General features: G+C 43.5%; 1 protein-coding gene across 1 annotated transcript; it reads left to right on the top strand.

Moving 5' to 3' along the window:
* Positions 1-20,631: 20,631 nt before the first annotated feature.
* LOC133464840 (uncharacterized protein K02A2.6-like) lies at positions 20,632-49,865 on the top strand. The gene is given in 8 exon segments (XM_061747027.1): positions 20,632-20,695; positions 21,008-21,154; positions 28,816-29,115; positions 29,423-29,719; positions 32,268-32,402; positions 44,289-46,190; positions 46,193-47,678; positions 49,517-49,865. Coding segments are annotated over 8 exon segments (4,665 nt in total). The 5' UTR covers positions 20,632-20,646.
* The last annotated feature ends 22,224 nt before the right edge of the window (positions 49,866-72,089 follow it).

The raw sequence follows: 72,089 nt of genomic DNA, 5'->3' as shown, positions 1-72,089 counted from the left end.
GTCACTCCTTAGGATCGGAGCCGCCACTTCAGCCTCCCGTTACGTATCCCGGAGCACCTCATACAGCCCGTGGGCCGATGGTCCTCCCAACTATCATCGCTACATTCGCTCAGATCTTAGCGACTTCAGATCCGCTCAGTCTCATCTCCTTAAATAATCCACGGTTTTGGGGGTTCGTCGTTGCCCGGGCGCTGCGGCGGTTTCCCTACCAGCTTCCCCACAACGCATCGACTGATCCATAGATCATCATCATCGCCATTGTCATCGCCATTATCATCACCATCGTCATCGTTATCATCTTCGTATCAATAAATCATTTAAACGTATCCTGTTGATGGCGTGGTCCTTGCTAGTGAATTGGAGCTTTACAAGCGAATTTCGGGAGCAGGACCACGCCTCAACCACGCCTCCTCCGGCACCACGCCTCCTCCGGCAAACCTTCAAATACCAGCCTAACCCTCAGTTCATCTTCGCTCTCGTCTCTGCACCCCTCCCCCCCACCCCTTTTCTCTTCTCCTTCTTCCCTCTCTTTCTCTACCTCATAGATTCCTAGGGGGTTCGTCGTTGCCCGGGCGCTGCGGCGGTTTCCCTACCAGCTTCCCCACAACGCATCGACCGATCCATAGATCTTCATCATCGTCATTGTCATCGTCATCGCCATCGCCATCATCATCACCATCGTCATCTTCGTATCAATAAATCATTTAAACGTATCCTGTTGATGGCGTGGTCCTTGCTAGTGAATCAAAGTATTAAACATCATCAATGTTTCAAAAGCATTAATATTAGCACAACTCTGACAGCCTGGTGGGAATTTTTTCCATGTGTTGATTCCCGCCGGGGACGCTGTGGGCGCTGAAGTGCGTGTTAGTTCCCCCATGACTTCAGCACCCACACCCTGGGTGGGGTTGGAGAAACGGCCTTTCTGTGTGGAGTTTGCATGTTCTCCCCGTGTTCCCTTATGGCACTTTTCCACTAGTACCTACTCAGCACGGCCTGTCCCGGCTCCACCCGTTTTGTCCTCGTTTGTTTCTCCACAGCCAGGTGAGAAGTGGGGGGGTTGGGGTGAAGCGGCTGTGACGTACTCGATTGGGCAACTGCTTTGTTCGTGTCGGCGCAGATGAAAAATCAGCTGGAGCTGCGAGCGGCTGAGAATAAAACAGAGTTCCTGGTGGATCTGATCGTTCCTTATCACCCGTCTACATCCCTTTTTTAATTCTCTCGTCAGCCCCCAGGTTTATGAACATCTGCACCTCAGAGTTGGATCACCAAACAGACGTTTGCGCTGTATAATAAAATTGCCGCGAGCCGCGGGTCGCTCTCGCGCTGACTCCCATTTCCTGATTCAAACGTCTGACGGCCCCGCCCCCCGACCAATCAGTGGCGTGTATTGTGGTGACGTCAGATATAGTGCTGGCTCAGCCCGGTTAGAACCTTGGCAGAATGGTTACAGAAAAAGTATCTGCTTGGAGCGGCTCCACCCGCCTTGGCCCGTAGTGGAAAAGCGCAAGACGGGGGCGTGGCGGGTAGAAGCGAGCTGAGTAGATACTAGTGGAAAAGGACCATTAGGTAGCTAATGTGAGCTTCCCTCACAAAAACATGCACAAGTCCTGGGCTCTACTGCCCCCTCTGGCCAACCGGGGAACAGATGGGGTGGGGAGGATCCGGACGGAATAACGTGATCCTTCCACGCGCTACGTCCGGCTGGAGAAACCCCACCCTGTCTGGTGAAAAGAAGCGGCCTGCTCACTCCTCAGGTTAAGGAGGAGACCTGAGCTCAGTGCAGGAACTCCCGGGGTTGGTAGAGGATGGAAATGCCCAGGACTGTTACTTAGATAGGAGCACTGGGGGATGAAAAAAAATTGGGAAAAATCGGGATATTGGGATAAAAATATTTAAGGAAAAAAAGAACGGTCCATTATCATGTAAATATGATCTTGATCTCCCTCTGGTGGTAAAAACATGAATTACAAGAACATTGTATGTTTCCACAGGTGAACTATGAAGACGATGAAGACCTGCCTGCTTCTGTCTGATCCACAGATCAATAAATCAGCTGTGTGTGATGGAAACATTAGCGTTAGCCTGGCTACAGAGCAGCAGACGGATGTTTGGTCTCTGAAAGCTCAGCTCTGTTTATGACAATCCTAGTGTTTAGTCTTCATCATTTTGTGATCTTCAAAAATCCTCTGCAGCTTTTCCTCGGTGTCACTCCTGCATCGAGGAGCCTGATGGATGTTTGAGCCGCTAGCATGCTAACGATGTATTAAATCTCCTAAACTGGGATCATCTCTCTTTATTCCTGATAGTTTCATGCATATATTAATCATGTTTGTAAAATAGCATTTTTCCATCTCTGTAATGTCATAAAGATTAGGAACATCCTCTCGATCTCCATCCTTTTTTGGGGAATCAGTTAATGAAGGCATTATCTGTTATTACGGTTTTAAGATACATATTGAAGTTACATTTGTTTTAATCTGAGCTTGTATTTTGTTTCATGCTGTTTATCAGTTGTAGTTCAGTCAACTAAAATAATGTGTAGTGCTCTGTCAGCTATATTGCAGCTTTATATTTGTAGCCTCACGTGCTTTATACCTTTAAGGTACCGTGAAATATGTTGATCGATGGGGTTTATCCAATAAGTGTTCATTGTTGTATTCTTTTTATTTCAGTTTTACCCAATTCATATGCTGTACACAATAAAGCCATCATTATTCGCTACAGTGTGTGGAAGGAGTTATCTGTCTGCCTAGTTGAGGAAGGGGGTGTTACGGGGTGAGGATTTGGACCCAAATGCAGCACACGGAGCACACGGTGGTAGTTTGTCTGGTTTGCTTTATTACCCTCAACGGGGACGAAGAGCAGGCAGGAATGCAGGACAAGGATCAGGCAGCAATCGGTGTCAGGTTCGGAAGACAAGGTCAGGCAACGGAGAGCAGGAGACAAGGCAGGATCCAGGAACAGGCAGGGTCCGGGAACAGGCAGGGTCCAGGAACAGACAGGATCCAGGAACAGGCAGGGTCCAGGAACAGGCAGGGTCCAGGAACAGGCAGGGTCCAGAAACAGGCAGGGTCCGGGAACAGGCAGGGTCCAGGAACAGACAGGATCCAGGAACAGGCAGGGTCCAGGAACAGGCAGGATGTCACAATGTGGTTGTTGAGGACCCAAATGCAGGAGAGCAGGAAGCAGGAGTTGGCAAAAAGGCAGGATTTATTGAACAAAACAAAACCAAAAACGCTGCAGAGCAGGATCACCAAGGCAGAAGAAAAAACAGCTCTGCCCTGTACTGTAGTAGAACCATGGAGATCCGTCAGGACCATGGAGAGATCCATCAGGACCATGGAGACTTCCATCAGGACCATGGAGATCCATCAGGACCATGGAGATCCATCAGGACCCTGGAGAGCTCCATCAGGACCATGGAGATCCATCAGGACCATGGATAACTCCATCAGGACCACGGAGAGCTCCATCAGGACCACGGAGAGCTCCATCAGGATCATGGAGAGCTCCATCAGGACCCTGGAAAGCTCCATCAGGACCACGGAGAGCTCCATCAGGACCACGGAGAGCTCCATCAGGATCATGGAGAGCTCCATCAGGACCCTGGAAAGCTCCATCAGGACCCTGGAAAGCTCCATCAGGACCACGGAGAGCTCCATCAGGATCATGGAGAGCTCCATCAGGACCATGGATAACTCCATCAGGACCCTGAAGATCCATCAGGACCATGAAGAGCTCATTCATCACCATGGAGAGCTCCATCAGGACCATGGATAACTCCATCAGGATCATGGAGATCCATCAGGACCATGAAGAGTTCATTCATCACCATGGAGAGCTCCATCAGGACCCTGGAGATCCATCAGGACCATGGAGATCCATCAGGACCATGGAGATCCATCAGGACCATGGAGAGCTCCATCAGGACCATGGAGAGCTCCATCAGGACCATGGAGATCCATCAGGACCATGGAGAGATCAATCAGGACCATTGAGAGCACCAACAGGACCATGGAGAGATCCATCAGGACCATGGAAAGTTCCATCAGGACCATGGAGATCCATCAGGACCATGGAGAGCTCCATCAGCACCATGGAGAGCTCCATCAGGACCATGGAGAGCTCCATCATCACCATGGAGAGATCCATCAGGACCATGGAGATCCATCAGGACCATGGAGAGCTCCATCAGGATCATGGAGATCCATCAGGACCATGAAGAGCTCATTCATCACCATGGAGATCCATCAGGACCCTGGAGATCCATCAGGACCATGGAGATCCATCAGGACCATGGAGATCCATCAGGACCATGGAGATCCATCAGGACCCTGGAGATCCATCAGGACCATGGAGATCCATCAGGACCATGGAGAGATCCATCAGGACCCTGGAGATCCATCAGGACCATGGAGATCCATCAGGACCATGGAGAGATCCATCAGGACCATGGAGATCCATCAGGACCATGGAGATCCATCAGGACCATGGATAGATCCATCAGGACCATGGAGATCCATCAGGACCATGGAGATCCATCAGGACCATGGAGATCCATCAGGACCATGGAGATCCATCAGGACCATGGAGATCCATCAGGACCATGGAGAGATCCATCAGTATCATGGAGAGCTCCATCAGACTTAAAACCAGGCCTGATCTCAGTAGTTAACGGACAATAGACCCTTTTTCTGTTTGTACACAATGATGACGTAGAACGTATGCACGCGCATTTTGGCAACGGAAGTATGGGGGAGATGAACAGCTTGTCAAGCTATGCAAGGGGATTATCACCTAAAGATTGCGAATGTTACCTTAACAAGTTGACTTTTGACAAATGGTGTCCGACTTCCAGATCCGTGTTCTATTAATGAGTGGGTTGAAGACGTTAGCAAGTTGCCAAATGTACAGTGGCCAGATATATTTACCTATTTAATTGAGAGACCGAGCGTGTACACAGAGAGAAATTATGGGCCTATAAATCAATGGATTACTGCATTTAATTAACTTTTTTATCCTCTAGTGGACACATAAATAACTTCAATAAAATGCATTTATTTGCCCGGGGCTGGTGGTGAGGAAACCCACCCCCAGCGAGGCCCCGCCCCCCCAACAGCAGCAGCCGAGGGGACCCGTGGACCGGAGACGGGCCCGGAGAGAGGGAACCCCCCAACAGGGGGGGGGGGGGGGGGGGGGGGGGGGACCGGAGAGAGGGAACCCCCCAACAGGGCGACACCCGCGGAAACGGGAAAATAAAGTGCAAACTATAAAAATATGACATTATTTAAAATCAGGCAAAAAGAGGAGCAAGGACTGAGGCATCAAAAAAGCAGAAAACAAGATATATCGTCATAAATCTTTTTAGCCATTTTGTTGGAGTCTATCAAAGGAGGGTTTGCTATTCCTCCACTTACTACAATGAATATGATTTTTACCCATGAGAATAACTATATTTATCATGTCAGATACATTCGACTTCAAGTTATCTATATGGAAATAAATATGAGAGAAATCAAAGACTGGTCTGTCCTCTATTCTAAGTAGTAACCAGTTTCTTAATTCTAACCAGACGTTTCTGGACACAGGACACATAAACGCACACGAGTCGGCCATTTCGTAACACGCAGCGTTGTGACAGGAAGTGGAAACGAGGGCCGATCAGATGAGGCTCATGGAGATTACTGATTGATTTAACAGATGAACGACATGTACTCCAAATTATATTTTTAGACACACACTTAACAGTTTTTAGTGCTTATGAATTAAAATGAATGATTTATTTACTTCCAAATGAAATTCATTGTTGTAAGGATTTTAATGACTAGTTTACTGTGCAAATGAAATAAACTATTTTAAAGGGACAGTTCTTATATTAAAAGGGTATCATTATAGAGCCTGGGCTACACTGGCATTGCATTGGTATTTCACTGGTGTTGCAGTAGCACTGCACTGGTGTTGCACTGGTATTCCCTAAACTGGTGTTGCACTGGTATTTCACTGGCCTTGTACAAGTACTGACATTACAAATGTACTGCACTGGTACTGAACTGCTATTGCATTGGAATTTAGGGTTGTTTCCTGTAACTTTGACTTGTTGTCATATAAGTTTTTTTCTGAATATATTTCAGGAAACAAAGACACATTGGGGGTTGGAGGTTTTACTCTGAAGATGGATTTAGTGATTAAGTTGCGCAGAAACAGGAAGTTCCACCATCACGTACAGACGTGCAGCAGAGAGAAGCATCATTTCATCCAGCAGAGACAGAATGACGCCACGACTGCAGCTCTTCATCACTTTACTGCTTCACTTTGAAGGTAAAGATCAACTCTGACTCATGTTTTAGGGTTTCATTTGATTTAAAAAGACTGTAAAAACCACTCTGAAGTTGTTGTGCACCGTTGAACGTTGCTGTTTCACTGAATGTGTTTTCTTTAATAAAACTCACCTCTGTTACAATCAGACCACTTAAAGACAACGTTACATAACTCTGAATGATTCACCAGAGATTGTGTGTGTTGAAGTCTCTTCTCTGTGCTGATAAACATAAATATGTAGGTTAAATATGTTTCTAGGGTCAGGTTGATGTGCGAAGTGTAAAACTTTTCTCAGTGTTTTTCTCTGCAGCTGCAGCAGGAATCAGTGGATGGATCCATCTCTATCAGAGAGCTGGAGATGACGTCGTTTTACCGTCTGACGTTGATTTTTCACATTACCAATGTTCTGGTGTTGACTGGTCTCATTGGTACGATCGATATGGAAATTACATCGTTCGTAATGGAACTATTAAGAAGACGTCACATGGAGCTGACAGGATGAGTTTGAGCAGTAACTGCTCTCTGATCATCAACAACATCACTGCTGAAGATGCTGGTTATTACACCTGTGGGGTTAGAAATTTTGGTTCCACATCTGTGTTTCTGAATGTTTTAACAGGTGAGTGTTTTGACTTAATAACATCCAGACTGTCAGTTTGAATCCTCCTCATCAACTCTGAGTGAAACGCTGTTAAAAGCTTGTGTGGATTTGTCAGCGACATGAACGTCTGGTGTGTTTGGGATCGTCCTCAACATGATGGATCCTCTCAGAGGAACTGGACCACAAACACCTGACGTTTATTTACACATTGAAATATTTGATGTTTCCATCAGAGAATCACTCAGTAAAACTGGATCAGTAAAATCAGGAGTTTCTCCTATTCAAGTTGCTGAAATAACAGTTATTTTTCTCCTTCCAGTCTCTCCATCTCCACCAGATGTGGATCCAGGAAGGGATGGAGATGTGACATTACGCTGTTCTCTGGTGAGATTCAGTGGTTTCGGTCCCTGTGAGCAGAACAGCATCATCTGGGTGGATGAGACAGGAAGTGTGCTGCTTGGTGAACGTGATGTGTTTGAGTCTGGAGAACAGATCACCTGTGTTTCTGATCTGATGGTGAAACATCAGAGACGCTCCAAGAGAAGATTCACCTGCCAGGTTGTTGAAGGAGACAGAGTGGAGATAGATGCTGAATACACGCTGGACTTTACAGGTAAGACCCTTAAATCATGGAGACCAGGAAACTAGGTGAACTGGAATGGTTAATGAAAAGGAAATAGGGGCTTGTTAAAGTCCAATGTTGCTTTTCTGAGTTGACAAACCTAAATATCTACGTAAAATCTCATTTTTTTTTTATTTGGTGTGTTGAGTTTAAAACGTGTTTTTCTCTGCAGCAGGAACCGGCGTGAGAACAATCATTCTCTACCACAGGGCTGGAGATGACGTAGCTTTGCAGAATAACGTTGACTTATCGTCTTCCAACTGCTCCGATGTTGAGTGGATTTACAGCAGAGACACAAGTTCAGCGTCTCATGAGGAGTTTGGTTCTGGAGCTGGCAGGATGGACAGGAACTGCTCCCTGATCATCACCAACATCACCGCTGGAGACGCTGGTCTCTACGAGAGCCGGCTGAGGGACAAGTACAACACCGTTGTGTATCTTAGTGTTTTAACAAGTGAGTATTTGGACTGTGTGGGAAACAGTGCAACCAAAAACACCCAACCCTTGCTGGGTTTGTCGGTCCCAGGAAGGGTTTCCCTCTTTGGATCCTGCCATTGAACGGGACGGAGGAAAAAACAGTCATCATTACTTTCTGTAGAACATTTTTTCCTTCTGTCTTCACTTCAACTTCGTAATCAATCATAGATTTTGGTGTTTCTATCAGACAATAGGGCTTGGTCGTTTTGTCGTCATCACCTAGCGGAGCCGCCATGTATGAAGCTAACTTAGCTGCTCTTCGGACCACTGTGTACAGACGTGTTCCCTCTTCATTGTGTCTTACTTATAATCGTTACCTTCTGTTATTCTGTAACCATGGTAACCGTTGCTGTGTTGTGGGGTGTTCTGTAACCATGGTAACCGTTGCTGTGTTGTGTTGTGCAGCAGCTCCACACATAACAGACATGGGGAAAAGATCGCTAACGGTTTAACTTTTCACGGCTTTCCTACTCGGAAGCAGAACCACGGAGGCCGAGTATCTGAGATAACGAAGTATCTGAGATAACGAAGTATCTGAGATAACGAAGTATCTGAAATAACGAAGTATCTGAGATAACGAAGTATCTGAGATAACGAAGTATCTGAGACAACGAAGTATCTGAGACAACGCTTGGATCGCGGCTGTAAGATGAGCAAACATAACCTTCCACAGTAAACCACAAACAAACACTAACACAGACCGGGGTGCGATCAAAACACGGGTTTTATTCCTCACTTCTCCAGCTAAACGCAGTTGCTGACCATCTCTCTGCGGTGCCATTAACCCCAATCTTCAGATAAAACTAGTTTGTTGAGGAAAAAATATTAACTCTATTTGTAGCTGCAGAGTAAAAAATAATCCCACGAGGAAAACAAAAATATTGCTCACGCCTCGGAGCCTCTTCAGCATAATATAGCGGTCAAAAAAAAGAAATGAAAAAAGTAAGAGTAATACAAAACATGTACTCTATGTTGTACTATTATACTAATTTATTGAAACACATGGCGAGTAAAACATTTACCAAAGCAGCTGCCAAACACTCCTAAACAAGGTAGTAAGACGTGGGTTGTGCAGAACTGCAGCAGTAAGTCCTCGTCAGAGCTCCACTCTTTAGTAGGGATTTCATATGGATCCAAACCGTTAATAATCATTATTTTCCCCATATTCCGCTCCCTGGCTTCCTTGTTTAAGGTATCTGGTAAATTCCAGTTGCTTTCTGGCATTTAAATTTTTTTTTGCGTTCCGTCTGTTCACTTGGTGCTACTACACTGCTACTAAACTGCTCTGTGTTTACACTTACGAGGCTGCCAACATGGCCGCCACGTCCCAGAATGCAACTTGGTGACCAAGCCCTATGGCCAAGATTACATGATGTATTTTAAGAAGAAGAAAAATAGTTCCTCACATGTTAGAAATATGTTTTTTGAGTGAAACTACAGTGTTTTGTCTCCTTCCAGTCTCTCCATCTCCAGCAGATGTGGATCCAGGAAGGGATGGAAACGTGACATTACGCTGTTCTCTGGTGAGAGACCGTTACTTCGGTCCCTGTGAGCAGAACAGCATCATCTGGGTGGATGAGACAGGAAGTGTGCTGCTTGGTGAAGGTGATGGGTTTGTGTCTGGAGGACAGAACAACTGTGTTTCTGATCTGATGGTGAAACATCAGAGACGCTCCAAGAGAAGATTCACCTGCCAGGTTGTTGAAGGAGACAGAGTGGAGATAGATGCTGAATACACGCTGGACTTTACAGGTAAGACCCTGAAATCATGGAGATAATAAAAACTGGATGTCATCTTTCAGAATTTACACTTTTAATCAGTTAAAGTGTTAATATTGACTTTCTGACCATTTTGTTGAATCCTTTGATTCCAGATTATACCGGATTGATTATTGGATGGGTGGTCAGGGGGCTGATGGTGGTTCTGGTCAGCATCGTTATGTTTACCATTTACAGGATCAAAGTTAAAAGGAACAATCCCAGAAATCAAACAGGTGTGTTTGACCTGCCTGTCAGGTTGTTATTTAGTTTCTGAAGTTAGATTGAGTTGAACTATGAAACAAAATCAACAAACAGCATTTTATCAAACTGGAATAAAGCAGTTAATGTCAGGAAGGTTGTAGTGAGGACCCAGATGCAGGAGAGCAGGATACAAAACCCAAAACATGAACAAGAATCCAAAAAATTACAAAAAACCTGACTGTGGAAACATGGAGGTAGAAACAGTCCGGACCAGCAGGGAGCAGAGGAAAGACAAGACCAGATATACACAAGGGTTAACGAGACACAGATGCAGACGATCAGGACAGATGGAAACAGGAAGGTCAAAACAGAACTCAAACACAAAGACATGGGCTTCAAAATAAAACAGGAAAATGTCAAATCCTGTGTTAGGTCTAAATCAACATTACATAAGTTCGTAACGAGGAAAGACACAAAGACTGCTTGGTATGGTTTTAACGCACCTCTACAGAAGGGGGGAGCAGAGAAGTGCAGAGCGACGAGCTCTCATTGAGAACTCCTGAGCTTCCCCAAAGTTCCTCCTCCTGCATTATGGTTTTATTGAGAAAATTGACAGGAACTGACCAAATATGGACAGTGAACAGTGGACAGTAGACAATGGGTGGAAGTGATAACGTGTGATTGAGTCCTGACATTACAGTAGAGTGATTGAACCAGGACAGTTCAAAACCTGAGTAAATCAGGAAGTGGCTGTTCTGACATCTGTTGACAAAGCATGTGACAGTCTTCAGGAGGACAAAAACAAGTTTAAAGGTTAATTAACCTCACAATTCCCTCCTGTTGTCCTTTTGAAACTTCAACTAATATCCGTCCATTAGGCTCACACCTGACAGTTAAAGATGTGATTGTTTGTGAAAGTTAATCATAATAATAATGACATAATTAAGATAATAAATGTGTAATCTTGTCAACTAACTCTAAGAATTTAACATTCTTTATTCCAGATGTTCAGTTGCCAATGCAGCAGTATGTGAGTATCTTCACTAATATTTAATATTTAATATATATCTACCTTTAAAAAATAAATATGTATGAAATATCCAGGTTCATCAAATGTTTCATGTTTGTTCATTTCTATCAACATTTGCTGCTGATTATTCTTGGGTTTAATTTATTATGTAGGTAGATTTGTTTCTTAATTATTCAATCAAAAAAAAATATTCTCAATTCAAAAATTTTCACTTCAATCAAAAAAAAATGATTTAAATCAAAGAAAGAAAGTTTTTTGTATTTGGACCATATTATTATGGGATGGACATTTTTGTCTTTATCATTTAATCAAAAAAGATGTTTCTTCAAAAAGAAAAAAATATTTTCAATAAAAAAAAAAAATCATTTCAATAAAAAAAACTCTTTCAATCAAAGAAAAAAGTATTCAAATGCATTTTTTTAAGTAATCTTTTTTTGATTGAATAATTAAGAAACAAATCTACCTTCATATTTTAATAAACCTAAATACCAGAGAGTCAATCATGATTGTGATCTTATTTGACTAACAAGACGTTAAATAAACATTTATAGCTGCTAACTTTCATAAATGTTATTAATGGATGATTTTCTGGTTTTCATTCAGATATTGAGAAAGAGTTTATAATTGTAAATCAATTTCACAGGAACCATTAAGAACGGTCCATTATCATGTAAATATGATCTTGATCTCCCTCTGGTGGTGAAAACATGAATTACAAGAACATTCTATGTTTCCACAGGTGAACAGGGATGATGATGATGTGGTGAACTATGAAAACGATGAAGACCTGCCTGCTTCTGTCCGATCCACAGATCAATAAATCAGCTGTGTGTGATGGAAACATTAGCGTTAGCCTGGCTACAGAGCAGCAGATGGATGTTTGGTCTCTGAAAGCTCAGCTCTGTTTATGAGAATCCTGGTGTTTAGTCGTCATCATTTTGTGATCTTCAAAAATCCTCTGCAGCTTTTCCTCGGCGTCACTCCTGCATCGAGGAGCCTGATGGATGTTTGAGCCGCTAGCATGCTAACGATGTATTAAATCTCCTAAACTGCAATCACCTCTCTTTATTCCTGATAGTTTCATGCATATATTAATCATGTTTGTAAAATAGCATTTTTCCATCTCCGTAATGTCACAAAGATTAAGAACATCCTCTCGATCTCCATCCTTTTTTGGAGAATCAGTTAATGAAGGCATTGTCTGTTAGTACGGTTTTAAGATACATATATTATATTGAAGTTACATTTGTTTTAATCTGAGCTTGTATTTTGTTTCATGCTGTTTATCAGTTGTAGTTCAGTCAACTAAAACCATTGGTAGTGCTCTGTCAGCTATATTGCAGCTTTATATTTGTAGCCTCACGTGCTTTATACCTTTAAGGTGCCGAGAAATATATTGATTGATGGGGTTTATCCAATAAGTGTTCATTGTTGTATTCTTTTTATTTCAGTTTTACCCAATTCATATGCTGTACACAATAAAGCCATCATTATTCGCTACAGTGTGTGGAAGGAGTTATCTGTCTGCCTAGTTGAGGAAGGGGGTGTTACGGGGTGAGGTTTTGGACCCAAATGCAGCACAGGGTCCAGGAACAGGCAGGGTCCGGGAACAGGCAGGGTCCGGGAACAGGAAGGGTGTCACCAAGGCAGAACAAAAAACAGGAATCCAAAAAACTAGAGGAGTACATCGAGGGAGCAAACAGTACGGACCAACAGGGAGCATGCCCTCTAGTGGACATATACATTACTGCATTAAAATTACTTATTTGCCCTCTAGTGGACATTTGAATAACTACATTAAAATACATTCATTTTCCCTTCAGTGGACGTATAATTTATTGCATTAAAATGCATTTTTTTTGCCCTCTAGTGGACACATAAATAACTGCATTAAACTTTATATAATTGCCCTCTAGTGGACACATAAATAACTGCATTAAAATTACTTATTTGCCCTCTAGTGGACACATAAATTACTGCATTAAAATTACTTAGCTCTCAGTAGCTAATGGACAATAAATAACATGTGCAATAACAAGATGTGCAATAAATGTCTGTCTGTCTACCTCACACTCACTCTACCTGCTTTTTTGCACTGTTTTTTTTCCTTCGCACTACTTTTATTTTCATCGCAATGTATATACTGTCTATATCTTGTAATTATATATATTTTTTACTTTTTACTTTTTTACCCCCTTCCCTGCATGTTGTGTTAAGTTACTGCTGCTAACATGTGAATTTCCCCATTGAGGGAGAAATAAAGGACTAGCTTATCATATCTCTTATCAAACCACAAGCCATTTCCGTGTTTCCAACTGTGTCTGTATTTATTTTCCTCCAACGCCAAACAAACAGTCAAAAGCAAGGCGAGATATTCACTTTCAATTTGTAGACATTTCAAGCAGTCAACAAAATATGACACTCTCCCTCCTCCCCCTCTTTCCATGCAGCCGCCGCTGTGAACAGGTGAATATTCATCCATTCATTCAATTACTCCAATCACCCGCTTGTAGACGTCAACAAAGTCGGGGGCTGCGTGACATCATCGTGTCATAATTAACCGTTATATCTTGAAAACTAAAGCAGCACAAATGAAATGTCTTTCTGCACAAACCACCACAAATGCAGCACAAACAAACAAGACCATTTTGGTTAATTTTGAACAAAGTCGGGGGCTGCGTGAACTTAGAATGACCCTTGAAATATAACGTGATATCTTAAAAACTAAAGCAGCACAAACAGAATTTCCTTATGCACAAACCAGCACTAACGCAGCACTAACGATTGAGAATATTTTCACTGAGTTTTGCGTGGGGGGGGGGGGGCAGCTTCACGCAGGTGTTAGCCCACTGTGTCATCTTTATAATCCTGTAAAGTCTCTGCCTCACCTGTTGCTTGTTTGTTTCGCAGCCAACTCTGCAGAGATGTGCTTCCTTTAGCTGCCTCCTTGAATTGTCCGTCTCTCTCCCGGATGCGTGTCTTTTCCGTGGGGATTTCGAATTGTCTTAATTTTAACGAAACATACAAGATTAGATTGCTGTTTAATCACATTGAGTGAATGATTTGAATGGTGCATTATTTCCATCATCCATCTTTCTTGATAAAACGAAATCAGCAGCTGGCTGTCGGATTATTTAGGCTCACGAAACGTCCCGATCTCGAGATTGGATTTCAGAGAAGTTGATTGGGATCATTTGTTAAACTGTGTAGGCTGTGTGTGTGTCTGCTGTGTGTGTGTCTGCTGTGTGTGTGTGTGTGTGTGTGTGTGTGTGTGCTGTGTGTGTGTCTGCTGTGTGTGTGTCTGCTGTGTGTGTGTCTGCTGTGTTTATGTCTGCTGTGTGTGTGTGTGTGTGTGTGTGTGTGTGTGTGTGTGTGTGTGTGTGTGTGTGTGTGTGTGTGTGTGTCTGCTGTGTGTGTTTCTGCTGTGTGTGTGTGTGTGTGTGTGTGTGTGTATGTCTGCTCCGTGTGTGTTTCTGCTGTGTGTGTATGTGCTATGTGTTTGTCTGCTGTGTGTGTGTCTGCTGCTGACGTCCCTGATGAACCAGGTCCAGGTTTCTCCCCCCTTATGATCCAGGTCCTGGTCGAGGTTTCTAACCCCCCTTATGATCCAGGTCCTGGTCCAGGTTTCTACCCCCTTATGATCCAGGTCCTGGTCCAGGTTTCTACCCCCCGTTGTTGGGGGATCATGTTGTGGGTCTCTGGAAAGCGCCTAGAGACAGCTTTTGTTGTATTAGACGCTATATAAATAAAATTGAATTGAATTGAATTGAATTGAAGCCTCAGCTCACTGATTTCAATCCATGAACAAAAACAGAAGCTGGTTATTCTCCTACATGTCTCTGCACAAACAGGCTGTTTTATACAATCCAATATTTTTGATTTTCAATTCAGCTAAAACTCAGCTAAAAATCTTTTTTACGTTGAAGTGTACGAAAGAAAAGAAGTCAGAAGAAATAACTTTACATGTTCATCTTTTTTATAAAAGGAGATTTGACTGATTTCAGTATTTTACCAAAAAACAAAAGTGCTTCTTTTATTCTTCTGTTTCTGAGAAAACGGTTCAAAGTCGAGGCAGAAGAGGAAGGTTTGCTTCCTCTTTTCATGTTTACATGAAACCAAATATATCATTTAATTAGAATAAGCTGTGTGAAATGAGAAATGAGAAGGAGGATTATTCCGTAATAATTAGACCTAAACAGTGAAGCTGAAACTCATAATCTGAACAGTTCAAGTTCCAGTTCGTTATCTGCAGATCTGAACAAGTTCAAGTTCTTTATCTGCAAATATGTCACGTTCAGTTCAACGTTCTCACAGAAATGAACGTGGTCAATGAACATGTTCATGCACAATACAGGAAGTTGCATCATCAGATGGGCCTACAGACCTGCAGAAGAGAAAAAGTATTTATATCACTGAACAGAGACAGATCGACACCACGACTGGATTTGATGGGAAATAAAAGATTGTTGTGCGTACAACAAAAATAAGTTTTTGTGTATCAGTTTGTGGAATTCAACTGTGGAACATGTAACTGAAAAATGTTTTTTGATGTTGGTTATCTTTGTGTGGTCGAATGTAACCTGGATTTGTTTTCTTGTCTTTTTTCTTGAGTTAAAACAATGTACAAACATAAAACAATTTAAGAGGAAATATAAAGAAATAGTTTATTTGAAGTATAAAAGTGAAGATCAAAGATTAAAGATCAGCAGCTGTGTGTGTTCTGCTATTCTGTCATGCTGTCTTTGTATGTTTATATACTTAGATATACGTATTATATTTATATCATAGTTATATTATATTTATGATAGAGCTTACATCTTGTATTGAATATACAATACATTGAAAATGAATATTGTCTCAGTGTGTACTGTAACTACGCCAAAACCATGTCGGACTCCGTAGGTTTCTCTGGCCCCCTCCCCAATCTGACCAGCGATGACATGTTTAGTTGCATGCTATCGCTCTGCCGCTGGTTGTATCGGTGGTGTTCAGAAAACGACGTAGCCTTCATTGACAATTGGGAGACGTTCTGGGGAAAGCCCGGTCTGATTAGAAGAGACGGCATTCATCCCACCCGGGTTGGTGCTGCTCTTGTCTCTAGTAATTTGGCCTGTTTTATTAGACCCTCTCCCTGACAACGCAGGGTCCAGGCCAGGATGCAGAGCTGTAGTTTAACACATTTCTCTGCTGCTTCTCGAGGACCAACGCCTGCCAACAAAACTGTAGGATTGCATTATGTAATTGGCGACTCTAAAACTATAGGATTACATGATGTAATTGGTAACTCTAACCAGGTGCCTAGCAAAATAGAAGTGGTTGCAGTTCCCCGCCCTCCACAAGTTCACCAGGTGCGGCGTTATAGAGGCGTTAACCAAAATAATCTTGTAAAAATTAAAACCAATGCACATTTGGTACCAATAAGAGACCGAAAAATTATGACTACTAAATATACGATTGCTAAGCTCCAAGTCTCTGTTAGTAAATGATATAATTACAGAGAGCAGGAGTGATATTTTCTGCTTAACAGAAACATGGTTACAGGAGGAAGAGTATGTTAGTTTGAATGAATCGACTCCGCCCGGCTACTTTAATCATTACATTCCTAGAAACACGGGCCGAGGCGGAGGAGTTGCAGCAATTTATAACTCCAGTCTCCAAACAAAAATTTAACCTAAGGGCAATTATAATACATTTGAAAGCCTCACGCTTAGTCTGAAATTTCTGAGCTGGAAATCAGAGAAGCCAGTTGTGTTAGTGGTAGTGTACCGGCCCCCTGCTGGTGCTTATCTAGAGTTTCTGTCTGAATTTTCAGATTTCCTTTCTGGATTATTGATCAGTGCAGATAAATTCATCATAGTGGGTGATTTTAATATTCATATGGATGTTGAAAGCGATAATCTTAAATTAGCTTTCAATTCTCTTCTAGAATCAATGGGTATCTCACAAAAAGTGGATAAACCGACGCACTGTTTTAATCATACTCTGGATCTCATTCTCACCTACGGTGTTGAAACTGATGATCTGTTGGTGTCACCTGTAAACTCCCTTTTATCCGACCATTACTTAATAACGTTTGAATTTAATATTGTTGATGTTGAAGTGCAAAATAGGAGGTATTATTTTAGCAGATGTTTGTCTGATGAAGCTATTGCTAAATTTAGGGAGGCCATTGCTCATCTTACGAAAGTGGAAAATAGTGATAGTGATGTAGTCGAGGCCAGTGACTTGGGTTCTACCTCTGCAGATGTTGATTTCCTTGTTAGTAACACTGCTGATTTGTTTTTCAACCGCAGTCCCTGGGCAGGTTGATGGCAACTACACTGTGCACTTCATAAGGGCACATAAGAACACATAAGAGCACATAAAACACTTAATAATAAAAACAATAAATACGTAAAACATTAAACAAATAAAACACGCTTCATGTTATTTGAACAGGTCACAGAGTATGGTCACACACTTGATTGTCTTTTAACCATGATTTTAACTCAATTTTAAATTAATGATATGTGTCATTGTTTCTGATAGATGTTGGCAGACTGTTATGAGATGCTCTTACTGAAAATGCTGACTGACCAAAAGTAGTCCTCCTCCTAGGTATTATGCACTCCCCTCTTGCTGCAGACCTAGTACTATTGTCTGTTGTCTGTCATGTGTGTCAGGTTGCTGGTAAACCGAATCAGACGGTTCCGCTAGCGCCATTGTATCCAATCCCGGTTGTAGCTGAGCCTTTTTGAAAGGGTTATTGTTGGTTGTGTTGACCCACTCCCGCGTAGCAAATCTGGTAATTAGTTTCTGCTGACTATCATGTGTGCGACACACGGTTTCCTGAGGCTATACCACTGCGTAAAATAACAGCTCCCGCTGTGGTGAAAGCCTTGATTAAGTTCTTTTCTGTGCTCGGGTTGCCAAAAGTTATTCAGACTGATCAGGGGTCAAATTTCATGTCACGCATCTTCGCTCATGTTCTCAAGCAGCTTGCAGTAAGCCACGTTCACTCGAGTGCGTATCATCCAGAGTTGCAGGGGGCGCTTGAACGATTTCATCAGAGACTCAAGTCAATGTTACGTGCATACTGCTTGGAATTTGGAAAAGACTGGGATGATGGAGTTCACTTGATGTTGTTTGCAGTAAGAGAGGTGGTACAGGAATCGTTTTAGTCCCTCTGAGCTGGTGTTTGCTCAATCTGTGCGTGGCCCGCTGAAATTACTGAAAGAGAAGTGGTTGGCGATTATCTGGCTCCGCCTGTACTTAAGAGGGACGGGAGGAGCACGTCTGTCTCTCAGACCAGGCAGCCTCACCTTGGTGCCACGGTTGCTGCCGTGTTTCTTTTTGATTGTTGCTTTGAGGACGGGGGTCTGTCAGTTTGGTTTTCTTTCCTCGGTTTTTGTTTTGAGGTTAGGTTCCTGTTCTTGTTACGTCAAGGAGGAGGTTCTGGGTCCGACGGCCCACTGCGTGGTTGGCTCAGGCTTCCCTTATGGTCTTTTACTTTATTGTTTTGTTTGGTCAGGCCTCCAGACTCTTGTTGTTAAGTTATGGTGTTTTCCTGCTTTTATTATTATTACTTAAACTCGAGTGTGGTGTCCTTTTTTATGTTCTGGTTACAGAGTTGAGCCGAGTGTTCCAACTTGTGATCGTAACAGTGTACAGAAGTGAACAAGAGATGTGCTGAGCTGATTTGAAATGATTAGATCATAATCAAATGTTAATAATTAATTTATTGCAGTTCCATCAGACACATCCAATCCAAACAGTCATGAACAAACACAAACAATGAAACTACAGTTTTAGCCCCATTTATGCTTGTCAGGTCCAGACTGACACCCTCAGCAACTTGGCTAAATCTGCTGGATATTACCAAAAGACAGAGACATCAGTTCAGGTTAAAAACCCACGAGGAGAGAAGTCAGAGGACGTACAGTCACAATCCTCCAAACATCTGTCTGTCTCTGCTTCGTCTCCTCTTTTTATTACTTTAGTTAGAGAAATAACAGGAATAATCGTTCAGTTGCGGCTACAAGCACCAAAATTGTCACACATACTCCTTAGGGGTTGCTCTTTTGATAAAACCATTGTGCCAGAAAAAAAAAAAAAAGATGGCAGCCTTTTTTCAAGATGGCCGCCATCGAATACACAATAATATTGCATTTCGCAATAAATCCAATAGAGTTGTCCTATTGGAATGATCTTGGTGTCAAATCATAACCTTTTCACTATGTAGAATCTAAATTTGGAGCCATGGACTTACACTTTGGCTTCCTTGTACCATATATCAGTCCCAGAATCCTAATAGTAGGGCTGGGCGATTTTGGACAAAAATAAAATCCCAATTTTTTTTCCTGTAAACCCAATTTTCGATTTCGATTTTTTTGGTAAAACTACAAAAGACAATGGAATAAATTGTTTAAAATATTTTATTTTGATTATTTTGATAGAAAAATAAACAAATTTCCCTATTGGGAATGAAGTGCAACTGAAAGATCCTGTAAATCCTCCTTGAGTTTAGTAAAGTGACAACATTTACAATCTTCTTGACCAAACAAAGTAAAAAATCCATTTTCCGATTTTCCTTTTTTTAACATCGTCTTGATTAATAAATCCGATTTAGATTTAAAATCGATTAATCGCACAGCCCTACCTAATATTCTGCAAAATTTGAGTTTTTTGTGTTATGTTTGACAATGGTAAAAGGGATGGCAGTGTATACTTTAGTATTGTTAGAGGTTTTGTGTGTGGTTTTTTTTGGCACAATGGTTTTATCAAAAGAGCAACCCCTAAGGAGGATGTGTGCCAATTTTGGTGCTTGTAGCCGCAACTGAATGATTCACCTGTTTTCTGCCTGTTATTTCTCTAACTACTTTGGGAAGGCCCTGGTTACACGAGCACCAGCAGCATAAAGGTGGTGGTTAAGACTGCTCATGCATAGTGGGAAATTATTAACTCACAATAGAAGAATACTAGCAGTCAGTTAATACCTTCAGTCCAAGATGCAGTCAGGCCTCCCCTTCCGCTGGTGCTGCTTGAAAGAACGCTTTCACGTACTAATGTTTGATAAGAGGATGTGCGCTACTCCCACGTTCCTCTGCGGTGATGAGAAACTGCAGCTTCGGTTTCTCAGCAGCTTCAGTTGACACGTATAAAGCAATAACCACAAGATGAATATTCAAAGTTATGGCATAATCATGAAAAATGATAACTTCAACATTTATCTATATCTATATACAGAATTATTCTAACAACATCCTCAGTTCACTGATTTCAGTACGTTCAAACAAGCAGAAGTTTCTGTTTCTGAGAAAATAAATCAAAAACAAGAATGTTTTGCTCTTTTTTTATTCTACTGGAAACCAAATCTATTGCTCTTCGACAACAAATCCACCTCAAGGGTCAACTGAAATGTAACAAAAGTAAATCTTCAACAGAAACACCTTTGCATGTTCACTTTTAAACAATTCAGGGTTGTTTCCTGTAACTTTGACTTGTCATATATTCCAGGAAACAAAGACACATTGGGGGTTGGAGGTTTTACTTTGAAGATGGATTTAGTGGTTAAGTTGCGCAGAAACAGGAAGTTCCACCATCACGTACAGACCTGCAGCAGAGAGAAGCATCATTTCATCCAGCAGAGACAGAATGACGCCACGACTGCAGCTCTTCATCACTTTACTGCTTCACTTTGGAGGTAAAGATCAACTCTGACTCATGTTTTAGGGTTTCATTTGATTTAAAAAGACTGTAAAAACCACTCTGAAGTTGTTGTGTAACATTGAACGTTGCTGTGTCACTAAATGTGTTTTCTTTAATAAAACTCACCTCTGTTACAATCAGACCACTTAAAGACGATGTTACATAACTCTGAATGATTCACCAGAGATTATGTGTGTTGATGTTTCTTCTCTGTGCTGACAAACATAAATATGTAGGTTAAATATGTTTCTAGGGTCAGGTTGATGTGTGAAGTGTAAAACTTTTCTCAGAGTGTTTTTCTCTGCAGCAGGAATCAGTGGTGAATTCTTTCACAGGGCTGGAGATGACTCTCTGATCATCAACAACATCACTGCTGAAGATGCTGATTTTTACAACTGGTGGGATGACTTTGTTGATTATGATTCCACATCTGTGGATCTGAATGTTGTAACAGGTGAGTTTTTTGACTTAATAACATCCAGACTGTCAGTTTGAATCCTCCTCATCAACTCTGAGTTAAAAGCTTGTGTGGATTTGTCAGCGACATGAACGTCTGGCCTGTTTGGGAACGTCCTCCACATGATGGATCCTCTCAGACAGTGGCGTCAATTCAGTCAAAGCTAAGATACGGCAAGGTTACGAGTCACAGAATTTAACTACAGTATCAGTCAACATGCCCAGCAAATAACAGAAGTCTGCTATGTAACTTACTATTTTTTAACTTTTTCAATTGCACTCACATCGTGCTACTATGAACACTACACTTTAAGTGGATCAATTCAGTCAACGCGCCTTTACGCATCCGTTTTCTGCACCACAGATGTACTGATGTTCAGGTAGTAAGCAAATGTGCCCGCTAGGGGGCACTGGTGTTCTAGGTTTGAGAAGGTTGATGAAAAGAAGCCAGAAGTAAAGTTGTTGAATTAAAACACACGAGAAGTCTCCTGACTGATTCTTGGGATTATAAAACCTTCTACATGGTGTCAGAAGTTGGCGAACCTACTGTGAGTAAAAAGTGGGAAGCCTAAGAAGCAGCTATGTGAAGAAATGTCCGTGATAGTCCGGTAGAAGCAGGCATCGTTTACCTGGCTGCCGTGGTGGCTAAGCTAAGCGGCTAACAGCTGGATGCGCGTCGCGGCCCGCACAGAGAGAGAGGAGAAAAATGACGGATCAAATATTTGCCATCGCGCCGCCTGGTAACTTTGACTTTGAGCAGCCCAGCTCATGGCCGCAATGGATAAGACGGTTCGAGAGATTCAGATTGGCATCGGGGCTGGATGGAAAAGCAGAAGAACCAGGTCAACTCCCTCCTTTACGTAATGGGCGACAAGAGCGACGACATTCTCAGTACACTAACACTCACGGACCAACAGAAGGCAGTCTATGCGGACGTGAAAAAAGCCTTTGATGAACATTTTGTTGGTAGGCACAACGTGATATATGAACGTGCCAAGTTTAATAGCAGACAGCAGCAAAAAGGCGAGTCAGCAGAAAACTTTATCACAGCTGTGCACAAACTAGCAGAGCACTGCAGATTTGGGGACTTAAAAGAGGAAATGATAAGAGACCGGATAGTGGTCGGAATAAGAAACTCCAGGCTGTCAGAGAGACTTCAGTTAGACCCAGACCTGACACTGGCAAGAACAATAACACAGGTCAGGCAGCAGGAAGATGTGAAGAAACAACAGCAACTGCTCCGAGGCGAACATTCAGAAATTAAAGGTGCAAATGTGGATGCCATGAACACAGGCAGATGGAAAAAACCTTACAGACAAACTCCTCCACTCAGACCAGAACACTCTATGTCCAAACCAAACTTTGTAAACAAGACAAGCCTTGCTGAAAAATGTAAAAGGTGTGGGAAAACACCACAACACCCATGGAAAATGTGCCCAGCCAAAGAAGCCGAGTGTCGTAAGTGCAGGAAGAAGGGACACTTCGCTGCAGTCTGCAGATCATCACAGAGAGTGGAAGCTATAGTTGATAGTGATGCAGAAAATGACATAGCATTCATGGGGGCAGTTAACGCAGAAGAAAAAGACGAGGTATGGTTAAAAGAAATCAGCATGAATGGAGAACAGATTATGTTTAAACTGGACTCAGGAGCTTCGGTTACAGCCATCCCAGCTTCTATGTATTCCAGGAAATGGGACGGCAGACTGATGAAACCACCTAAGAGGATTAAAGGTCCAGATAACTCCCCGTTACAAGTCTTGGGCATGGTGAGGTCACACATCAAGACAGAAAGAAAGGAAACAATGCAGAATGTGTATGTCATAGAAAATCTTGTGACGCCACTAATGGGCCTCCCTGCTTTAATAAAGCTGAACCTGATTCAACAAGTAGCTTCAGTCCAGGCAGAGACACAGAAGAACAGTCATCAGTACAAGGCTATCTTCCCAAAAGTGTTTTCAGGGCTTGGAAAGCTGCAAGGAAGCTACAAGATAAAAATGAAAGAGGGAGCAGTTCCTTATGCGCTCTCAGCCCCACGCAGGGTCCCATTACCCATGAAGGACCAAGTCAAAGAAGAGCTGGACAGGATGGAAACATTAGGGGTTATAAGAAAGATTGAGGAGCCAACTGAATGGTGCGCAGGAATGGTCGTGGTCCCCAAACCAAATAAAAAACACAGAATATGTGTGGACCTCACGCGACTAAATGACAGTGTCTGCAGGGAAAGACACATATGTTGGACTACCGTCCATATGATTATGAATTCATGACATATGTGAGTGGGTGAACATTTCTCTTGGACCAGTAAACCTAAAGACTTAAAATCTCATGATCCCTGCCTCATGGTGAGTTTACGACACCTCCAGCGTGGTCTGGAGAACGGAAAGACCCCATGGACACCAGGATTTGCATATGTGACCCTCTTGGTGATAAGGCACCACACTTTGATTGGACAAGGACCCCAAGCTGCAGGAAGGGGTATCAACTTCCTGTATGCAGCTATAAAAGAGGAGACCCCCCTCTCTCCGGTCTCTTCTCTCTTTTCTGCTTCTTCCTTCTCACCCACAGGTCTCTCACCTAGGAGCCAGCCAAGGGCCGGCTTTCTCCTTCGTGAACGAAGGAGCGTCCGTTTTGCAGCGCTGCACGAGCGACCCACGCAGTTCCGAGGACACAGGAGGGAGTGATAGCCGCTTTATCAGGATCCCCTGCTGAGCGTAAACACCCAGCTGTTCCCCGAGGAACGCTGACCGACCACCCTTTTTTCCTTCAACTGCAAAGATTCACGTGAGAGGCTGTTTTTGGTGTCTGGGCAGAGAAAACTTAGTAATACACTTTAAAAGTTAGTTTACGCTGTGAGCTGGACTGCTGATCCCGTCATAGTTGTGTTTATTAACTTAAGTGTTTTTGTTTATCTTCTTATTGGTCTACTGCTGCATCCACATTGCTGGATCGTTATGACATGCTTTTCGACAACCGAAAACAAGGCCCTTCTAAATTTCCCAGTTGAATGACCAGAGCGCACGTTTGAAGTTTAGTTTCACATTGGGGCATTTCTGTGTGGGAAAGATCAGAAGGTCTTGGGTTTCTGGTAATGAGAAATTATTTAAGAGTGTCTATTATTGTACTTTTCTTCTGCATCTCTCTCTCTCTTCCTCTCGTACTAACCCCCCCCCCCCACACACACACACACACACACACACACACACACACACACACACACACACACACACACACACACACACACACACACACACACCCAGACGCTCCCCTCGGTCATAAATTCCCGAGCCGTTCTGAGATCCGACACACACACACACACACACACACACACACACACACACACACACACACACACACACACACACACACACACACACACGCGCACACACGCACACACACACACACACACACACACACACACACACACACACACACACGCGCGCACACACGCACACACACACACACACACACACACACGCGCACACACGCACACACACACACACACACACACACGCGCGCACACACGCACACGCACACACACACACACACACACACACACACACACACACACACACACACACACACACACACACACTAGTCACACCCCACACAGATGACTGGAACTTTTGCATTGTATAATTTCTGTCCCTGTTTACGTAGTGTGCCATCAGGATTTTATTTGGGGTGTTGCGTCTATCATCTTTTGACACCTGTATGTAAATAAATCCTGATTGATTTTTAATGAGTGGTTTCTGTTGTTTCATGCATTTTGGTCACAATTGATTTGTTTGACAGAGCCTAGTGCTCGAATTTCACCCTTCAATTACTGTATTAGGCATAAACCTTAATTTCTGAGACTGATATTCTGCTGTAAAAGTTATCATTTCCCTGCTTAAGGAACAGGGTGGTGCCCCGAGGATTTTATTGATCATATTGGTCATTCAATTTGATAAATAGTCGACTTTATTAATTATTAATAATTCTTGAATAAAATTATTAATAACCCTTCGATAACTGATCAGCCAAGCTACCCGAGTTGCACAACAGATATTACCTGCACTGGATGAGACACTAGCACAGCTAGAAGGGGCAAAAGTCTTCTCGAAATTGGATGCAACATCTGGTTTCTGGCAGGTTCCTCTGCACGAAGAGTCACAGCCTTTAACGACTTTTATTACCCCCTTCGGAAGATACTGCTTCCAACGGCTGCCTTTTGGGATCTCATCTGCGCCTGAACATTTTCAGAAAAGAATCTCCCAAATCATCACAGAGACAAAGGGCGCTCTGTGCCATGCGGATGATATCCTGGTCTATGGAAAAGACAGGGCGGAACATGATGAAAGGCTGCAGGAAGTACTTCAAAAGTGTGAAAAAGCAGGCCTTACTCTCAATGAAAAATGTGAATTTGCAGTGGAGAAAGTGAAATTCCTGGGACATAAGATAAGTGCAACAGGAATCGAGGCAGATCCAGACAAAATAAGCGCTATTGAAAAGATGCCGGAACCTCGCAATGTGGAAGAGGTCCACCGTTTCATGGGAATGGTGAATTATGTGGGGAAGTTTTCACCCAGCCTACCAGCTCTCTCAAAACCCCTACGTGATCTGTTAAAAAGTGACAGCACATGGACATGGGACGCGCAACAGAAAACAGCCTTTGAAAATATTAAAAAAGAGCTGAGTTCACCCCCAGTCCTAGCCCAATACAGTCCTAAGAAGGAGACAATGGTGTCGGCGGACGCATCCTCATATGGACTTGGTGCAGTCCTCATGCAGCAGCAAGCAGACGGCAACTGGAGACCAGTGATCTACATATCACGGAGCCTTACACCCACAGAGGTCCAATACGCCCAAATTGAAAAGGAAGCTCTAGCAGCAACATGGGCCTGTGAGCGACTCAGCTCATATCTGCTAGGCTTGGAATTCACGGTGAGAACTGACCATAAACCCTTAATCTCACTGCTAGGCTCTCGGTCGCTAGATGATCTACCTCCAAGAATCCTCAGGTTCAGACTAAGACTGTTGAGATTCAATTACAAAATCATACATGTCCCGGGGAAACAACTTGTCACGGCAGACGCTCTCTCGAGAGCCCCCCAAGGACTAGAGGATAGAGAGGCCAACAGCAGTTTAGAGAACGAATGCTGTGCCTACATTGACCATGTTCTACAACATCTACCTGTCACTGGAAGTAAGCTGGCTCATATCAGGGAAGCTCAGAGCACGGACAGCATCTGTAAGCAGCTGAAAGCATACACAGAGAAAGGCTGGCCCCCTCACAGGAGAAGTGTTCCCGAGCACCTTCTGCAGTTTTGGCCAGAGAAGGATGACATCCATATGGCAGAGGGCCTGCTTCTCAAAGGAGTGAGGATTCTGATCCCTGGATGCATGCAGGGAGAAATGCTGGAAAGACTACACGAAGGCCATCAGGGAGTGACAAAGTGTGTAGCAAGGGCACAAGAATCCCTATGGTGGCCAGGAGTAACAAGACACATCAAAGAGATGGTGGAAAGGTGTCAAATCTGCTGCCAGTATTCACAGACAAGAACAGAGCCTTTAATGGCCACACCCCTTCCTGCACGACCGTGGCAAAAGGTGGTGGCTGATATCTTCCAGTGGAGGAACGGCCATTATATCGTGGTGGTAGACTACTACTCACGATACATCGAGATAGCAAATCTCCCAACTTTGACAACATCTACAACTGTGGAGCGACTGAAAGTGATCTTTGCCAGATTTGGGATACCTGAGATATTGGTAAGTGACAACGGTCCTCAGTTTGCTTCAACTGACTTTGCCAATTTTGCCAGGGACTACGGATTCAGTCACACAACCAGCAGCCCTCGCTACCCCCAGAGCAACGGGGAGGCGGAGAGGGCTGTCCGAACAGTTAAACAGCTGCTCAACAAAAGCCCAGACCCTCAGAAAGCCCTCTTAGCTTACAGAGCAACACCACTGGCTCACGGGCTGAGTCCAGCGCAACTCCTGATGGGCAGGAGGATAAGATCAACAGTTCCAACTCCGCCACAAGCGTTGAAACCAGCCTGGCCAAACCTCAGGGCTTTCAGACAAAAAGATGAGGAAATAAAAGAGAGACAAAGAAAGTCATTCAACTTGAGACACAAGACAAAGGACTTGCCGGCTCTGGTTCCAGGACAGAGAGTGTGGGTTAGAACAGCGCAGACCACAGCTACAGTCCAGGGACCGGCTTCAACACCAAGGTCTTATAACGTGGAAACAGACCAAGGGAGCTTAAGGAGAAACCGAGCTCACCTGTCGGTGCTCCCAGGGACTGTTATACCCAGCTCAGATGTGACAGGGACTGACCCAAGGCAGAGAGACTCTGGTGAAACAGTAACCAGGTCGGGAAGGGTTTCCCGTCCTCCAGATAGACTGGACTTGTAAAAAAAACATTCTAGTTGCCGGGTGTTTCCTGTGGCCTTTGGAAACAAATGTATATGTTTTCTAACTGTTTTTTGTTCCTAAAACAGAGTGCGATACATTGTGTTTTAATGCCACTCAGGTAGAGTTAATAAGGTTATGTTATTCATACCTGATTTAGGTGGAAGTGATTTTTATTTTGGAATGATTTTAGTTTTGTACAGCTCAACCTTAATAGTAACAAAAAGAGGGTTACTAGCTAAAAGGGGGGGGATGTACTGATGTTCAGGTAGTAAGCAAATGTGCCCGCTAGGGGGCACTGGTGTTCTAGGTTTGAGAAGGTTGATGAAAAGAAGCCAAAAGTAAAGTTGTTGAATTAAAACACACGAGAAGTCTCCTGACTGATTCTTGGGATTATAAAACCTTCTACAACAGACAGCCAGAGCAGAGTTAGAGAGCAGAAAAAGCGTATCTGACAAACGCAATTTAACTCATTCAGTTCACTTCATTCACTATGTCAGTGCAACAATATCACAGGGACATCCGGGTTTAATTTCAAACAGTTAAAGTCCAAATGCAAAAAGGAGAGGGAGGAGCAGAAGAGAGAAAGAGAGAGAGAGTAAAAAAAGTCAAATATTTCCCTTAAACAGATGTATAAGAGGATAGGGTGATTTGATATCTGACTTTAAGATGAACTTGCATAATTAATCCATCGGTGGCTAACGGCCTCGTTAATAGCCCGACTCCCTCCACAGCTGGGGCAACCATCATTTACCGTCTTTAAAAATAAAAAATTGCAGGGTTGACTGCTTCCTTTTAATTTTTTTTAAGTTAGTAAAATTGCAGCGTGCTAAAGACAAGATTGATAGTGACCACTGTCGTCAGGGACGCTGGAACATTTCAAGATATGAGGGGGAACAAGTGTTTGGAAAGATAATACCTAGTGAAATAGATCATGTTGTTCTGACTTGGAGGTAAAGATCAACTCTGACTCATGTTTTAGGGTTTAATATAATTTAAAAAGACTGTAAAAACCACTCTGAAGTTGTCGTTTACCGTTGAACGTTGCTGTTTCACTAAATGTGTTTTCTTTAATAAAACTCACCTCTGTTACAATCAGACCACTTAAAGACGACGTTACATAACTCTGACTGATTCACCAGAGATTATGTGTTTAAGTCTCTTCTCTGTACTGACAAACATAAATATGTAGGTTAAATATGTTTCTAGGGTCAGGTTGATGTGTGAAGTGTAAAACTTTTCTCAGAGTGTTTTTCTCTGCAGCAGGAAACAGTGATGGACAAATCGATCTCTATCACAGAGCTGGAGATGACGTCGTTTTACCGTTTGACGACTGTTCATCAACCGACCAATGTTCTGATGTTGACTGGTATCATTACAACGGTCGATATGAAAAATGCATAGTTCTTAATGGAAATATTGATAAGACGTCACCTGGAGCTGACAGGAGGAGTTTGAGCAGTAACTGCTCTCTGATCATCAACAGCATCACTGCTGAAGATGCTGGTGTTTACGGGTGTGATGATGACTCCGACACATATGTGTTTCTGCATGTTTTAACAGGTGAGTGTTTTGACTTAATAACATCCAGACTGTCAGTTTGAATCCTCCTCATCAACTCTGAGTGAAACGCTGTTAAAAGCTTGTGTGGATTTGTCAGTGACATGAACGTCTGGTGTGTTTGGGATCGTCCTCAACATGATGGATCCTCTCAGAGGAACTGGACCACAAACACCTGACGTTTATTTACACGTTGAAATATTTGATGTTTCCATCAGAGAATCACTCAGTAAAACTGGATCAGTAAAATGAGGAGTTTCTCTTATTCAAGTGGTTGAAATAACAGTTTTTTGAGTGTTTTTCTCTACAGCAGGAATTGATCTCCATCACAGAGCTGGAGATGACGTCGTTTTACCATGTCAAATTGAATCTTCATCCGACGACTGTTCTTATCCATACTGGATTTACAACAACATTCAAAATGCAGATGGACACTTCAAGGTTCGTAATGGAAGTATTGTGAAGACGTCACACGGAGCTGACAGGATGAGTTTGAGCAGTAACTGCTCTCTGATCATCAACAACATCACTGCTGAAGATGCTGGTCTTTACATCTGTGGGAATGGATATGGTGATTCCAAATCTGTGTATCTGAATGTTTTAACAGGTGAGTGTTTTGACTTAATAACATCCAGACTGTCAGTTTGAATCCTCCTCATCAACTCTGAGTGAAACGCTGTTAAAGCTTGTGTGGATTTGTCAGCGACATGAACGTCTGTCTGTTTGGGATCAGTTCCTGGGGCCTCATTTAAAATGGACTGCGTAGAATTCATACTAAAAGTGCACGTACACTCAAAAGCCGGAAATGCCGTGCGCAAAAAAAAATCCGGATCAATAAAACCGTGTGCACGCAGATTTGCACGCAACGTTCCTTTATGAATCACAGACCAGCTGGAAGGCTGCGCAGGTGAAGCCGCCGCATATCTCGCCCTCTACACGCCCATAAATGCATATGGATGAGCCTACTGAGCATGTGCAGCGGCTTCCTGCAGCCTGTTTGGCGTCAGAATGAATTAGAAGTAGCAGCCACCGTGACACTGACTTTCACGGAGACAGAGATGTTGTAGATGATGTGGAGGACAGGAAAACCACATTATTTGGTGGTCACAGTAAAAGTTAGAATAACTATATAAATAGTAGGCTATACAATAAAATAAAGCGAGCGAGTGGCAGCACGCCGTTGCTGCGCTAAACGCCGTGAGTTCCCCGGCGCAACAGGGGGGACACGTCCCCCCGTCTTTTCAAAATCATGTTTTTTTCCCCTTACTTTTTACAGTTTAAAAACTAACGGTAGGCTCAGCCTTAAATTGCAAATTATCAAGACACTGTATGAAAGCGATACGAAAACGGCCCCGCAGCCCCGCTTCACCTCCTCCTCCTCTCCCGTCTCCCCTCAGAGCTGCTCAGGGCGGGTTTATGGTTCTGCGTCACCGACGCAGAGCCTACAGCGTAGGTGCGCGTACCCTACGCCGTAGGCTCTGCGTCGTTTTAACGCGGGACCCTAATTTAGGCACCATACACCTGCACGTAAAGGTTTCACGCGCGCGTAAAACTCATATGAAAAAAAATCTGAGTCCCTTTAGGGGCTCCGTGGGGCTCCCTAAACGCAGCCCCTCATTTGTTCTGTCCTAAAGCGGTGGAGGAGGTTCCCGGCGTGTCACCGCGGCTGCAGCTCCAGCAGCAACAGAGTCCTGACTGACTGAGCTTCACACACAGAGGAACACGATCAGCGCTATTTTATTAAGTCTGATATATGTTGTGAAGTGTGATGACATTATTAAGAGTATGACATGAATCTGGCTTCATTTCACCACCTCACCGCCTGCGTCGCCAGTTCCCCGTGTCTTAAGTAAATTCTTACGGGAGGGTCCGAGTTGCCGTAAAGATAAGCAGATTTTTCGGTTAGTTTTTTCTTTTTAGATCTGAGGCTTTGCGTAGATGGTGGCTTCCGCAACTTTCAGGCGCTTTTTCTGCGCAAGCAAGCTTTATAGATGAGGCCCCTGGTCTGTTTGGGATCGTCCTCAACGTGATGGATCCTCTCAGACAGTGGCGTCAATTCAGTCAAAGCTAAGATACGGCAAGGTTACGAGTCGCAGAATTTAACTACAGTATCAGTCAACATGCCCAGCAAATCACAGAAGTCTGCTATGTAACCTCACTCACATCCTGCTAACTATGAACACTACACTTTAACAACGAGTGGATCAATTCAGCCAACGCGCCTTTACGCATCTGTTTTCTGCACCACGGACAGCCACAGCAGAGTTAGAGAGCAGAAAAAGCGTATCTGACAAACGCAATTTAACTAATTCTGTTCACTTTATCCACTATGTCAGTGCAACAATATCACAGGGACATCCAAGTTTAATTTCAAACAGTTAAAGTCCAAATGCAAAAAGGAGAGGGAGGAGCAGAAGACAGAAAGAGAGAGAGAGTAAAAAAAGTCAAATATTTCCCTTAAACAGATGTATAAGAGGGTAGGGTGATTTGATATCTTACCTTAAAATGAACTTGCATAATTAATCCATCAGTGGCTAACGGCCTCGTTAATAGCCCGACTCCCTCCACTGCTGGGGCAACATTGGACCATCATTTACCGTCTTTAAAAAAGAAATTGCAGGGTTGACTGCTTCCTTTTCATTTTTGTAAGTTAGTAAAACTGCAGCGCGCTAAAGACAAGACTGATAGCGACCACTGTCGTCAGGGACGCTGGAACATTTCAAGATATGAGGGGGAACAAGTGTTTGGAAAGATAATACCTAGTGAAATAGATCATGTTGTTCTGACTTGCATTTGTAGTTATTTTATATGTATTAAATAATAGAATAATCAATACAAATAGACAGAGTAATTCCATAAATGTATTTAAAAAAATACCTTGCCGTAACCAATTGACACCCTGGTCTCAGAGGAACTGGACCACAAACACCTGACGTTTATTTACACGTTGAAATATTTGATGTTTCCATCAGAGAATCACTCAGTAAAACTGGATCAGTAAAATGAGGAGTTTCTCTTATTCAAGTGGCTGAAATAACAGTTATTTGTCTCCTTCCAGTCTCTGTATCTCCACCAGATGTGGATAAAGTCCAATAAAGTCAGTTAAAGTGTTAATATTGACTTTCTGACCATTTTATTGAATCCTTTGGTTCCAGATTCCAGTGTGATCAATACCAGATTGATTATTGGATCGGTGGTCGGGGGGCTGATAGTGGTTCTGGTCAGCATCGCTACGTTTCTCATCATTTACAGGATGAAAGTTAAAAGGAACAATCCCAGAAATCAAACAGGTGTGTTTGACCTTCCTGTCAGGTTGTTGTTTAGTTTCTGAAGTTAGATTGAGTTGAACTCTGAAACAAAATCAAACAGCATTTTAGCAAACTGAAATAAAGCAGTTAATGTAAAGAAGGTTGTAGTGTAGTGTTAATTGGTCTAAATCCACAGTTTTGTGTAACTGCAATTTTAGGAATATAGCCAATACTAAATTACAATCAGGGAACATTAGATATTTAGGCATAAACATCTCCCCTAGGCTGTCAGAGTTAATAAAATTAAATTATGTTCAGCTTTTTAAGAAAATAGAAGATGATCTTTCCAGATGGAGCTCTCTCCCCATTTCACTCATGGGAAGAATAGTCACCATTAAAATGATGGTTTTACCAAAAGTAAACTATTTTTTCTCAATGATACCATGCAAACCCCCTCTTTCCTGGTTTAAATCATTGGACTCATATGTATCAAAATTTCTGTGGAAGAATAAAACACCACGTATTAGTTTAAAAACATTATACAAATCCAAAGAATATGGAGGTTTAGAGTTACCTAACTTCCAATATTACTTCATAGCCAATAAATTACAGTACATTGTAAAATGGTCGAAAAATCATCCTTTAGATAGTCAATGGCTGGACTCAGAGCAAGTGTTTTGCAATGAGCTAGAAATCTCAGAGTTACCATTTATTAGTCAAAGCATTAAACATCATCAATGTTTCAAAAGCATTAATATTAGCACAACTCTGACAGCCTGGTGGGAATTCCTTAAAGTAGCTAAAATTTCACTTTTTCCATGTGTTGATTCCCGCCGGGGACGCTGTGGGCCCTGAAGTGCGTGTTAGTTCCCCCATGACTTCAGCACCCACACCCTGGGTGGGGTTGGAGAAAGGGCCTTTCTGTGTGGAGTTTGCATGTTCTCCCCGTGTTCCCTTATGGCGCTTTTCCACTATCACCTACTCAGCATGGCCTGTCCCGGCTCCACCCGTTTTGTCCTCGTGTGTTTTTCCACAGCCAGGTGAGAAGTGGGGGGGTTGGGGTGAAGCGGCTGTGACGTACTCGATTGCGCAACACCTTTGTTCGTGTCGGCGCTGATGAGAAATCAGCTGGAGCTGCGAGCGGCTGAGAATAAAACAGAGTTCCTGGTGGATCTGGTCGTTCCTTATCACCCGTCTACATCCCTTTTTTAATTCTCTCATCAGCCCCCAGGTTTATGAACATCTGCACCTCAGAGTTGGATCACCAAACAGACGTTTGCGCTGTATAATAAAATTGCTGCGAGCCGCAGGTCGCTCTCGTGCTGACTCCCACTTCCTGATTCAAACGTCTGACGGCCCCGCCCCCCGACCAATCAGAGGCGTGTATTGTGGTGACGTCAGATATAGTGCTGGCTCAGCCCGGTTAGAACCTCGGCAGAATGGTTACAGAAAAAGTATCTGCTTGGAGCGGCTCCACCCGCCTTGGCCCGTAGTGGAAAAGCGCAAGACGGGGCGTGGCGGGTAGAAGCGAGCTGAGTAGATACTAGTGGAAAAGGGCCACAAAGGGTCACAAAAACATGCAACAGTCCTGGGCTCTACTGCCCCCTCTGGCCAACCGGGGAACAGATGGGGTGGGGAGGATCCGGCCGGAATAACGTGATCCTTCCACGCGCTACGTCCGGCTGGAGAAACCCCACCCTGTCTGGTGAAAAGAAGCGGCCTGCTCACTCCTCAGGTTAAGGAGGAGACCTGAGCTCAGTGCAGGAACTCCCGGGGTTGGTAGAGGATGGCAATGCCCAGGACTGTTACTTAGATAAGAGCACTGGGTGATGAAAAAAAAATGGGAATAATCGAGGATAAAAATATTTAAGGAAAAAAAGAACGGTCCATTATGATGTAAATATGATCTTGATCTCCCTCTGGTGGTGAAAACATGAATTACAAGAACATTGTATGTTTCCACAGGTGAACAGGGATGGTGATGATGTGGTGAACTATGAAAACGATGAAGACCTGCCTGCTTCTGTCCGATCCACAGATCAATAAATCAGCTGTGTGTGATGGAAACATTAGCGTTAGCCTAGCTACAGAGCAGCAGACGGATGTTTGGTCTCTGAAAGCTCAGCTCTGTTTATGACAATCCTAGTGGTTAGTCTTCATCATTTTGTGATCTTCAAAAATCCTCTGCAGCTTTTCCTCGGCGTCACTCCTGCATCGAGGAGCCTGATGGATGTTTGAGCCGCTAGCATGCTAACAATGTATTAAATCTCCTAACTGGGATCATCTCTCTTTATTCCTGTTAGTTTCATGCATATATTAATCATGTTTGTAAAATAGCATTTTTCCATCTCCGTAATGTCACAAAGATTAGGAACATCCTCTTGATCTCCATCCTTTTTCTGGGAATCAGTTAATGAAGGAATTGTCTGTAAGTACGGTTTAAAGATACTTATATTATATTGAAGTTACATTTGTTTTAATCTGAGCTTGTATTTTCTTTCATGCTGTTTATCAGTTGTACTTCAGTCAACTAAAATAATTTGTAGTGTTCTGTCAGCTATATTGCAGTTTTATATTTGTAGCCTCACGTGCTTTATACCTTTAAGGTACCGTGACATATGTTGATTGATGGGGTTTATCCAATAAGTGTTCATTGTTGTATTCTTTTTATTTCAGTTTTACACAATAAAGCCATGATTATCCACTACACTGTGTGGAAGGAGTTATCTGTCTGCCATTTGAGGAAGGGGGTGTTACGGGGTGAGGTTTTGGACCCAAATGCAGCACACGGAGCACACGGTTGTAGTTTGTCTGGTTTGCTTTATTACCCTCAACAGGGACGAAGAGCAGGCAGGAATGCAGGACAAGGATCAGGCAGCAATCGGTGTCAAGTTCGGAAGACAAGGTCAGGCAACGGAGAGCAGGAGACAAGGCAGGGTCCAGGAACAGGCAGGGTCCGGGAACAGGCAGGGTCCGGGAACAGGCAGGGTCCAGGAACAGGCAGGGTCCGGGAACAGGCAGGGTCCAGGAACAGGCAGGGTCCAGGAACAGGCAGGGTCCAGGAACAGGCAGGGTCCAGGAACAGGCTGGGCGTCACCAAGGCAGAACAAAAAACAGGAATCCAAAAAACTAGAAGAGTACATGGAGGGAGCAAACAGTACGGACCAACAGGGATCATGCCCTCTAGTGGACATATAAATTACTGCATTAAAATGACTTATTTGCCCTCTACTAGACATATAATTTATTGCATTAAATGCATTTTTTTGCCCTCTAGTGGACACATAAGTTACTGCATTTAAATGCATTTATTATCCCTCTAATGGACACATAAATAACTGCATTAAACTTAAATAATTGCCCTCTAGTGGACATATAACTTACTGCATTTAAAGGCATTTATTTGCCCTCTAGTGGACAGATAAATTACTGCATTAAAATGCATTTATTTGCCGTCTAGTGGACACATAAGTTTGTTAAGCCTGAGATGAGGGAAACCCGGAGTTTTCAGTTCCAGAAAGCGACATAACTCAAACTCTGAGTCAGTTACTATGGCAACTGACCCTGTGAACCTAACCTGCTCGCTAGCAGGTTTTCTTCAATAAACCCTGATTTTCTCTCTGTCTCCTCCCTCAGTGGCGTCAATTCAGCCAATGGGCCTGTACGCAATACACAACCGTTTTCTGCACCACGGACAGCAAGCGGCAGAGTTAGAGAGCAGAAAAAGCGTATCTGACAAACGCAATTTAACTCATTGGGTTCACTTTATTCACTATGTCAGTGCAACAATATCACAGGGACATCCGAGTTTAACTTCAAACAGTTAAAGTCCAAATGCAAAAAGGAGAGGGAGGAGCAGAAGAGAGAAAGAGAGAGAGAGTAAAAAAGTCAAATATTTCCCTTAAACAGATGTATAAGAGGGTAGGGTGATTTGATATCTTACTTTAAAATGAACTTGCATAATTAATCCATCAGTGGCTAACAACCTCGTTAATATCTTCTGCTGCTGGGGAAACATTGGACCATCACTTGCCTTCTTTCTTTTTTTTAAATTGCGTGTTTGTCTGCTTCCTTTTCATTTTTGTAAGTTAGTAACACTGCAGAGCTAAAAACCAGATTGATAGCGACCACTGTCGTCAGGGACTCTGGGACATCACATTTCAGGATATGAGGGGGTACAAGTGTTGGGAAAGATAATACCTAGTGAAATCCATCATGTTGTTCTGATATGCATTTGTAGTTATTTTATATGTATTAAGTAATAGAATAAATCAATACAAATAGACACAGAGTAATTCCATAAATGTATAAAAAAAAAAATTTACATTTTCCCCTGAAGCCGAGGTGTGGCGGCTGCCCCTGATCTAAATGACAATGAAATTTAATTCAATACCATTCCACCACTGTTTTCATCGGTAATATTACAAGACAGTGTGCTTGAATGTTGAATGAATACTGCATTCAAACTTACACATTGACTGCAGCAACTTTCTCCCACGCCAATTCTCTCCTTTGCTGCTGCAGCTGTTTTTTTTTTCCGAAATATGCTCTCATACTCGCCATACGCACGTATTAACACTTCTAACTCCAGTGGCGTGAAGTATGTGGATCTTTTGTTGTCGCCGGTTACCATGGAGAATCGTTGTATCAGGGTTCCATTGATGATGGCTTTTTATTTTTTTTTACTTTTTTTTTAACACTTTATTTGTCCCCGAGGGGCAATTTAAAAGGCATAAGGAGCAGCATTAAAAGACAACATACATACATACATACATACATACATACATACATACATACATACATACATACATACACACACACACACACACACACACACACACACACACACACACACACACACACACACACACACACACACACACACACACACACACACACACACACACACACACACACACACACACACACACACTTCTAGAAAGTTGGCTTCTAGAAAGTTGACAAAAGTACGTTATAGAAACGAAAACTCAATGAGGGAAAAATCAAGCATGCCTTTTATCTCCCAAAAAGACATGGCCCTGATTGAAAATGAAATAAAACAATTAAATTGGAATGACACCATTAGTAATATGTCCTGTGAGGAAGCTTGTACTGATTTTATGTCAACTGTTAAAGATATTCTTCTGAAATACACAAAAATCAGGGGCAAAAAAACTAATACAAAACGAAATCTACCCTGGTTTAATAGTAATCTCTGGGAGTTAATGAAAAAAAGAGATGCTTCACTCAAAAAGTTCTTGAAATCAAAACTGAGTACTGATCACCTGATTTTTAAAGGTCTCAGAAATAAAGTCACACAACAACTTAGAAAGGCTCGAGCAAATTTTTTCCTTGATATTATTAGTGATGCAAAAGGAAACTGTAAGAAATTATGGAAGAGTATAGACAAGTTACTTGGAAAGGAAAAATCTACTAATAGAAGTGTTAAGCTTAAGATAAATGGTTGTATCCAGAATGATGACCATGTTGTTGGTAAATGTTTTAATGATTATTTTATAAATTCAGTACAAGAACTGAGTGGGACCTTTCCAAAAGTCCAACTCCCACAGTCCTTGGTCTGTGATGACTTGGCCTTCAAGCTATCTCCTATTGATGTGGCGAAGGTTGAAAAAATTATCTCAACCCTGGCAAATAGTAAAGCCAAAGATATACATGGTCTTGATACAGTATTTTTAAAACAACATAAGGCCATTATGCCACCTTTAGTTATGATTATTAATAAATCTATTGATGAGAGCATTTTTCCTAGTGTGCTTAAACCTGCCATAGTTACCCCTGTGCACAAATCTGGTGATACACAGGTGGTCAGTAATTACCGACCTATCAGCATACTCTCAGCCATCTCAAAGGTCATTGAAAAGGTCGTAGCAGAGCAACTAGCTGCACATCTGGATTCTAGGTCCTTTTTACATCCAATGCAGTTTGGTTTCAGAAAGAAACATTCTACTGAATCTGCTTGCTGCTACTTCCTTGAGGAAATTAAAATCAGCCTAGATCAGGGAGGAGTGGTGGGAGCAGTCTTCCTTGATCTACGCAAGGCCTTTGATACAGTAAATCACGAGGTGCTGTTACATAAATTAAAAAAATATGAATTGTCTATCAATGTACATAACTGGGTGAAATCTTACCTAAGTGGTCGACACCAGTGTGTACGAGTGAATGGTATACTATCTCCATTTCTAGCATCCACACTGGGAGTCCCACAAGGGTCAATTTTAGGGCCGCTGCTGTTTTGTTTATACATTAATGACTTGCCTTCTGTCTGTCAGGATGTTAACACTATAATGTATGCCGATGATACTGTATTGTATACTCATGGGAAAAATGTAACAGAGGTGGCTGTGAAATTAACAAAGGCAATGAACAAGGTTAGTGATTGGTTATACAACTCATGCCTCACGTTAAATGTGGAAAAAACTGTGACCATGTTCTTTACAAATAGGCGTAAACTTAAAAGTTACCCTGATATTGTAGTAAATGGGCAAAAAATAAAACATGTAGAACAATTGAAATACCTGGGGGTAATGTTGGATTCAACACTTAGTTTTAAAGGGCATGTCAAAAAGCTGAGTAACACGTTGAAATATAATTTAGCTAATTTCAGATACATAAGAAATTCTCTCACCCTTGAGGCATCAAGTACATATTTAAATGCAATGATTAAGCCCCATTTTTTGTACTGTGTTACATCCTGGTCTCAGGCATGTAAAACAGTTACAAAACCACTAGAGTTATTGTACAAAAGTAGTCTTAAGATCCATGCCAAAAAAACCACGACACTACCATCATTGCCATGTACTTGCCAAATATGATATTTTGAGCTTTGAAAACTTGATTATACACTCAAATGTTTGTCTACTTCACAAAATTATTCATAATGCTTATGCCCCCCCTCTGAAAAAGTTTGTGACACTGTGCTCTGAAAACACAGTACGTCTAACTAGATCTGTTACGAGGGGTGAGTGTAGTATTCCTCAACGTAGAACTCAGTTTGCCAGCTCTTCTTTTTCCTGTGTGGCCATGGGGCAGTGGAATGTCCTTCCCACAGAACTTATTCTATGTACACATCCTCACACATTCTCATGCTTGTCAAAGCGCTGGTTATTAAGTAAGCAAGTTTGCACACATTGTTGAGTATTATGTGAGTGTGTGTATGTGTCTGGTTATGGGTGTGGTTGAGGATGAGGATGATTGTTATCTGTGTATTGTATGTGTATGTGTTTGAATGTGTGATGAGAGTGAGAGAGAGTGTATGTGCTGTTGGTCTCTATTGTGCACTTTATGATCTGGCGCTCTTGTTTCCGTGCTTTTATTTATTAGTGCATTCTGTCAAATTCTTAAATATTATGGTTATTATGTCTTATTTAAATTAATCTTAATATTGTATCTGCTTAGCACTTTACCTGCCCAGGGACTACAGGCGGAAATTAGCAATTGTTGCTATAACCTGGCTCAGAGCATCTCTTCTTGTTTTACAAGACTAATGTTTTTTTTGTGCATTGTCCCTGTTTTAAATAAATAAATTCAATCAATCAATCAAACACACACACACACACACACACACATACATACATACATACATACATACATACATACATAGGGTGTGCAGTTAAAAATATCCAAGCTACTGCCAGTTCTTCACGCACGCGCTTAACTCAAGGTTAACAAACTCAGAGTTGATTGAACTAACTCATATTCTGTTCTGGAACCGAAAACTCTGAGTTTCCTATCTCAGGGTAAGTCAACTCAGAGTTCAGGTTTAGACTCAGAGTTTGATGAACCTGCTTTCTGGAATACCCCTCAGTTCACTGATTTCAGTACGTTCAAATAAGCCGAAGTTTCTGTTTCTGAGAAATAAATCAAAAACAAGAATGTTTTGCTCTTTTTTATTATTTTTATTTTATTGGAAACCAAATCTATTGCTATTATACAACAAATCCACCTTAAGGGTCAACTGAAATGTAACAACAGTAAATCTTCAACAGAAACACCTTTGCATGTTCACTTTTAAACAATTCAGGGTTGTTTCCTGTAACTTTGACTTGTTGTCATATATTTCAGGAAACAAAGACACATTGGGGGTTGGAGGTTTTATTTTACCCAGAAACAGGAAGTTCCACCTTAAGAAACAGGAAATTCCACCTTCACGAACAGGAAGTTCCTTCATCACGTACAGACCTGCAGCAGAGAGAAGCATCATTTCATCCAGCAGAGACAGAATGACGCCACGACTGCAGCTCTTCATCACTTTACTGCTTCACTTTGAAGGTAAAGATCAACTCTGACTCATGTTTTAGGGTTTAATATGATTTAAAAAGACTGTAAAAACCACTCTGAAGTTGTCGTGTACCGTTGAACGTTGCTGTTTCTCTAAATGTGTTTTCTTTAATAAAACTCACCTCTGTTACAATCAGACCACTTAAAGACGACGTTACATAACTCTGAATGTTTCACCAGAGATTATGTGTGTTGAAGTCTCTTCTCTGTGCTGATAAACTTAAATATGTAGGTTAAATATGTTTCTTGGGTCAGGTTGATGTGTGAAGTGTAAAACTTTTCTCAGAGTGTTTTTCTCTGCAGCAGGAATCAGTGATGGACGAACCTATCTCTATCACAGAGCTGGAGATGACGTCGTTTTACCGTCTGATGTTTGTTCATCAACCGACCAATGTTCTGGTGTTGGATGGCTTTATTTCCTCATTGGAGCCTATACAAATTACATCGTTCTTAATGGAACTATTGAGAAGACGTCACGTGGAGCTGACAGGATGAGTTTGAGCAGTAACTGCTCTCTGATCATCAACAACATCACTGCTGAAGATACTGGTGGTTACACCTGTTGGATTAGATTTACTGTTGGTTACTCCTACACACAACGGCTGTTTCTGAATGTTTTAACAGGTGAGTGTTTTGACTTAATAACATCCAGACTGTCAGTTTGAATCCTCCTCATCAACTCTGAGTGAAACGCTGTTAAAGCTTGTGTGGATTTGTCAGCGACATGAACGTCTGGTGTGTTTGGGATCATCCTCAACATGATGGATCCTCTCAGAGGAACTGGACCACAAACACCTGACGTTTATTTACACATTGAAATATTTGATGTTTCCGTCAGAGAATCACTCAGTAAAACTGGATCAGTAAAATGAGGAGTTTCTCTTATTCAAGTGGTTGAAATAACAGTTATTTATCTCCTTCCAGTCTCTCCATCTCCACCAGATGTGGATCCAGGAAGGGATGGAGATGTGACATTACACTGTTCTCTGGTGAGATACTGGGTTTTGGGTCCCTGTAAGCAGAACAGCATCATCTGGGTGGATGAGACAGGAAGTGTGCTGCTTGGTGAAGGTGATGGGTTTGTGTCTGGAGGACTGATCTACTGTGTTTCTGATCTGATGGTGAAACATCAGAGACGCTCCAAGAGAAGATTCACCTGCCAGTTTGTTGAAGGAGACAGAGTGGAGATAGATGCGGAATACACGCTGGACTTTACAGGTAAGACCCTGAAATCATGGAGACCAGGGGCCTCATGTACTAAGAGTGCGTGGATTTCAACGTGAAACCGTGCGTGGAATTTACACGAACGCAAAAATTCAGATGTACAAAACCCTGCGTACGCCCAAATCCACGCAGGTTGCTCTGTACAAACCAATCAGCGTGGATTTGAGCGCACATGCGGGAGCACAACACTCCGCCCCGTCTCCTCCCTCAAATACATATGTTTGAATATGATAATGAAGATAATTATCCATTAAAAACCGCTCATCCTAACAAGAAATGTGCAAAAACAGGTAAAACAAATTAAAAAGAACATCGGCTCTGAGCTGGAATAAATAATTTATTTGGGGGCATTCCTTCCGATTTCAGCTGCATTGCATTATGGGTAATGCTGTTCTTTGCTTTGCGTTGCGTTCCGTGAAGAGTTGTAGTTTTATTATGATCGTACAGGTTTGTGAATGTTTATGGGCAGCGTTAGTGCATCATTACACTCTGCTTTTCTTGTTTGTATTTTAAGAACCGACACCAGAATTTAAGTTGGTGGATGAAAAACGGCTCCTTGTTCCACTTTCCTGTCCACAGTATTGTATACTAACGGATTAAGCCCAATGTACACATTTATTGAGTCTTACACATTGTGGATGTTTGTGATCACCTCTCTAAGTATAACAATGTGAACAACATGAACTTATAATTAAAACATGAAGCATCACGATCTGATTCCTCTGCTGCAGAAATAAAGATAATTTGTGCAAACGGGATTATCGAGGTTCCCACAGATTATGAGTTGAGGAAAATAGAACATTTTGAGTGTATTTCCCACAGACTATAGGTTGAGGAAAATAAAAAGTTAAAAATAAAAAAATAACTTAAATATTTTGGTGCAAGTTTTGGTGTAGTTTTGTTGTTGGACTTCTGTGCGAGTCACGGTTTGTCCATAACGAACACCATGTTCAAACATAAGGGTGTTCATCAGTGCACGTGGCACCAGGACACCCTAGGCCGGAGGTCAATGATCGACTTTGTTGTCGTTTCATCTGACCTTCGGCCGCATGTCTTGGACACTCGGGTGAAGAGAGGGGCTGAGCTGTCAACTGATCACCACCTGGTGGTGAGTTGGATGCGCTGGCGGAGGATGAGGTTGGACAGACCGGGCAGGCCCAAACGGATTGTGAGGGTCTGTTGGGAACGTCTGGCTGAGCCCTCTGTCAGGGACATCTTCAACTCCCACCTCCGGGAGAGCTTCTCTCGGATCCCGGGGGAGGCGGGGGACATTGAGTCCGAGTGGACCATGTTCTCTGCCTCCATTGTCAACGCGGCGGCTCGAAGTTGTGGACGCAAGGTCTCCGGTGCCTGTCGTGGCGGCAATCCTAGAACCCGGTGGTGGACACCGGAAGTACAGGATGCCGTCAGACTGAATAAGGAGTCCTACCGGGCTATGTTGGCCTGTGGGACTCCTGACGCAGTAGATGGGTACCGGCAGGCCAAGCGAGTCGCAGCTCGGGCGGTCCTGGAGGCAAAAACTCGGGTCTGGGAGGAGTTCGGGGAGGCCATGCAGGAAGACTTTCACGCCTCTGCGACATTGGATGGAGGAAGGGGACAGTACCGTTGGAGTGGCAAACCGGGGTGGTGGTCCCTCTGTTTAAAAAAGGGGACCGGAGAGTGTGTTCCAACTACAGGGGGATCACACTTCTCAGCCTCCCCGGGTGTAGTATCCGGACAGTGTATCTAGAAAGATACTGTTGGTCTCCTGCGTCCTATTTTGATTGTCCAAGGGTCACAATATTATATTGGCGACGAGGATAAACTGGAGGAGTGTTTTTTGTGCTTTTTTTGCCCTGCTCCCTGGCTACTGTGTGAGTGCTTGATTGGATGATTGGACTCCAGGTGGAAAAAGGCTTTGGTGGAAGGAGGGAAGACATCTGCAGGTGAGATGGCAACAATAGGATCCCTCCCACCGTTTGATTCAAAAGTGCAAGCTTGGGAGGAAAATACTGTGAAATAATGGAACACTTCTTTACTGCAAATGATATCACTGATGAAGATAAAATGAAGTCCATATTGCTCAGTGTGGTGGGAGCACAAACAGTTTGATGAGAAACCTCCTAAGTCCTGCAAAACCTGGAGATAAGACTTTTGCACAATTAGTAGCTTTATTAAAGAGCCACTTTAACCCCAAACCAAGTGAAATTGTCCAGAGGTTTAAATTTGATTTGCGTATGAGAAGACCCACTGAATCTGTGGCTGAATATGTGGCTGAGTTAAGGAAACTGGCACAAGATTGTAATTATGGAGTGACCCTTACACAAATGTTACGGGACAGGCTGGTATGTGGAATAAATGATGACCGAATCCAGAGAAGATTACTGTCAGAGACCAATCTCACATTTGAAAGTGCCCTGTCTCTAGCACAAGCCATGGGATCTGCCAACAAAAATGTGCAGGATTTGCAGGCAAAAGCAGGAGCCATGTCCTGTAATGCAGTGAGGGCTGGAGGAAAAAATAGCATGGGGCAGAAGAGAGAGAGCCAGGGGAGTGCAGAAAAGGATAGAGAGTGTTATCGCTGCAAAGGTAATCATGCACCTGAAGACTGTCAGTTCAAAAAGGAAAAATGTCATGCATGTGGGATGACTGGACACATAGCCCGAGCATGTCGAAATAAGAAAAAGTTAAATGCTGAAAAGAGAACTGACATAAGACCCAGAGGAAGAGGAAGACGCTTCACCCAGGAGAGAAAAGTACATTATTGTTCTCCCAGAGTGGCAGAGGGGAGTGATGAGGAGGGGCACGCATTCTCATTATACAGTGTCCTGGGTGAGGATGAAGAGGAGGGTGTGCCACCCTACAAAGTATGCATGACTCTAAATGAGGAACCAGTGACATTTGAAGTGGATACTGGATGTAGTCTCACCATACTGAACATGAAAACGTTTAAAGAAAAAGTGAAAAATGCCCCTCCCTTGAAGAAAACTCGACTTAAGTTGAGAACATATACAAAGCAAAAGATAAAGGTGTTGGGGAAAACGTATGTGAAGGTGAACTACAAACAACAGGAAAAGATGTTGCCCATCATAGTAGTTAAAGGCACGGGTCCAAACTTACTGGGAAGATGGTGGATGAAGCATGTTAAACTGGACTGGGCTGAAATAAAGTACCAGGCACACCACCCACAGTCCCTGCCCCTGGAGCCAGTGCATAACGCACACTACTCCCAGCCCCTGACCCTGGAGCAAGTGCTACAAAAGCATGAGGGAGTATTTAAAGAGGAGTTGGGAACTTTAAAAGGTTTCAAAGCTACTATTCATGTACCTGCTGATGCTGTTCCCCGCTTTTATAGACCCAGATCTGTTCCCTATGCTATGAAGCCCAAAGTTGATGTTGAGATTGACAGATTGTTAAAAGAAAACATCATTGCTCCTGTTAAGTATTCTGAATGGGCAGCTCCTGTGGTTCCTTTGCTAAAACCTGATGGTGACTGTAGACTTTGTGGAGATTATAAATTGACTGTAAACCGAGTCTCCACCCTGGAACAGTACCCCATACCTAAAGTAGAGGATTTGATGGCAGTGTTAGCTGGGGGGCAACAGTTCACCAAACTTGACATGAGTCATGCATATCAACAAATCCAAATGGATGATAAGTCTAAGAAGTACTTAACTGTAAATACTCATCGTGGAATGTTTACATATAACAGACTACCATTTGGTGTATCTTCAGCTCCTGCCATCTTCCAGAGAACCATGGAGGGGGTTCTCCAGGGCATACCCCAAGTTGCTGTGTATCTGGATGATATCCTGGTTACCGGGGCAACCAGAGAATTGCATCTCAGATCTCTGGAGGAGGTGTTAAACCGGTTAGAAGATGCTGGTCTCAGATTAAAGAGAAGCAAATGCACTTTGCTGGCTGATGAGGTTCAGTATCTGGGACATAAAGTGGATGCTAAAGGAGTTCACACTGTGGAAGCCAAGGTAAAAGCTGTTGTTGATGCTCCCACCCCAACTTCAGTGACAGAGCTCAAGGCCTACCTGGGCTTGTTGAATTATTATAATCGCTTTCTTCCCCATATCTCCACATTGCTAGCCCCTTTACATCATTTGCTGAAGAAAGATGTGGTTTGGAGCTGGAGGGACCGTCAAGAGGAAGCCTTCAGGAGGTCCAAAGACTTGTTGAAGTCAGCTGATGTCTTGGTGCATTATTCTGGAGAGAGGCCTTTAATCTTAGCCTGCGATGCCTCACCCTATGGAGTGGGGGCAGTGTTGTCCCACAGCATGGAAGAGGGAACTGAGAAACCAATTGGGTTTGTATCTAGAACTTGGCCCCCGCAGAGAAGAAATATTCGCAGGTGGATAAAGAGGGTTTGGCTGTGATTTTTGGCATAAAAAGGTTCCACAAATACCTTTATGGCCATAACTTTACAATTGTAACGGACCACAAGCCCCTAATCTCCTTGTTCAGTGGAACTAAACCTGTTCCTCAGATGGTGTCTCCACGAGTGCAACGTTGGTCTGTATGGCTCAGAGCTTATGAGTTTCACATTGTATACAGGCCTGGAAAGCGGCATATGAATGCAGATGCCCTCAGTAAACTTCCCTTGCCAGAAACAGTCCCTGCTGAGGAAGAGGAGGATCTTGTGTTGATGCTGGATGGAATAGATGATGCATCAGTGACCACAGAACAAGTAAGACATTGGACAGCTAAGGATGTGACACTGTCACGTGTGCATGGATATGTGTTACAAGGATGGCCTTCTATAGTGGAGCCTGAATGCATGCCTTACTTCACTCGACGCTTAGAGCTTAGTGTGCGAGATGGATGTGTTCTGTGGGGTGCTCGAGTCATAATTCCTCAGCAAGGGCGAAAAACACTGTTAAAGTTGCTGCATCAGTCCCACCCAGGCATGTCTAAAATGAAGGGACTGGCCCGATCATATGTCTGGTGGCCCCAGATGGATCAGGATGTAGAGAGGGAAGTACATCAGTGTGCTACATGTCAACAAAATGCCATGTCTCCCTCTACAGCACCCTTACATCCCTGGGAATGGCCAGAGAAGCCCTGGACTCGACTCCATGTGGATTATGCTGGTCCATTTTTGGGCAAGATGTTTCTGGTGCTGGTTGATTCCCATTCTAAATGGATGGATGTTTATCCGGGGAATACAGCAACCACTCATGGAACTATTGAAAAGCTCAGACAAAGTTTCAGTGTCCATGGACTGCCAAAGATGTTGGTGAGTGATAATGCTACTTGCTTTACTAGTGCTGAGTTTGCTGATTTCATGACTAAAAACGGGATAAAGCATGTAACGTCAGCCCCTTTTCATCCATCATCGAACCGATTGGCTGAGAGAGCTGTTCGGACCTTTAAGGAGGGGATGAAGAGGATGCAAGGAGGAAAGGAGAGCTTGGAAGCAAAAGTGTCTAGATTCCTGTTTATTTACAGAATCACTCCACACTCTACCACAGGCTTGTCCCCGGCTGAAATGCTGATGTCACGGAGGCCAAGGTCTGCCTTTGACCTGTTACTCCCAGACTTGAAGTCTAAGGTGGAAAAGAAACAGTGGAAACAAAAAGTTAATCATGACATACACATCAAGCTCAGGAGTTTTTCCCCCGGGAATCTAGTTTTTACAAAAAACTATGGATTTGGCCACAAATGGATCTCTGGAACAATTGAGAACTGCACAGGGCCCCTATCATGCACAGTCCTCATTGGAAATGGACAGGTCGTAAGGAGACATGTTGACCAAATCAGGAGGCGAGAGCTAAGTGGCATATATGCATCCGCAGTTATGCGGTCGATGTACCGGACCGTCGTGGTGAAGACGGAGCTGAGTCGAAAGGCAAAGCTCTCGATTTACCGGTCAATCTACGCACCTACCCTCACCTATGGTCATGAACTTTGGGTAGTGACCGAAAGGACAAGATCGCGGATACAAGCGGCCGAGATGAGTTTCCTCCGCAGGGTGGCTGGACGCTCCCTTAGAGATAGGGTGAGGATTTCGGTCACCCGGGAGGAGCTCGGAGTCGAGCCGCTGCTCCTTCACATTGAGAGGAGTCAGCTGAGGTGGCTTGGGCATCTCTACCGGATGCCTCCTGGACGCCGCCCTAGGGAGGTGTTCCAGGCATGTCCCTCCTCCCTTGGGAGGTGTTCCAGGCATGTCCCACCGGCAGGAAAACCCGGGGAAGACCCAGGACACGCTGGAGAGACTATGTCTCTCGGCTGGCCTGGGAACGCCTCGGACTCCCCTCAGAAGAGCTGGAGGAAGAGCTGGAGGAAGAGCTGGAGGAAGTGTCTGGGGTGAGGGAAGTCTGGGCATCTCTGCTGAGGCTGCTACCCCCGCGACCCGGGAACGGATAAAGCGGAAGAATATGAGTGATGAGTGAGTGAGTATTTTGGTGCATCCAGTTACACAAAAATGTTTGAGTTCTGTGAACTTATTCGGGTTAACAGTGTGCAAACGTGAGAAATAAAGAATAAAGTTGCTGTAACTCGGAGTGTTGCATCCGCAGGAGGAGAGACTGGTCCAGGTCCCGGTCCATCACCGGAGAAACACTTTCTGGACCTGCAGCTCCTGCAGCCAACTCCATACCAGACTCTGAAAGTTTCCTAAACATTCAATAACAACTTTATTCATCATTGCTGAGTCACATCAGTTCGTACCAACCAACCTTTCCGTGACATCTTAGTTTTATTTTAAAAGACAACTTTACAGAACCAGTTTTTCGCTGCAAAATGTATTTTAATGTTTTTCTGTCCAGACACAGTTATGGGATGTTTTAGGATCTGGCTTTAATCTCCAGTAGTCGTCCCATACGGTCGTCATGGTGACCTGACAGAGATGATCCAGTCTTAGTCCTGGACCAGCAGGTCCAGACTAAACCAGCTGATGGTCCAGTCTTAGTCCTGGACCAGCAGATCCAGACTAAACCAGCTGATGGTCCAGTCTTAGTCCTGGACCAGCAGATCCAGACTAAACCAGCTGATGGTCCAGTCTTAGTCCTGGACCAGCAGATCCAGACTAAACCAGCTGATGGTCCAGTCTTCATCCTGGACCAGCAGGTCGGTGTGATCCTGCATCAGCAGGTTCCTCTAACGGAGCCAAAGCTCCATCAGGATTTGCAGGTTCCATCGTTGAGCTCCTTTAGTTGTTTGTTCAGATCATGTGGTTGATTGTGAGATTGTTGCAGCTCCACTCTTGTGTAACTTATCTGGTGATGTGGGGACTGTCGTGTCCTTCACGTGGTCGTGAACTTATTGTTGACGTTGCGTTTCCTCATATTCTGCACTTCACTGCATCACCAGTGAGTGTCGCCAACGGACAAAACCTCAGAAAAGTGCGTGAATCAGCCTTAATGTGTGAGTGACGGACCGCAGCTTTCTACGTTCACGTCATTCTTTGTACATCCGACCGTGAGCGTTGAAAGTGGCGAACGCACGTTTTTTGTGCGCCGCACGTTTTGTACATCAGGACCCAGGAAACTAGGTGAACTGGAATAGTTAATGAAAATGAAGTAAGGGCTTGTTAAAGTCCAATGTTGCTTTTCTGAGTTGACAAACCTAAATATCTGCATAAAATATCTTATTTGGTTTTTCTCTGCAGCAGGAACCGGCGTGAGAACAATCATTCTCTACCGCAGGGCTGGAGATGACGTAGCTTTGCAGAATAACGTTGACTTATCGTCTTCCAACTGCTCCGATGTTGAGTGGATTTACAGCAGAGACACAAGTTCAGCGTCTCATGAGGAGTTTGGTTCTGGAGCTGGCAGGATGGACAGGAAGTGCTCCCTGATCATCACCAACATCACCGCTGGAAACGCTGGTCTCTACGAGAGCCGGCTGAGGGACAAGTACAACACCGTTGTGTATCTCAGTGTTTTAACAAGTGAGTATTTGGACTGTGTGGGAAACAGTGCAACCAAAAACCTCCAACCCTTGCTGGGTTTGTCCGTCCCAGGAAGGGTTTCCCTCTTTGGATCCTGCCGTTGAACGGGACGGAGAAAAAAACATTCATCATTACGCACTATGCAATGATTGATAATATTTGTAGCTTGATAAAACAGTTTAGGAAACTATCTGTGGACTTTGATTCTTTGAAACAAATCTATGTCATGTTTGTTACTGTAGCATAGCGGAGCGGAGCGGACTAGAATATCTTCCGTTGCTAAGTCGTATCTCAGGTCCATCCTAGTTACTGGAGAACTCAACACTGGTTCCATTAAGGAGCTTATGAGACGGTAGTGATTGTTCCAGGTATTAGTCAGACCCTCAGGTGGTAAAAACTACCAGGTTCTTTAGGGACGGTAGTGATTGTTCCAGGTATTAGTCAGACCCTCTTTATATTTTTGTTTTTTGGTAAGTGACCGTGGTATAAGCGGAATAATGCCCTTCCAGGTGGACATTAACAGAAATATATGGACTTCACAGAGGCAAACCGCCGACGGTTCACACCCCCCCGTCCTCCATAAATTTCTGATAATGTACACCTCGTCAGGCATTATTCCTTACATAACTCAGCAAAGCTGAAACGGTAAGATGAAGAATAGTTCATCACATGTTAGAAATAAGGTTTTTGAGTGAAACAACAGTTATTTCTCTCCTTCCAGTCTCTCCATCTCCACCAGATGTGGATCCAGGAAGGGATGGAAACGTGACATTACGCTGTTCTCTGGTGAGAGACCGTTACTTGGGTCCCTGTGAGCAGAACAGCATCATCTGGGTGGATGAGACAGGAAGTGTGCTGCTTGGTGAAGGTGATGGGTTTGTGTCTGGAGGACAGAACAACTGTGTTTCTGATCTGATGGTGAAACATCAGAGACGCTCCAAGAGAAGATTCACCTGCCAGGTTGTTGAAGGAGACAGAGTGGAGATAGATGCTGAATACACGCTGGACTTTACAGGTAAGACCCTGAAATCATGGAGATAATAAAAACTGGATGTCATCATTCAGACTTTACACTTTTAATCAGTTAAAGTGTTAATATTGACTTTCTGACCATTTTTTTGAATCCTTTGATTCCAGATGATACGGGATTGATTATTGGATGGGCGGTCGGGGGACTGATGGTGGTTCTGGTCAGCATCGTTATGTTTACCATTTACAGGATCAAAGTTAAAAGGAACAATCCCAGAAATCAAACAGGTGTGTTTGACCTGCCTGTCAGGTTGTTATTTAGTTTCTGAAGTTAGATTGAGTTGAAATCTGAAACAAAATGAACAAACAGCATTTTATCGAACTGGAATAAAGCAGTTAATGTCAAGAAGGTTGTAGTGAGGACCCAGATGCAGGAGAGCAGGATACAAAACCCAGGCCAACACATGGTCCAAGTTCGGGAGGCCGTCCTCGGGGCCGGGCCAACCGGCGAGACAGTTCGGGAGGCCGTCCTCGGGACCTTGGCTTGGGCTGTGGTGTGGAACTTGGCTTGGAGGGACAAAGAGTCTGAGGGGCCGGCTGAGGGGGATGCCGGGTCCTCGCCAGAGGCCTGGGCGTCGGCCGAAGTGCATCCGGGACCATCATTGGAACAGGAACTGATGCGTCCGGGACCACCGCCGAAACAGGAACAGGAACTGATGCGTCCGGGACCACCGCCAAAACAGGAACCGATGTGTCCAGGACCACCACTGGAACAGGAACTGGTGTGTTCTGCCTCCCGGTACACATATTGCCAGAAGGCAAAACTTTCTCCTGCTGGGTCCATTCTGGCTGCTCCGTTCTGTCAGGAAGGTTGTAGTGAGGACCCATATGCAGGAGAGCAGGATACAAAACACAAAACATGAACAAGAATCCAAAAATTACAAAAAACTGACTGTGGAAACATGGAGGTAGAAACAGTCCGGACCAGCAGGGAGCAGAGGAAAGACAAGACCAGATATACACAAGGGTTAACGAGACACAGATGCAGACGATCAGGGCAGGTGGAAACAGGAAGGTCAAGACAGAACTCAAACACAAAGACATGGGCTTCAAAATAAAACAGGAACATGTCAAATCCGGACAGTTAAAGATGTGATTGTTTGTGAAAGTTAATCAGAAGTTAGATTATTATTAATAATAATGACAGGATAAAGATAATAAATGTGTAATCTTGTCAACTAACTCTAAAGGCCAAATCCACAAAAGGATTGCGTGGCTTTTGCGGCCGCTAAACCGGTGCAAATGAGACAAAAAGAGAGCGTCTAATTCACAAAGCACCCGCAAAGGGCGAATTGCACCACAAACTGCGCTGCCAAGCAAATAGTGTAATGTAAATTAGGTAATATTCATACATTCGGCGCAAAATTGCCCCCTTTCTATGCAAATAAGCCTCGTTGCAAAAACCGTCTAATTCACAAAGGCCAGCGCTATTTGCCACACGCAAAAATAGTGGAGCAAATACCGTCTTTTCGAAGCGTGTATTAACTGCGCGCAAACTCACTCATCTGTCTCTGTTTCTCTCTCTCTTCAATATCATTCCAGCCTGTGTGATACTGAATGATATTAAAGGTGAAATCTACAGTCAGACATGACTGTAGACAGTCAGATCAAGTGGGGTTGTGGACTTATCTTGGATTTAAAAATGAAAGTAACAGGACGGAGTTCAGGATTCATCCATACAGTAAGGGGCTGCTTTATTACAAACAATTCCACCATATAAACATATAAATCTAGAATGTGTGTGTTTAACAGCTGACCTGTAGGTGTGTGTAGCAAAACACAGAACATGAATTACCGTCAGATCCTGATCTGATCCCGATCTGGTGTTAATGAAGTTACTGCTGCTGTGCCTTGTGCGTAAATGCGCACAGCCTCTTAACATTTGACATTTCATTAGCTTATGTCATACATTCTGGATTCATTAAAAATCAACGGAAATATTGCAAGCCTTTTATTATTTTAAAATTGCTGATCATGGCTTACAGTTTATGAAAACTCAAATATCCTATCTCAAAAAATTAGAATATTCTGGGAATCTTAATCTTAAACTGTAAACCATAATCAGCAACATTAAAATATTAAAAGGCTTGCAATGTTTCAGTTGATTTGTAATGAATCCAGAATGTATGACATTTTTGTTTTTTTTAATTGCATTACAGAAAATAAAGGACTTTATCAGAATATTCTAATTTTCTGAGACAGTCCTGTAAATTTGCTGGCGTGGTTGTGCTTGAACCACTTCCGAATATCCATCGTTGCTTTGTTAACGGAGCTGCAGAGAGCAGCGTCTTGCTGGTGCAGGAAACTGCTGGACGCAGATGAGTGACGGACACTGGCTGATTTATGGTTCCGCGTTGCACCAACGCAGAGCTTACGACGGCTACTCCATAGGCTACGCCGTCGATTTAACACGGAACCATAAATCAGGCTTAACAAGCGCGCATTTGTCAGTTTTCTTTTCGTCTTTTCAACTGGGCATGCAAACACATAAACTGAGGGTGCAATGCATGCTTATGCACCCTCGTAGAACCGGGCCTGCTGGAAACAGCTTCGCTCACTTACTCAGACAAGGGAAAATTGCACTCAGCTGCAAAACTTTATGGGCGTGTTTGCGCCGGCATATCATTAGAGCAAAGTCTTTTGTGAATAGAACCTTAAAGCGGGGCAAATTGCGGGCGCAAATGCGGCGCAATTCACAGCGCTATTTGCGGGCGCAATTTGTTCTTTGTGGATTTGGCCCTAAGAATTTAACATTCTTTGTTCCAGATGTTCAGTTGCCAATGCAGCAGTATGTGAGTATCTTCACTAATATTTAATATTTTGACTCAGCCTTCAGGTCAGGTGACAGAGCCTTTTACAACGCCGCTCGCGCTGACCTGAGGAGAGGCATCAAGGCTGCCAAAGCGGACTATAAGAGGAAGTTAGAGGACCACCATAACAACCCCCGGCAGGTATGGCAGGGCATTCAGACCATCACCAACTACAAAGGCTGTGCTGTGTCACCCGGGGACTCAGATGCGGCCTTGGCAGAGGAGCTGAACAGCTTCTTTGCCCGCTTTGAGTCCCAAACACAGCCCTCAACCACATCATCACCACAACCACCTCTACAGCCCCCACCAGCCACCAGCAAGCCCCCACTCACTCTTGAGGAGCAGGACGTGAAACGGGTGCTCCGTGCAGTGAACACCATGAAAGCTGCAGGTCCAGATGGAGTACCTGGGAAGGTGCTCAGTGCTTGTGCCAACCAGCTCTCTGAGGTTTTCACGACAATTTTCAACCTGTCTCTGGCCCAAGCTGTTATCCCACCCTGCCTGAAATCAGCTACAATCATCCCGATCCCCAAAAAAATCACCCACTGCAACTCTCAACGACTTCCGCCCTGTTGCACTCACCCCAGTCATCACCAAGTGCTTTGAGAAACTGGTCTTAAAGCACATCAAAGCCTGTCTCCCCCCCAACCTGGACTCACACGACTTTGCGTAGAGGGCAAACAGATCAACGGAAGACGCCATAACCGTCGCACTCCACTCCGCGCTGAGTCACCTGGAGAAACAGGAGAGCTACGTCAGGATGCTCTTCGTCGACTTCAGCTCAGCCTTTAACACAATAATACCGGACATTCTAATCCCCAAGCTATGCACCCTGGGGATCCCATCACCCACCCGCTCCTGGATTAAGGACATTTTGGTGAACCGACCCCAGCGCGTGAAGCTCGGTCCTCACCTCTCCTCCTCCCGCACTCTCAGCACTGGCTCTCCTCAGGGCTGTGTGCTGGGCCCACTACTGTACTCCTTCTCTCAGCACTGGCTCTCCTTAGAGCTGTGTGCTTGGCCCACTTCTGTACTCGCTCTATGCATCGGACTGCAGCCCCGCCTACCCAGAGAACGTCATTGTCAAGTTTGCTGATGACACAACGGTGGTGGGGCTGATCACAGGGGGAAACAAGGCGGCCTACAGAGATGAGGTCCTTAAACTTGGTGAGTGGTGCGCACTGAACAACCTGGCACTGAACATCACCAAAACCAAGGAACTCATCCTGGATTTTAGGCGGAACCGAGCCGCCCCCGCCCCCCTGCACATCAACGGTGAATGTGTGGAGCAAGGGCAGTCCTTCAAGTTCCTGGGCGTCCCCATCACTGCAGACCTCTCCTGGTCTGTCAACACCACTGCACTGGTCAAGAAGCCACAGCAGTGGCTACACTTCCTGAGGGTGCTCAGGAAGGAGAACCTGAACACACAGCTGCTGCTGACCTTCTACCGGTCCACCATAGAGAGCCTGCTGACCCATGCCGTGACAGTGTGGCACTGGCACTCCAGCTGCACGGAAGCAGACAGGAAGAAGCTGCAGAGGGTGGCAAACACAGCACGGAAGATCATGGGCTGCCCTCTTCCTTCTCTGCCCTCCCTGTCTGACATCTACAGCTCCTGCTGCCTCAACAGGGCAAGGAACATTTTAAAGGACAACACCCACCCCGGTTTCCACTTCTTTGACCTGTTGCCCTCTGGGAGGCGCTTTTTTTTTTTTAAAGATTTTTTTGGGCTCTAGTGGCCCTTTATTGAGATGCAGACTGGAAAGGGGTAGAGAGAGAGAACGGGGAAGACACGCAGCAAAGGTGCGCGGGCTGGATTCGAACCCGCGACCGCTGCAGGAGGAGGACTGTAGCCTCAGTATATGAGCCGCCGCTTAACCCACTGCGCCACCGGGCGGCCCGGATTATAAACTCTTTTATTGATATAAAAGAGTTAATAATTGCAGATCAATTTCACAGGAACCATTAAGAACGGTCTATTATCATGTAAATATGATCTTGATCTCCCTCTGGTGGTGAAAACATCAATTACAAGAACATTGTATGTTTCCACAGGTGATGAGGGATGAAGATTATGAAGATGTGGTGATCTATGAAAACGATGAAGACCTGCCTGCTTCTCTTCGATCCACAGATCAATAAATCAGCTGTGTGTGATGGAAACATTAGCGTTAGCCTGGCTACAGAGCAGCAGACGGATGTTTGGTCTCTGAAAGCTCAGCTCTGTTTATGACAATCCTAGTGTTTAGTCTTCATCATTTTGTGATCTTCAAAAATCCTCTGCAGCTTTTCCTGGGCGTCACTCCTGCATCGAGGAGCCTGATGGATGTTTGAGCCGCTAGCATGCTAACGATGTATTAAATCTCCTGAACTGGGATCATCTTTCTTTTTTCCTGTTAGTCTCATGCATATATTAATCATGTTTGTAAAATAGCATTTTTCCATCTCCGTAATGTCACAAAGATTAGGAACATCCTCTTGATCTCCATCCTTTTTTGGGGAATCAGTTAATGAAGGAATTGTCTGTTAGTACGGTTTTAAGATACATATATTATACTGAAGTTACATTTGTTTTAATCTGAGCTTGTATTTTGTTTCATGCTGTTTATCAGTTGTAGTTCAGTCAACTAAAATCATTGGTAGTGTTCTGTCAGCTATATTGCAGCTTTATATTTGTAGCCTCACGTGCTTTATACCTTTAAGGTGCCGAGAAATATGTTGATTGATGGGGTTTATCCAATAAGTGTTCATTGTTGTATTCTTTTTATTTCAGTTTTACCCAATTCATATGCTGTACACAATAAAGCCATCATTATTCGCTACAGTGTGTGGAAGGAGTTATCTGTCTGCCTAGTTGAGGAAGGGGGTGTTACGGGAGGAGGTTTTGGACCCAAATGCAGCACACGGAGCACACGGTGGTAGTTTGTCTGGTTTGCTTTATTACCCTCAACGGGGACGAAGAGCAGGCAGGAATGCAGGACAAGGATCAGGAAGCAATCAGTGTCAAGTTCAGAAGACAAGGTCAGGCAACGGAGAGCAGGAGACAAGGCAGGGTCCAGGAACAGGCAGGGTGTCGATGCGGTCGATGTACCGGACCGTCGTGGTGAAGACAGAGCTGAGTCGAAAGGCAAAGCTCTCGATTTACCGGTCAATCTACGCACCTACCCTCACCTATGGTCATGAACTTTGGGTAGTGACCGAAAGGACAAGATCGCGGATACAAGCGGCCGAGATGAGTTTCCTCCGCAGGGTGGCTGGACGCTCCCTTAGAGATAGGGTGAGGATTTCGGTCACCCGGGAGGAGCTCGGAGTCGAGCCGCTGCTCCTTCACATTGAGAGGAGTCAGCTGAGGTGGCTTGGGCATCTCTACCGGATGCCTCCTGGACGCCGCCCTAGGGAGGTGTTCCAGGCATGTCCCACCGGCAGGAGACCCCGGGGAAGACCCAGGACACGCTGGAGAGACTATGTCTCTCGGCTGGCCTGGGAACGCCTCGGACTCCCCTCGGAAGAGCTGGAGGAAGAGCTGGAGGAAAAGCTGGAGGAAGAGATGGAGGAAGAGCTGGAGGAAGAGATGGAGGAAGAGCTGGAGGAAGTGTCTGGGGTGAGGGAAGTCTGGGCATCTCTGCTGAGGCTGCTACCCCCGCGACCCGGGAACGGATAAAGCGGAAGAATATGAGTGATGAGTGAGTGAGTATTTTGGTGCATCCAGTTACACAAAAATGTTTGAGTTCTGTGAACTTATTCGGGTTAACAGTGTGCAAACGTGAGAAATAAAGAATAAAGTTGCTGTAACTCGGAGTGTTGCATCCGCAGGAGGAGAGACTGGTCCAGGTCCCGGTCCATCACCGGAGAAACACTTTCTGGACCTGCAGCTCCTGCAGCCAACTCCATACCAGACTCTGAAAGTTTCCTAAACATTCAATAACAACTTTATTCATCATTGCTGAGTCACATCAGTTCGTACCAACCAACCTTTCCGTGACATCTTAGTTTTATTTTAAAAGACAACTTTACAGAACCAGTTTTTCGCTGCAAAATGTATTTTAATGTTTTTCTGTCCAGACACAGTTATGGGATGTTTTAGGATCTGGCTTTAATCTCCAGTAGTCGTCCCATACGGTCGTCATGGTGACCTGACAGAGATGATCCAGTCTTAGTCCTGGACCAGCAGGTCCAGACTAAACCAGCTGATGGTCCAGTCTTAGTCCTGGACCAGCAGATCCAGACTAAACCAGCTGATGGTCCAGTCTTAGTCCTGGACCAGCAGATCCAGACTAAACCAGCTGATGGTCCAGTCTTAGTCCTGGACCAGCAGATCCAGACTAAACCAGCTGATGGTCCAGTCTTCATCCTGGACCAGCAGGTCAGTGTGATCTGATCATCAGCAGGTTCCTCTAACGGAGCCAAAGCTCCATCAGGATTTGCTGGTTCCATCATTGAGCTCCTTTAGTTGTTTGTTCAGATCATGTGGTTGATTGTGAGATTGTTGCAGCTCCACTCTTGTGTAACTTATCTGGTGATGTGGGGACTGTCGTGTCCTTCACGTGGTCGTGAACTTATTGTTGACGTTGCGTTTCCTCATATTCTGCACTTCACTGCATCACCAGTGAGTGTCGCCAACGGAAACCTCAGAAAAGTGCGTGAATCAGCCTTAATGTGTGAGTGACCGACCGTAGCTTTCTACGTTCACGTCATTCTTTGTACATCCGACCGTGAGCGTTGAAAGTGGCGAACGCACGTTTTTTGTGCGCCGCACGTTTTGTACATCAGGACCCAGGAAACTAGGTGAACTGGAATAGTTAATGAAAATGAAGTAAGGGCTTGTTAAAGTCCAATGTTGCTTTTCTGAGTTGACAAACCTAAATATCTGCATAAAATATCTTATTTGGTTTTTCTCTGCAGCAGGAACCGGCGTGAGAACAATCATTCTCTACCGCAGGGCTGGAGATGACGTAGCTTTGCAGAATAACGTTGACTTATCGTCTTCCAACTGCTCCGATGTTGAGTGGATTTACAGCAGAGACACAAGTTCAGCGTCTCATGAGGAGTTTGGTTCTGGAGCTGGCAGGATGGACAGGAACTGCTCCCTGATCATCAGCAACATCACCGCTGGAGACGCTGGTCTCTACGAGAGCCGGCTGAGGGACAAGTACAACACCGTTGTGTATCTCAGTGTTTTAACAAGTGAGTATTTGGACTGTGTGGGAAACAGTGCAACCAAAAACACCCAACCCTTGCTGGGTTTGTCCGTCCCAGGAAGGGTTTCCCTCTTTGGATCCTGCCGTTGAACGGGACAGAGATAAAAACAGTCATCATTACTCATTACGCAATGATTGATAATATTTGTAGCTTGATAAAACAGTTTAGGAAACTATCTGTGGACTTTGATTCTTTGAAACAAATCTATGTCATGTTTGTTACTGTAGCATAGCGGACTAGAATATCTTCCGTTGCTAAGTCGTATCTCAGGTCCATCCTAGTTACTGGAGAACTCAACACTGGTTCCATTAAGGAGCTTATGAGACGGTAGTGATTGTTCCAGGTATTAGTCAGACCCTCAGGTGGTAAAAACTACCAGGTTCTTTAGGGACGGTAATGATTGATCCAGGTATTAGTCAGACCCTCAAGTGTTAAAAACTACCAGGTTCTTATGGGACGGTAGTGATTGTTCCAGGTATTAGTCAGACCCTCTTTATATTTTTGTTTTTTGGTAAGTGACCGTGGTATAAGCGGAATAATGCCCTTCCAGGTGGACATTAACAGAAATATATGGACTTCACAGAGGCAAACCGCCGACGGTTCACACCCCCCCGTCCTCCATAAATTTCTGATAATGTACACCTCGTCGGTCATTATCCCTTACATAACTCAGCAAAGCTGAAACGGTAAGATGAAGAATAGTTCATCACATGTTAGAAATAAGGTTTTTGAGTGAAACTACAGTTATTTGTCTCCTTCCAGTCTCTCCATCTCCACCAGATGTGGATCCAGGAAGGGATGGAAACGTGACATTACGCTGTTCTCTGGTGAGAGACCGTTACTTCGGTCCCTGTGAGCAGAACAGCATCATCTGGGTGGATGAGACAGGAAGTGTGCTGCTTGGTGAAGGTGATGGGTTTGTGTCTGGAGGACAGAACAACTGTGTTTCTGATCTGATGGTGAAACATCAGGGAGGCTCCAAGAGAAGATTCACCTGCCAGGTTGTTGTAGGAGACAGAGTGAAGATAGATGCTGAATACACGCTGGACTTTGCAGGTAAGACCCTGAAATCATGGAGATAATAAAAACTGGATGTCTTCATTCAGACTTTACACTTTTAATCAGTTAAAGTGTTAATATTGACTTTATGATCATTTTGTTGAATAATTTGGTTCCAGATTCCAGTCTGATCAATACCAGATTGATTATTGGATGGGTGGTCGGGGGACTGATGGTGGTTCTGGTCAACATCGCTATGTGTCTCATCATTTACAGGATGAAAGTTAAAAGGAACAATCCCAAAAATCCAACAGGTGTGTTTGACCTGCCTGTCAGGTTGTTATTTAGTTTCTGAAGTTAGATGGAGTTGAACTCTGAAACAAAATCAAACAGCATTTTAGGCCAAACAAATGATCAAAGTTCAGGAGGCCGACAGGCGAGACAGTTCGGGAGTCCGTCCTCGGGACCTTGGCTTGGGCTGTGGTGTGGAACTTGGCTTGGAGGGACAAAGAGTCCAAGGGGCTGGTTTCGGGGGACAAAGAGTCAGAGGGGACGGCTGAGGGGGATGCGGGGTCCTCGGCAGAGGCCTGGGCGTCGGCCGAAGTGCATCCGGGACCATCATTGGAACAGCAACAGGAACTGATGCGTCCGGGACCACCACCAGAACAGGCTGGCGTCATCATCGTCTCCCCCGGGGCTGAGAACACCCCGTTCCATTCCAGCCCGGCGTGTTCCCCAGAAGGGGATTCCTCTTCCTCCACCTCCTGCCAACCAGGAATCCAGAGTTCTGCCTCCCGGTACACGTATTGCCAGAAGGCAAAACTTTCTCCTGCTTGGTCCATGCTGGCTGCTCAAATCTACCTCCATATGTTAATAATCCTAAATACCAGAGAGTCAATCATGATTGTGATCTTATTTGACTAACAAGACGTTAAATAAACATTCATAGCTGCTAACTTTCATAAATGTTATTAATGGATGATTTTCTGGTTTTCATTCAGATATTGAGAAAGAGTTTATAATTGTAGATCAATTTCACAGGAACCATTAAGAACGGTCCATTTTCATGTAAATATGATCTTGATCTCCCTCTGGTGGTGAAAACATGAATTACAAGAACATTGTATGTTTCCACAGGTGAACAGGAATGATGATGATGTGGTGAACTATGAAGACGATGAAGACCTGCCTGCTTCTGTCCGATACACAGATCAATAAATCAGCTGTGTGTGATGGAAACATTAGCGTTAGCCTGGCTACAGAGCAGCAGACGGATGTTTGGTCTCTGAAAGCTCAGCTCTGTTTATGACAATCCTAGTGTTTAGTCTTCATCATTTTGTGATCTTCAAAAATCCTCTGCAGCTTTTCCTCGGCATCACTCCTGCATCGAGGAGCCTGATGGATGTTTGAGCCGCTAGCATGCTAACGATGTATTAAATCTCCTGAACTGGGATCATCTCTCTTTATTCCAGATAGTCTCATGCAGATATTAATCATGTTTGTAAAATAGCATTTTTCCATCTCCGTAATGTCACAAAGATTAGGAACATCCTCTTGATCCACATCCTTTTTTGGGGAATAGGTTAATGAAGGCATTGTCTGTTAGTACGGTTTTAAGATACGTATATTATATTGAAGTTACATTTGTTTTAATCTGAGCTTGTATTTTGTTTCATGCTGTTTATCAGTTGCAGTTCAGTCAACTAAAGTAATTTGTAGTGCTCTGTCAGCTATATTGCAGCTTTATGTTTGTAGCCCCACGTGCTTTATACCTTTAAGGTACCGAGAAATATGTTGATGGATGGGGTTTATCCAATAAGTGTTCATTGTTGTGTTCCTTTTATTTCAGTTTTACCCAATTCATATGCTGTACACAATAAAGCCATCATTATTCGCTACAGTGTGTGGAAGGAGTTATCTGTCTGCCTAGTTGAGGAAGGGGGTGTTACGGGGTGAGGTTTTGGACCCAAATGCAGCACACGGAGCACACGGTGGTAGTTTGTCTCGTTTGCTTTATTACCCTCAACGGGGAAGAAGAGCAGGCAGGAATGCAGGACAAGGATCAGGCAGCAATCAGTGTCAAGTTCGGAAGACAAGGTCAGGCGACGGAGAGCAGGAGACAAGGCAGGGTCCAGGAACAGGCAGGGTCCAGGAACAGGCAGGGTCCGGGAACAGGCTGGGTCCGGGAACAGGCAGGGTCCGGGAACAGGCAGGGTCCAGGAACAGGCTGGGTCCGGGAACAGGCAGGGTCCGGGAACAGGCAGGGTCCAGGAACAGGCAGGGTCCGGGAACAGGCAGGGTCTGGGAACAGGCAGGGTCCAGGAAAAGGCAGGGTGTCACCAAGGCAGAACAAAAAACAGGAATTAAAAAAACTAGAGGAGTACATGGAGGGAGCAAACAGTACACCAACAGCTTTGTCTATTCCGTAATAATTGAACCTAAACAGTGAAGCTGAAACTCATAATCTGAACAGTTCAAGTTCCAGTTCGTTATCTGCAGATCTGAACAAGTTCAAGTTCTTTATCTGCAAATATGTCACGTTCAGTTCAACGTTCTCACAGAAATGAACGTGGTCAATGAACACGTTCATGCACAAAACAGGAAGTTGCATCATCAGATGGGCCTACAGACCTGCAGAAGAGAAAAAGTATTTATATCACGACCAGAGACAGATCGACACCATGACTGGATTTGATGGGAAATGAAATATTGTTGTGCTTACAACAAAAATAGGTTTTTGTGTATCAGTTTGTGGAATTCAACTGTGGAACATGTAACTGAAAAATGTTTTTTGATGTTGGTTTTCTTTGTGTGGTGGAATGTAACCTGGATTTGTTTTCTTGTCTTTTTTCTTGTTTTTTATACATGTCCGAAATAAACGAAAACGAACGAAAGAACGACAGATTCTGTTTCAGATGTTTAGGTGTTCAGATAATCCGTCCGTCCACCTAAACTTTGAACTTGAACTCTTGCTGGTTGTGTGTTCAGAGGATTTACAGAAGTGTGAGGACGGTGGGTGTTGGTGTGAAGATGTTTTTAGCCAACAAGTGAAAAAGAAAAGGGAACTAACTGTTCATATAGAGAGGACAAGCAGAGAAAAGTATAATTTCCTCCGGCAGAGCCAGAATGACTCCACGGCTGCAGCTTTTCATCACTTTACTGCTTCACTTTGAAGGTAAAGATCAACTTTATTTCACATGTTTCGGGGCTTTATGTGATTTAAACCAGGGGTGGGTAATCCTGGTCCTCCATTATGTCTCTAATGGACAGAGGGGGTGTCGTTGGCGCAATTTATTTAGATCTTCGAAAAGCCTTTGACACTGTTAATCATAACATCCTTCAGTCTAAATTTAGCCAATTTAATTTTTCTCAGTGTACTTCCAACTGGTTCAAATCATATCTCACTAACCGATCTTAGTGTGAGAAAATATAAAATCTAGTTTCAAAGATCTTGTCACAGGTGTTCCCCAAGGTTCAATCCTGGGTCCAATCCTTTTCAGTCTGTACATAAACGATCTACCATCAGTGTGCCAAGGATGTGCGGTCATTATGTATGCTGATGATACCGTGATGTTTGTAAAGGGTAAAGACAACTCTGAGGCTGCTCAGTTTACAAAGGTCATGGTAAACATTACAAAGTGGTTGAATAACTGTTATTTACAACTTAACTCCTCTAAAACTGTTGCTAAGTTTTTTGCTAAAACAAACAAATCGTGTGTGTGTGGGAGGGGAGGAGTTATTTGTACTGTTGCTTTTAAATATTGTACCTATGACATTTGTTTTTACTGTCATTTGTTGCTTTTATTACTACGCCTTGTGTTCCTTCTGGCAGGGGTCGGACTGCCAATGGAAATTAGCCTTTTGGCTACAATTGGGTGCATTTACATTTTAAAAATGTTCTCTAATGTACATTATCCCTCTATAACAAATAAATGTAAATCAAATCGATCGATCCAGGGTCGTGTCCTGCAGGTTTTACATGTTTCCCTGCTTCAGCAAAACCCTGACAGACACGTCTGAGTCGTTACCAGAGCCGTGCTGACCTGGACAGGTGTGTTGAAGCATCTAACACCTGCAGGACACGGCAGGTGTCTGTCCTCAGCCTCCGTCCTCCACCGACACTTCTGTCACCTGTGAGACGCCCCCCGGTGGCAGCAGCTGGTATAACATGTAGACGTGGATCGGTGGAGGACCGGCTCGTTTTTGGAGAACCACGTTCACAGATTTTGTCTTTGTTAATGGACTGAAACCAGTGACCTGTGGGTGTGAATTTCACACCCACAGGCCACTGGTTTCAGTCCGTTAACAAAAACAGAAGCTCAGACGGTGTTGGGGTCGCCCAGGGAGGTACGGTGGGGCCCTGGCCCGGCTTGGAGGGCCGGCCCCCGTCGACTTGGAAGGCCGGCGGGGGAGCGTGGGCGCCTTTCCAGGGCCGGCTCTACTGGCCCTGCCTCCTGGCTTCGGCCTCCGCTCGCCCTCCTGCCCCCCCTACATGATTCAGGAGCTTTTTCAAAAATGTTTGAAAATGGAAATAGATGGGGGAGGGAAATATATTTTTTATTTTAATATGGTTTCTGTAGGAGGACATACATAACACAAACATTCTTAACATTTTCCAATGCTGTAAAAATGTGTAGAATAAATATTAAATTTCAACATTTCTGTTAACAAAGATTTGTATCAGGGCCATGCAGGAGTAAAAATATTTGAGAGGGGAAGATTTTTCTTTAAATTTTGCACTTATAGAAAAAAGTCAAAATGTCGAGAAAAAAGTCAAAATGTCGAGATTAATGTTGAAATACAATTTCAAGAATAAAGTCGAAACTTCGACCTTTTCTCAACATTTCAACTTTTTTTCGACATTTTGACTTTTTTCTTGACATTTAACATAAATGTAAAATTTTCTAATTCCCTATGAATTGTTACTAATCAATAACACTATGTTATATATTAGTTCAACTCACGTTCTCAAAAAGGTTTAGTTGTACAACAAAAATATATTTTCAGGTTGAAGTGTTTACAGTTGTGAAACCATGCGTTCAAAGTGCTTCTTATAATCATGTTGAATTACCCAACATCAATTCAAACATTAATAACTAATTTCAAATACTCAAATGAGAAAAGTGCAAAGTTACATTAGTTATTAAAAAAAGTTGTTTTACAAAAATAGAATTACAATGACCCTGTAATACTCCTTTAATCAACCATTGCATTAAATGCAGTACATATTCACAGTAACTCAAGAGGCATTAAGGCTCAACGTGCTCACCGGTAACAGTAAGAAACACACTAAGAATTAACCTCTTTAATTACCATAAACATGAATTACAAATAACTAAAATAGTCTCAATATAATCTTTTCTTTTAAACATCTGTAGTTAACAATTTAGAAAAATAACATATTATTTTTTAAACAACAAACAAGAAAATCAGTATCTTTATAGTCTCCACAGAATACCCACCAATCATGCCAGCTAAGTGGCTAGGCTCAAGCTAACAAACCAATTAGCATCATAAAACACAATGTCAGATAACTAGCACTGTTAGGTGTAAATAATGTTCAATATAAATACAATACTGTGCTCTGTTGTCAGGATGGTTTGGTGAGGACCCAGATGCAGGAGAGCGAGAGGCAGGAGTTCAACAAAAAAGGGTTTATTTTACAAAAAAAACAAAAAACAAAGCGCTGCTTAGCAGAATCAAAAACAGGTATCAAAAACCTTAAACAAAAACTTGGCAGGACACATGGAGGAAAGAAACAGGACGGAAACACAAGGAGCAAGGGAAAGACAAGACCAGATACACAAGGGAGTAATGAGATACAGGTGTGAACAATCAGGGCAGATGGAAGACAGGCGGGGCAAAACAGAAACTGGGGAAATGTCAACCACTGACACTGTTGCTACTTTGTGACAAGGGTTACAGAATTGGCAAGCCAGCCAGGAGCCAGTTAGTTTGAATATCAATTCTGAAATTATGTCCAATATGGATTTTGTACAAAGGTCGGCTGTTAAAATCCCGATTGGAGTCATTGTTAATGGGTTACCTGCTAGTGCAGGTGTGTTGTGTCAATTTGGTGCTGATGGTAATCAGCGCCAATTAACACAAATATTAGCTGCCTTACAGTCAACTTAACAGGTTTTTACAATGTTTTCATTCACCGCTGTGTCGATGTATGAGTGAGCTTTACAGCTCTTCACCTCGGCAGACCCGCGAAAATAATCCGCTCTTTCAAACTGTTCCAGCGGATGGTATGAGATTTTAGCTCTGCAATGCACTTTTTTTTTCTTCTTTTTTGAACACAATAAAACAACATAGAACAGTAATTAAACATCTTCTGTTAAGGATGATAGTATACTTAGTGGACATAATATGAGATGCTGTCAAATATAGAGCTATATAGAAAAAACAATTAACTATATATAGAAATAAAGGACAAACAGGGGTTTTTATGAAGTGCAAATTGTAAAAGTATCACAGTATTTAAAATCAGGCAAACAAAAGTTCCAAAAAGAGGAGCAAGGACTGAGACATCAAAAAAGCAGAAAACAAGATATATCGTCACAAATCTTTTTAGCTGTTTTGTTGGAGTCTATTTTTCTTAGGGATAAAAAAATAATTTAAAATAATTTAAAAACCAGTCAAAGGAGGGTTTGCTATTCCTCCACTTGCTACAATGAATATGATATTTACCCATGAGAATAACTTTATTTATTATGTCAGATACATTCGACTTCAAGTTATCTATATAGAAAAAAATATGAGAGATATCAAAGACTGGTATGTCCTCTTTCTAAGTAGTAACCAGTTTCTTAATTCTAACCAGACGTTTCTGGACACAGGACACATAAACGCACACGAGTCGGCCATTTGGTAACACGCAGCGTTGTGACAGGAAGTGGAAACGAGGGCCGATCAGATGAGGCTCATGGAGATTACTGATTGATTTAACAGATGAACCACATGTACTCCAAATGATATTTTTAGATACACACTTAACAGTTTTTAGTGCTTATGAATTAAAATGAATGATTTATTTACTTCCAAATGAAATTCATTGTTGTAAGGATTTTAATGACTAGTTTAGTGTGCAAATGAAATAAACTATTTTAAAGGGACAGTTCTTATATTAAAAGGGTATCATTATAGAGCTTGGGCTACACTGGTGTTGCATTGTTATTTTACTGGTGTTGCAGTAGCACTGAACTGGTGTTGCACTGGTATTGAACTGGTATTCCCTAAACTGGTATTTCACTGGTATTTCACTGGTATTTCATTGGAATTTCACTGGTATTTCACTGGTATTTCACTGGTATTTCACTGGTACTGCTCTGGTACCGACCTGATACTGAAATGGTACTAAACTGTTACTAAACTGGTATTTCACTAGTAATATTATTACACAACTACTGCACTTGCACTGATCTGGTATTGGATTTGTATTGCACTGGTACTAAACTGGTACTGAATGTTCAGTTTAATACAATTAAACTTAAAAACAAGGATCTTTTTAAATGCTGCTTTTGCCAACATTTCATTTCCGTTGGTGTTTTTCCGAAGACAGTTTTAGTCTTTAGTCACGCACATAAAGGAAATAACAGCATCACAGACCTGCAGCAGAGAAAACCACCGGAACACGTGGTTATTTTTAAAAAGATGGTCTGATGTTGCAACTTTATCTCCGTATTAGTCCAGGATGGAAACATGTTGACTTTATTCCATCTTCTGGCTGTTTTTATGTTAAAGATAAGCTGATTGTTCCTCCATAACGTCTCAAAGGGGTTCAGCAGGTGTCACATTCAAACAAGCAGAAGTTCCTGTTTCTGAGAAAATAAATCACAACCAAGAAAGTTTAGCTCTTTTTTGAAATTATTATTATTTTATTGGAAACCAAATCTCTCACTCTTTTAAATCAATTCCACCTCAAGGGTCAACTGAAATGTAACAAATTGAATCTTAAACAGAAACACCTTTGCATGTTCACTTTTAAATAATTCAGGGTTGATTCCTGCAACTTTGACTTGTCATATATTTCAGGAAACAAAGACACATTGGGGGTTGGAGGTTTTACTCTGAAGATGGATTTAGTGATTAAGTTGCGCAGAAACAGGAAGTTCCACCATCACGTACAGACGTGCAGCAGAGAGAAGCATCATTTCATCCAGCAGAGACAGAATGATGCCACGACTGCAGCTCTTCATCACTTTACTGCTTCACTTTGGAGGTAAACATCAACTCTGACTCATGTTTTAGGGTTTAATATGATTTAAAAAGACTGTAAAAACCACTCTGAAGTTGTCGTGTACCGTTGAACGTTGCTGTTTCTCTAAATGTGTTTTGTTTAATAAAACTCACCTCTGTTACAATCAGACCACTTAAAGACGACGTTACATAACTCTGAATGTTTCACCAGAGATTATGTGTGTTGAAGTCTCTTCTCTGTGCTGATAAACTTAAATATGTAGGTTAAATATGTTTCTTGAGTCAGGTTGATGTGTGAAGTGTAAAACTTTTCTCAGAGTGTTTTTCTCTGCAGCAGGAATCAGTGTTGACATCGTTCTCCATCACAGAGCTGGAGATGACGTCGTTTTACCGTTTGACGTTGGTTCATCAACCGACCAATGCTCTGGTGTTGAATGGGTTAATTTCCTCGTTGGAGGCGATCAAAATGATATCGTTAATAATGGAACTATTGTGAAGACGTCACCTGGAGCTGACAGGATGAGTTTGAGCAGTAACTGCTCTCTGATCATCAACAACATCACTGCTGAAGATGCTGGTCGTTACACCTGTTGGATTACACATGTTGCTGGTTCCACATCTGTGTATCTGAATGTTTTAACAGGTGAGTGTTTTGACTTAATAACATCCAGACTGTCAGTTTGAATCCTCCTCATCAACTCTGAGTGAAACGCTGTTAAAAGCTTGTGTGGATTTGTCAGCGACTGTTTTGGGAGAAATCTCACTTAGGTTCTAGAGGGGTTGGCTGTGCAAAAATGAATTAGACACGCACTCGCTTTTGCTATAAGATATGAATACATTTATTAGCAAAAAGCAAGCATTTACATAGAAGACATCCACAAAACTACCAGTTTGCTAGGATAATTTGCCAAGTTATCCCCCACAAATGGCAGAGCACACAAAATTACTCGTTTGCTAGGATAACGGGTCAAGTTATCCCCCGCAAATGGCAGAGCACACAAAATTACTCGTTTGCTAGGATAACTCTGTGTCAAGTTACCCCCTTGATAAACTCTCACCTTAACACAGAGGGCTGGGAGAGCTGAATCAGTCCAGGCAGAGGCAGCCATCAGAAACCCACAGCAGACTCTCGCCGGAACTTCCAGCTCTCTGTCTTTTATACCTTTCTCGCGGAAGGGGTTGCCCCTTCAACCCCCGCCTGCCAGTTCCCATGCTAAGTCCAGGTTCACACGGGAGTTCTCTCACAGTTTACAATAATACTAAACAACAGGTGCAGACTGTGTTTTGGGAATTCAGGACATCTGCAGGACACAAAACATATTTTTTCTCCCTTCAGCGACATGAACGTCTGGTGTGTTTGGGATCGTCCTCAACATGATGGATCCTCTCAGAGGAACTGGACCACAAACACCTGACGTTTATTTACACGTTGAAATATTTGATGTTTCCATCAGAGAATCACTCAGTAAAACTGGATCAGTAAAATGAGGAGTTTCTCTTATTCAAGAGGCTGAAATAACAGTTTTTTTGTCTCCTTCCAGTCTCTCCATCTCCACCAGATGTGGATCCAGGAAGGGATGGAGATGTGACATTACGCTGTTCTCTGGAGAGATTCTGGGTTTTGGGTCCATGTGGGCAGACCAGCATCATCTGGGTGGATGAGACAGGAAGTGAGCTGCTTAGTGAAGGTGATGTGTTTGTGTCTGGAGGACTGAGGAACTGTGTTTCTGATCTGATGGTGAAACATCAGAGACGCTCCAAGAGAAGATTCACCTGCCAGTTTGTTGTAGGAGACAGAGTGAAGATAGATGCTGAATACACGCTGGACTTTACAGGTAAGACCCTGAAATCATGGAGACCAGGGGCCTCATGTACTAAGAGTGCGTGGAATTTACACGAACGCAAAAATTCAGATGTACAAAACCCTGCGTTCGCCCAAATCCACGCAGGTTTCTCTGTACGAACCAATCAGCATGGACTTGAGCGTACATGCGGGAGCACAACACTCCACCCCGTCTCCTCCCTCAAATACATATGTTTGAATATGATAATGAAGATAATTATCCATTAAAAACCGCTCATCCTAACAAGAAATGTGCAAAAACAGGTAAAACAAATTAAAAAGAACATCGGCTCTGAGCTGGAAAAAATTATTTATTTGGGGGCATTTCTTCCGATTTCAGCTGCATTGCATTATGGGTAATGCTGTTCTTTGCTTTGCGTTGAGTTCCGTGAAGAGTTGTGGTTTTATTATGATCGTACGGGTTTGTGAATGTTTATGAGCAGCGTTAGTGCATCATTACAATCTGCTTTTCTTGTTTGTATTTTAAGAACCGACACCAGAACTTAAGTTTGTGGATGAAAAACGGCTCCTGGTTCCGCTTTACTGTCACGCGTATTATATACTGATGGATTAAGACCAATGTAGACGTTTATTGAGTTTTACACCTTGTGGATGTTTGTGATCACCTCTCTAAGTATAACACTGTGAACAACATGAACTTATATTTAAAACATGAAGCATCACGATCTGATTCCTCCGCTGCAGAAATAAAGACAATTTGTGCAAACGGGATTATCGAGGTTCCCACAGACTATGAGTTGAGGAAAATAGAAAGTTGTAAGTTGTGGAAACTTAAAACATTTAAAAATATAACTTAAATATTTTGGTGCATCCAGTTACACAAAAATGTTTGAGTTCTGTGAACTTAATCGGGTTAAGAGTGTGCAAACGTGAGAAATAAAGAGCAAAGTTGCTTTAACTCAGAGTGTTGCATCCGCAGGAGGAGAGACCGGTCTGGGTCCCGGTCCAGGTCCAGTTCCAGGTCTAGATCCCGGTCCATCACCGGAGAAACACTTTCTGGACCTGCAGCTCCTGCAGCCGACTCCATACCAGACTCTGAAAGTTTCCTAAACATTCAATAAAAACTTTATTCATCATTGCTGAATCAAGACAACTTTACAGAATTGGGTTTTCGTTGCAAAATGTATTTTAATGTTTTTCTGTCCAGACACAGTTATGGGATGTTTTAGGATCTGACTTTTATCTCCAGTCCTCCTCCCATACGGTCGTCATGGTGACAGAGATGTCCGACCTGTAGCAGCTCCAGCTGATGGTCCAGTCTTAGTCCTGGACCAGCAGGTCCAGACTAAACCAGCTGATGGTCCAGTCTTAGTCCTGGACCAGCAGGTCCAGACTAAACCAGCTGATGGTCCAGTCTTAGTCCTGGACCAGCAGATCCAGACTAAACCAGCTGATGGTCCAGTCTTAGTCCTGGACCAGCAGGTCCAGACTAAACCAGCTGATGGTCCAGTCTTAGTCCTGGACCAGCAGGTCCAGACTAAACCAGCTGATGGTCCAGTCTTAGTCCTGGACCAGCAGATCCAGACTAAACCAGCTGATGGTCCAGTCTTAGTCCTGGACCAGCAGATCCAGACTAAACCAGCTGATGGTCCAGTCTTAGTCCTGGACCAGCAGGTCCAGACTAAACCAGCTGATGGTCCAGTCTTAGTCCTGGACCAGCAGGTCCAGACTAAACCAGCTGATGGTCCAGTCTTAGTCCTGGACCAGCAGGTCCAGACTAAACCAGCTGATGGTCCAGTCTTAGTCCTGGACCAGCAGGTCCAGACTAAACCAGCTGATGGTCCAGTCTTAGTCCTGGACCAGCAGGTTCCTCTAACGGAGCCAAAGCTCCATCAGGATTTGCTGGTTCCATCGTTGAGCTCACGGGCAAAGCGGGTCTTTGCCCGTGGGACCCGGCCGGGCTCAGCCCGAAACGGCGACGCGGGTCCGCCTTCCAGTAGGCCCACCACCCGCAGGAAGGACCATGGCAGGCCGGTGCATTGTGGGCTGGGTAGCAGTCGTGGCGGGGGGCCTCGACGACCCAATCCCTGGACATCAACCCTCACAGTGGGGACATGGAATGTCACCTCGCTGGGGGGGAAGGAGCCGGAGCTTGTGCGTGAGGTTGAGAGATACCGGCTAGAGATAGTCGGGCTCACCTCCACACATAGCTTGGGCTCTGGAACCCAGCTCCTTGAAGGGGGCTGGACCCTCCACTACTCTGGAGTTGCCCAGGGTGAGAGGCG

The sequence above is a fragment of the Cololabis saira genome, chromosome 18 (genome assembly GCF_033807715.1).
Source record: "Cololabis saira isolate AMF1-May2022 chromosome 18, fColSai1.1, whole genome shotgun sequence".
NCBI lineage: Eukaryota > Metazoa > Chordata > Actinopteri > Beloniformes > Belonidae > Cololabis > Cololabis saira.
The sequence above is the reverse complement of the archived record's forward strand: the minus strand, read 5'-3'. Positions and strand labels throughout refer to the sequence as shown.